The sequence below is a fragment of the Oncorhynchus gorbuscha genome, linkage group LG03 (assembly GCF_021184085.1).
Source record: "Oncorhynchus gorbuscha isolate QuinsamMale2020 ecotype Even-year linkage group LG03, OgorEven_v1.0, whole genome shotgun sequence".
Classification (NCBI taxonomy): Eukaryota; Metazoa; Chordata; class Actinopteri; order Salmoniformes; family Salmonidae; genus Oncorhynchus; species Oncorhynchus gorbuscha.
In genome coordinates, this window is record NC_060175.1 from 108,343,911 (window position 1) to 108,415,792 (window position 71,882).

Genomic DNA, 71,882 nt, shown 5'->3' on the forward strand with positions numbered 1-71,882 from the left:
TATCTTAACCGCCATCGATAAGAAACATTACTGTGCAGCCGTATTCATTGATCTGGCCAAGGCTTTCGATTCTGTCAACCACCACATCCTCATCGGCAGACTCGACAGCCTTGGTTTCTCAAATGATTGCCTCGCCTGGTTCACCAACTACTTCTCTGATAGAGTTCAGTGTGTCAAATCGGAGGGTCTGCTGTCCGGACCTCTGGCAGTCTCTATGGGGGTGCCACAGGGTTCAATTCTTGGACCGACTCTCTTCTCTGTATACATCAATGAGGTCGCTCTTGCTGCTGGTGAGTCCCTGATCCACCTCTACGCAGACGACACCATTCTGTATACTTCCGGCCCTTCTTTGACGCTGTGTTAACAACCCTCCAGGCAAGCTTCAATGCCATACAACTCTCCTTCCGTGGCCTCCAATTGCTCTTAAATACAAGTAAAACTAAATCCATGCTCTTCAACCGATCGCTACCTGCACCTACCCGCCTGTCCAACATCACTACTCTGGACGGCTCTGACTTAGAATACGTGGACAACTACAAATACTTAGGTGTCTGGTTAGACTGTAAACTCTCCTTCCAGACCCATATCAAACATCTCCAATCCAAAGTTAAATCTAGAATTGGCTTCCTATTTCGCAACAAAGCATCCTTCACTCATGCTGCCAAACATACCCTTGTAAAACTGACCATCCTACCAATCCTCGACTTTGGCGACGTCATTTACAAAATAGCCTCCAATACCCTACTCAACAAATTGGATGCAGTCTATCACAGTGCAATCCGTTTTGTCACCAAAGCCCCATATACTACCCACCATTGCGACCTGTACGCTCTCGTTGGCTGGCCCTCGCTTCATACTCGTCGCCAAACCCACTGGCTCCATGTCATCTACAAGACCCTGCTAGGTAAAGTCCCCCCTTATCTCAGCTCGCTGGTCACCATAGCATCTCCCACCTGTAGCACACGCTCCAGCAGGTATATCTCTCTGGTCACCCCCAAAACCAATTCTGTTTTCTTTGGCCAGCCTCTCCTTCCAGTTCTCTGCTGCCAGTGACTGGAACAAACTGCAAAAATCTCTGAAACTGGAAACACTTATCTCCCTCACTAGCTTTAAGCACCAACTGTCAGAGCATCTTTCAGATTACTGCACCTGTACATAGCCCACCTAAAATTTAGCCCAAACAACTACCTCTTTCCCAACTGTATTTAATTCCCAACTGTATTTAATTTATTATTTTGCTCCTTTGCACCCCATTATTTTTATGTCTACTTTGCACATTCTTCCATTGCAAAACTACCATTCCAGTGTTTTACTTGCTATATTGTATTTACTTTGCCACCATGGCCTTTTTTGCCTTTACCTCCCTTCTCACCTCATTTGCTCACATTGTTTATACTGTATTATTGACTGTATGTTTGTTTTACTCTATGTGTAACTCTGTGTCGTATCTGTCGAACTGCTTTGCTTTATCTTGGCCAGGTCGCAATTGTAAATGAGAACTTGTTCTCAACTTGCCTACCTGGTTAAATAAAGGTGAAATAAATAAAATAAATAAAAAACAGTCTGATGGCCTTGAGATAGAAGCTGTTATTCAGTCTCACAACCTCACCTTCTGGATGGTTGTGGGGTGAACAGGCATTGGCTCGGGTGGCTGTTGTCCTTGATGATCTTTATGGCCTTCCTGTGACATCGGGTGGTGTAGGTGTCCTGGAGGGCAGGTAGTTTGGCCCCGGTGATGCATTGTGCAGACCTCACTACCCTCTGGAGAACCTTGTGGTTGTGGGTCGGAGCAGTTGCCGTACCAGGCGGTGATACAGCCCAACAGGATGCTCTCGATTGTGCATCTGTAATAGTTTGTGAGTGCTTTTGGTGTTTCATGAAGTCCACGATCATCTCCTTTGTTTTGCTGACATTGAGTGTGAGGTTATTTTCCTGACACCACACTCCGAGGGCCCTCACCTCCTCCCTGTAGGCCGTCTTGTCGTTGTTGGTAATCAAGCCTACCACTGTAGTGTCGTCTGCAAACTTGATGATTGATTTGGAGGCGTGCATGGCCATGCAGTCGTCGGTGAACAGGGAGTACAGGAGAGGGCTCAGAACGCACCTTTGTGGGGCCCCAGTGTTGAGGATCAGCGGGGTGGAGATGTTGTTACCTTCCCTCACCACCTGGGGGCGGCCCATCAGGACGTCCAGTACCCAGTTGCACAGGGTGGGGATGAGACCCAGGGTCTCGAGCTTGATGACGAGTTTGGAGGGTACTGTGGTGTTGAATTCTGAGCTGTAGTCGATGAACAGCATTCTCACATAGGTATTCCTCTTGTCCAGATGGGTTAGGGAAGTGTGCAGTGTGGTTGCGATTGCATCGTCTGTGGACCTATTGGGGCGGTAAGCAAATTGAAGTGGGTCTCGGGTGTCAGGTAGGGTGGAGGTGATATGGTCCTTGACTAGTCTCTCAAAGCACTTCATGATGACGGAAGTGAGTGCCACGGGGCGGTAGTTGTTTAGCTCAGTTACCTTAGCTTTCTTGGGAACAGGAACAATGGTGGCCCTCTTGAAGCATGTGGGAACAGCAGCCTGGGATAAGGATTGATTGAATATGCCCGTGATATGCTGGTCTGCGCATGCTCTGAGCACGCGGCTGGGGATGCCGTCTGGGCTGGTTTTCTTTTTGTAATCTGTGATTGACTGTAGACCCTGCCACATACCTCTTGTGTCTGAGCCGTTGAATTGCGACTCTACTTTGTCTCTATACTGACGCTTAGATTGTTTGATTGCCTTGCGGAGGGAATAGCTACACTGTTTGTATTCGGTCATGTTTCCGGTCACCTTGCCCTGATTAAAAGCAGTGGTTCGTGCTTTCAGTATCGCGCAAATGCTGCCATCAATCCCCGGTTTCTGGTTTGGGAATGTTTTAATAGTTGCTGTGGGTACGACATCGCCGATGCACTTGCTAATAAACTCACTCACCGAATCAGCGTATTCGGCAATGTTGTTGTTTGACACAATGCGGAACATACCCCAGTCCACGTGATCGAAGCAATCTTGAAGCGTGGAATCAGATTGGTTGGACCAGCGTTGAACAGACCTGAGCGCGGGAGCTTCCTGTTTTAGTTTCTGTCTATAGGCAGGAAGCAACAAAATGGAGTCGTGGTAAGCTTTTCCAAAAGGAGGTTGGAGAGGGCCTTCTATGCGTCGCGGAAGTTAGAAAAACAGTGATCCAAGGTTTTATCAGCCCTGGTTGCAAAATCGATATGCTGATAGAATTTAGGGAGTCTTGTTTTCAGATTAGCCTTGTTAATAAGAGACACGATGCTAATATTTGTATAAACCTGTCACAGTAATGAACATTTCATGGACCCAAGATCCATACGCAAGGGTGTACCATGCAAACAGTATGACCCAATGGAATTCTAACGTCTTAATACATCCACAGTGTGATTTCATCTGATTAAATATATATATCAGCATTCCAACCGTGCTCAGCATTATCCAGTTCAAATATGAAGTCATTCCACTATGCAGGACTGTTTGCGTCAGTTTCAATGCCGGACTTTTATTTTGAAGGTGAACCGCAAATTCTACTGTTGTGTTCTGTAAACAAAAACTGTAATTTCTGTATGCAGGAAATCCTATTTTAATAATGGATATGGTAAGAATTGACTACCAAAGCGCGAGTCATAATTCCCATGACACCTTCTAGCAACATCTGAAAAGCGGTTCCCTTCATTCATTGATTCCATAGGATATTTTTAGATTCACTTAAAATAAGGTCTGTTTCGTGTAGGCTTACACCACCTTGTCAATTTTATAACTGTGTAGATATCCATAGGACAAGGTAACTCTGATCAATATTGGCTAAATATAAGCGAAGATTGTTTTTTTGTAGAGTGGATTTCTGAAAATATTGACAAACGTTACCTTATCCTAGTGAGATTTACACGGGCACGAAACACAGACCTTATTGGAAGTAGATCAAGACATTCTCTATGGAAGACATGAACGGTAAAATAATGAAGGAACCTCTTTCAAGTTCAGTGCAATGAACGCAAGAGGTGACACAATTTCATCTGCTTTCCTGGATTTCTTTTAGCTAAATATGCAGGTTTAAAAATATGTACTTGTCTATTGATTTTAAGAAAGGCATTGATGTTTATGGTTAAGTACACGTTGGAGCAACGACAGTCGTTGATTGATTGTTTTTTATAAGATAAGTTTAATGCTAGCTAGCAACTTACCTTGGCTTACTGCATTCACGTAACAGGCATGCTCCTCGTGGAGTGCAATCTTTCATACTGTCCCTAGGAGGGGTGCGTCACTTGAGTGGGTTGAGTCACTGATGTGATCTTCCTGTCTGGGTTGGCGCCCCCCCTTGGGTTGTGCCGTAGCGGAGATCTTTGTGGGCTATCCTCGGCCTTGTTTCAGGATGGTAAGTTGGTGGTTGAAGATATCCCTCTAGTGGTGTGGGGGCTGTGCTTTGGCAAAGTGGGTGGGGTTATATCCTTCCTGTTTGGCCCTGTCCGGGGGTGTCCTCGGATGGGGCAACAGTGTCTCCTGACCCCTCCTGTCTCAGCCTCCAGTATTTATGCTGCAGTAGTTTGTGTCGGGGGGCTAGGGTCAATTTGTTATACCTGGAGTACTTCTCCTGTCCTATTCGGTGTCCTGTGTGAATTTAAGTGTGCTCTCTCTAATTCTCTCTTTCTCTCTTTCTTTCTCTCTCTCGGAGGACCTGAGCCCTAGGACCATGCCTCAGGACTACCTGACATGACTCCTTGCTGTCACTAGTCCACCTTGCCGTGCTGCTGCTCCAGTTTCAACTGTTCTGCCTTATTATTATTTGACCATGCTGGTCATTTATGAACATTTGAACATCAGCCATGTTCTGTTATAATCTCCACCCGGCACAGCCAGTAGAGGACTGGCCACCCCACATAGCCTGGTTCCTCTCTAGGTTTCTTCCTAGGTTTTGGCCTAGCCACCGTGCTTCTACACCTGCATTGCTTGCTGTTTGGGGTTTTAGGTTGGGTTTCTGTACAGCACTTGGAGATATCAGCTGACGTACGAAGGGCTATATAAAAAAAATATGAAAATAAATAAAAATGTAATCAGGTGGTTAGAGCGTCGGACTAGTTAACTGTAATGTTGCAAGATTGGATCCCCCAAGATGACAACGTAAAAATCTGTCGTTCTGCCCCTAAACGAGGCACAACGTTCCTAGGCCGTCATTGAAAATAAGAATGTGTTCTTAACTGACTTGCCTAGTTAAAGTATATATATTTTTAAAAATCTGCAAAATCGTCGCCTCAAAATATCGATTTCCGATTGTTATGAAAACTTGAAATCGGCCGTTCAGATTAATCGGCCGACCTCTAGTAGATACTACTCCTAGACGTTTGATTGACACCCCCTCATTCTCATATGGGAGGAAGAAATACAGAACTATATTAAATTAATAAATATATGAATTAATTAAAGTTTTAATAAGTTTGTAATTGAACAATTATTACAGATAAAGAGAAAATGAATACATTTTAGTCAGTATTTTTGTATTTCCTTGCTAATTAATGTTTTATTTCATTGTAATTATGGCAGCTTTGGACCTCCATATTATGGTGCTGCAGCACCCCTGAAAGATGAGAATTAAGGTGAAACGTTTACTCTTTTCACAAAAATAGTGCACTGGGCCTTTATTAGTCCTGTATTAGCAGACTGATGTAACCGTCTGTCTGTGAAACAAATCGCAGCACCTCCTGCCCCAAAGATCTTCCCGCAACTATGCCTCCAGCAAAAAGACAGAATAAACTTCTTGAATACTAGAACATAAAGGTGGAAATACAATCTAGAAAATAGCTGTGGCCTACTCCTAGCATACCATAAAGGTAGAAATAGAATCTAGAATACACCTCTCTATGCTCAAAACCTTAGATTAGTGTCCAATGGTGTCCTGAGGAAGTACAGTTCCCGCTCAGCCCAGTCAAAACTGTTCGCTGCTCTGGCCCCCCAATGGTGGAACAAACTCCCTCACGACGCCAGGACAGCGGAGTCAATCACCACCTTCCGGAGACACCTGAAACCCCACCTCTTTAAGGAATACCTAGGATAGGATAAGTAATCCTTCTCACCCCCCCCCCCTTTAAGATTTAGATGCAGTATTGTAAAGTGGCTGTTCCACTGGATGTCATAAGGTGAATGCACCAATTTGTAAGTCGCTCTGGATAAGAGCGTCTGCTAAATGACTTAAATGTGTAAATGTAAATTTAGGGCCTGAATTACCCATAAACTATGCATTAATAGACACAGCAATGTCATAATTGGCAAATTACACTTTATTCAAACAAATGTATAAAACCTGTTCTGAGATAAATCTGGATTGCTCATAAATGGATTTGATTAATTGTCCAAATGAATCAAATTACATCACATTATATCACATTTAAAATGTACATCAAAACCCCTAAATTGGTCAATAAAACAAATGAAGGCATTTAAAAAAAATGTTTTAAATCTTCAACATTCAAACACGTCTTTATTGTTACTATTAACAATGAATAATGAATATAAATATAGTGCACTATTATCAGGTGCCTTTTAGACACAACCTTAGGTTCACAGAAATATGTCAAAATCATCCTCTTAAATAAATATCATGATTGTCATTATTTCACTGTGCGTTTAAACTTCTCTTCAACAAGACGTGAATCACAGGAAAAGATGTCAAACTGAAACAGGACAAGATGTCAAACTGAAACAGGACAAGATGTCAAACTGAAACAGGACAAGATGTCAAACTGAAACAGGACAAGATGTCAAACTGAAACAGGACAAGATGTCAAACTGAAACAGGACAAGATATCAAACTGAAACAGGACAAGATGTCAAACCGAAACAGGACAAGATGTCAAACCGAAACAGGACAAGATGTCAAACTGAAACAGGACAAGATATCAAACTGAAACAGGACAAAATGTCAAACCGAAACAGGACAAGATGTCAAACTGAAACAGGACAAGATGTCAAACTGAAACAGGACAAGATGTCAAACCGAAACAGGACAAGATGTCAAACTGAAACAGGACAAGATGTCAAACTGAAACAGGACAAGATGTCAAACTGAAACAGGACAAGATGTCAAACTGAAACAGGACAAGATATCAAACTGAAACAGGACAAAATGTCAAACCGAAACAGGACAAGATGTCAAACTGAAACAGGACAAGATGTCAAACTGAAACAGGACAAGATGTCAAACCGAAACAGGACAAGATGTCAAACTGAAACAGGACAAGATGTCAAACTGAAATATCAGTGAATATATTTTTTAGAACCACATTAACAACAAGGAGGACAAGAATTCACATTGTTGTTGTCATGAAAAACCATGACTAGTTAAATAAAGGTTAAGTACAACAACAAAAACCATCACCCTATTCCCTATATAGTGCACTACTTTCCCTATATAGTGCACTACTTTCCCTATATAGTGCACTACTTTCCCTATATAGTGCAAAACTGAACAGAGCCCTATTACCTACAGGCCCTAGGCAAAAGTAGTGCGCTATATAGGGAATAGTGTGCCATTTGGGAAGCATGAAACTGAGGTCAAGAGAAGAGTCCAGTCTGAAGACAGTGACAGGTCAATGCAGGTTACAACCTCTTAATGACAGGTCATAGCAGGTTACAACCTCTTAATGACAGGTCATAGCAGGAGACTTCACCAGGTGGGAGCCAGCCAATTTAGACACTCTAACGCCAATTCATACCCTAGAAAACAGGCCTGAGGGAGACAGAGAGGAGATCAGAGCAGAAAGAACCCTAGAAAGAAAATTATGGGTTATGGATGTTGATAGGTGGGTTGGTGTGGTACTGTGTGTTGATAGGTAGGTTGGTGTGGTACTGTGTGTTGATAGGTGGGTTGGTGCGGTACTGTGTGTTGATAGGTGGGTTGGTGTGGTACTGTGTGTTGATAGGTAGGTTGGTGTGGTACTGTGTGTTGATAGGTGGGTTGGTGTGGTACTGTGTGTTGATAGGTGGGTTGGTGCGGTACTGTGTGTTGATAGGTGGGTTGGTGCGGTACTGTGTGTTGATAGGTGGGTTGGTGCGGTACTGTGTGTTGATAGGTGGGTTGGTGCGGTACTGTGTGTTGATAGGTGGGTTGGTGCGGTACTGTGTGTTGATAGGTGGGTTGGTGCGGTACTGTGTGTTGATAGGTGGGTTGGTGCGGTACTGTGTGTTGATAGGTGGGTTGGTGCGGTACTGTGTGTTGATAGGTGGGTTGGTGCGGTACTGTGTGTTGATAGGTGGGTTGGTGCGGTACTGTGTGTTGATAGGTGGGTTGGTGCGGTACTGTGTGTTGATAGGTGGGTTGGTGCGGTACTGTGTGTTGATAGGTGGGTTGGTGCGGTACTGTGTGTTGATAGGTGGGTTGGTGCGGTACTGTGTGTTGATAGGTGGGTTGGTGCGGTACTGTGTGTTGATAGGTGGGTTGGTGCGGTACTGTGTGTTGATAGGTGGGTTGGTGCGGTACTGTGTGTTGATAGGTGGGTTGGTGCGGTACTGTGTGTTGATAGGTGGGTTGGTGCGGTACTGTGTGTTGATAGGTGGGTTGGTGGGGTACTGTGTGTTGATAGGTGGGTTGGTGTGGTACTGTGTGTTGATAGGTGGGTTGGTGCGGTACTGTGTGTTGATAGGTGGGTTGGTGCGGTACTGTGTGTTGATAGGTGGGTTGGTGTGGTACTGTGTGTTGATAGGTGGGTTGGTGCGGTACTGTGTGTTGATAGGTGGGTTGGTGCGGTACTGTGTGTTGATAGGTGGGTTGGTGTGGTACTGTGTGTTGATAGGTGGGTTGGTGAGGTACTGTGTGTTGATAGGTGGGTTGGTGTGGTACTGTGTGTTGATATGTGGGTTGGTGTGATGCTGGATGCTGATAGGTTGATTGGTGTGGCGGCAGGTAGCCTAGCGGTTAGACCATTGAGCAGGAAAAATAAGGTTTCTTATGTGAAATCCATAGATTAGGGCCTAATGAAATTATTTTAATTGACCGATTCCCTTATTGACTGTAACTCAGCAAAATCTTTGAAGTTGTTGCATGTTGCGTTTGTATTTTTGTTCAGTGTAGTTCGAATTCCCGAGTCTTCAAGGTGAAAAATAGGTCGATCTGCCCTTTAGCAAGGCACTTAACCCTAATTGCTCCAGGATCGCTGTCAATAATGGCTGTTCCCTGGCTGTGACCCCACTCTCTGACAGTGTCGCAGGGGAAGCTGGGATATGTAAAAAGCACATTTCCATTTCACGCGTGTACAGGTTATCCATTTGTAGGGCGGTTTCCTGGACACAGATTAAGGCTAATCCTAGACTAGATTTCTCAGACATGGTTTCAAATAGTTTCACACTTGCCCTAGTCTAGATTTAAAACATCAAGTTCTCTCACGTCACCCCGCTCCTCCGCTCTCTCCACTGGCTTCCAGTTGAAGCTCGCATCCGCTACAAGACCATGGTGCTTGCCTACGGAGCTGTGAGGGGAACGGCACCTCAGTACCTCCAGGCTCTGATCAGGCCCTACACCCAAATAAGGGCACTGCGTTCATCCACCTCTGGCCTGCTCGCCTCCCTACCACTGAGGAAGTACAGTTCCCGCTCAGCTCAGTCAAAACTGTTCGCTGCTCTGGCTCCCCAATGGTGGAACAAACTCCCTCACGACGCCAGGACAGCGGAGTCAATCACCACCTTCCGGAGACACCTGAAACCCCACCTCTTTAAGGAATACCTAGGATAGGATAAAGTAATCCTTCTCATCCCCCCTCCCCCCCTTAAAATATTTAGATGCACTATTGTAAAGTGGTTGTTCCACTGGATGTCATAAGGTGAATGCACCAATTTGTAAGTCGCTCTGGATAAGAGCGTCTGCTAAATGACTTAAATGTAAAATGTAAATCTGATTACCAGAAGGAAGATTAGAGTTAATCTAGATCTAGGTGAAGACTTGGCCAGAGGCTTAACTTCAGACTAATGGATGTTGGCCTCTCGATTGAACTTGGCAATGGAGGACAATTATTACCTGGACTATTTCAAAGAGCACCTCCAAGGCAAAAGGGCGGTAAAATATATAATATAATAATATATGCCATTTAGCAGACGCTTTTATCCAAAGCGACTTACAGTCATGTGTGCATACATTCTACGTATGGGTGGTCCCGGGAATCGAACCCACTGCCCTGGCGTTACAAGCGCCATGCTCTACCAACTGAGCTACAGAAGGACTAAAAGACAGGAGCAACTCACTGAATGATTTTGAAGAACTCAATTTCTGTGACGTTTTCCGTGTGTACAAAGAAAATGCATCTACTTGTTTGCTTGAGCCAAGGCTTTCATCTGACTATCTTCAGAGAAGGCCCATCCCAACAACTGCTGATCACCTTGAGGTTTTTGGCATCTGGAACCTTCCACCGGTGACTCAGTCAATACAAAAGTGGTCAGATGAAGCAGATGCTACACTACAGGACTGTTATGGTAGCACAGACTGGAACATGTTCCAGGATTCTTCAGATCACAATGAGGAGTATACCACATCAGCCACTGGCTTCATCAATAAGTGCATCGATGACATCGTCCACCGGGGTCCTCCACCAGTCCCCCAGCTCCTCTGGTCTTACTGGGGGTCCTCCACCAGTTCCCCAGCTAATCTGTCTCTGGTCTTACTGGGGGTCCTCCACCAGTCCCCCAGCTCATCTTTCTCTGGTCTAACTGGGGGTCCTCCACCAGTCCCCCAGCTCCTCTGGTCTTACTGGGGGAACTCCACCAGTTCCCCAGCTCCTCTGGTCTTACTGGGGAGTCCTCCACCAGTCCCCCAGCTCCTCTGGTCTTACTGGGGGTCCTCCACCAGTCCCAGAGCTCATCTGGTCTTAAAGGGTGTCCTCCACCAGTCCCCTAGCTCATCTTTCTCAGGTCTAACTGGGGTCTTCCACCAGTCCCCCAGCTCCTCTGGTCTAACTGGGGGTCTTCCACCAGTTCCCCAGCTCCAATTTGTAAGTCGCTCTGGATAAGAGCGTCTGCTAAATGACTTAAATGTAATGTAATGTCCCCCAGCTCCTCTGGTCTTACTGGGGGTCCTCCACCAGTCACCCAGCTCATCTCGTCCAACTGGGGGTCCTCCACCAGTCCCAGAGCTCATCTGGTCTTACTGGAGGTCGTCCACCAGTTCCCTAGCTCATCTTTCTCTGGTCTAACTGGGGTCTTCCACCAGTTCCCCATTTCCTCTGGTCTTACTGGGAGTCCTCCACCAGTCCCCCAGCTCATCTAGTCTTACTGGGGGTCCTCCACCAGTCCCCCAGCTCCTCTGGTCTTACTGGGGGTCCTCCACCAGTTCCCCAGCTCATCTGGTCTTACTGGGGGTCCTCCACCAGTCCCCCAGCTAATCTGTCTCTGGCCTGACTGGGGGTCCTCCACCAGTTCCCCAGCTCATCTGGTCTTACTGGGGGTCCTCCACCAGTTCCCCAGCTCATCTGTCTCTGGTCTTACTGGGGGTCCTCCACCAGTCCCCCAGCTAATCTGTCTCTGGCCTGACTGGGGGTCCTCCACCAGTTCCCCAGCTCATCTGGTCTTACTGGGGGTCCTCCACCAGTCCCCCAGCTCATCTGTCTCTGGTCTTACTGGGGGTCCTCCACCAGTCCCCCAGCTCATCTGCTCTGGCCTGACTGCGGGTCCTCCACCAGTTCCCCAGCTCCTCTGGCCTGACTGGGGGTCCTCCACCAGTCCCCCAGCACCTCTGGTCTTACTGGGGATCCTCCACCAGTCCCTCAGCTCATCTGTCTCTGGTCTTCCTGGGGGTCATCCACCAGTCATCCAGCTCCTCTGGTCTTCCTGGGGGTCCTCCACCAGTCTCCCAGCTCATCTGTCTCTGGTCTTACTGGGGGTCCTCCACCAGTCTCCCAGCTCATCTGTCTCTGGTCTTACTGGGGATCCTCCACCAGTCTCCCAGCTCCTCTGGTCTTACTGGGGATCCTCCACCAGTCCCCCAGCTCCTCTGGTCTTACTGGGGGTCCTCCACCAGTCTCCCAGCTCCTCTGGTCTTACTGGGGGTCCTCCACCAGTCTCCCAGCTCATCTGTCTCTGGTCTTACTGGGGGTCCTCCACCAGTCCCCCATCTGTCTCTGGTCTTCCTGGGGGTCCTCCACCAGTCTCCCAGCTCATCCGTCTCTGGTCTTACTGGGGGTCCTCCACCAGTCTCCCAGCTCATTTGTCTCTGGTCTTACTGGGGGTCCTCCACCAGTCCCAGAGCTCATCTGGTCTTAAAGGGTGTCCTCCACCAGTCCCCTAGCTCATCTTTCTCAGGTCTAACTGGGGTCTTCCACCAGTCCCCCAGCTCCTCTGGTCTAACTGGGGGTCTTCCACCAGTTCCCCAGCTCCAATTTGTAAGTCGCTCTGGATAAGAGCGTCTGCTAAATGACTTAAATGTAATGTAATGTCCCCCAGCTCCTCTGGTCTTACTGGGGGTCCTCCACCAGTCACCCAGCTCATCTCGTCCAACTGGGGGTCCTCCACCAGTCCCAGAGCTCATCTGGTCTTACTGGGGGTCGTCCACCAGTTCCCTAGCTCATCTTTCTCTGGTCTAACTGGGGTCTTCCACCAGTTCCCCATTACCTCTGGTCTTACTGGGAGTCCTCCACCAGTCCCCCAGCTCATCTAGTCTTACTGGGGGTCCTCCACCAGTCCCCCAGCTCCTCTGGTCTTACTGGGGGTCCTCCACCAGTTCCCCAGCTCATCTGGTCTTACTGGGGGTCCTCCACCAGTCCCCCAGCTAATCTGTCTCTGGCCTGACTGGGGGTCCTCCACCAGTTCCCCAGCTCATCTGGTCTTACTGGGGGTCCTCCACCAGTTCCCCAGCTCATCTGTCTCTGGTCTTACTGGGGGTCCTCCACCAGTCCCCCAGCTAATCTGTCTCTGGCCTGACTGGGGGTCCTCCACCAGTTCCCCAGCTCATCTGGTCTTACTGGGGGTCCTCCACCAGTCCCCCAGCTCATCTGTCTCTGGTCTTACTGGGGGTCCTCCACCAGTCCCCCAGCTCATCTGCTCTGGCCTGACTGCGGGTCCTCCACCAGTTCCCCAGCTCCTCTGGCCTGACTGGGGGTCCTCCACCAGTCCCCCAGCACCTCTGGTCTTACTGGGGATCCTCCACCAGTCCCTCAGCTCATCTGTCTCTGGTCTTCCTGGGGTCATCCACCAGTCATCCAGCTCCTCTGGTCTTCCTGGGGTCCTCCACCAGTCTCCCAGCTCATCTGTCTCTGGTCTTACTGGGGGTCCTCCACCAGTCTCCCAGCTCATCTGTCTCTGGTCTTACTGGGGATCCTCCACCAGTCTCCCAGCTCCTCTGGTCTTACTGGGGATCCTCCACCAGTCCCCCAGCTCCTCTGGTCTTACTGGGGGTCCTCCACCAGTCTCCCAGCTCCTCTGGTCTTACTGGGGGTCCTCCACCAGTCTCCCAGCTCATCTGTCTCTGGTCTTACTGGGGGTCCTCCACCAGTCCCCCATCTGTCTCTGGTCTTCCTGGGGGTCCTCCACCAGTCTCCCAGCTCATCCGTCTCTGGTCTTACTGGGGGTCCTCCACCAGTCTCCCAGCTCATTTGTCTCTGGTCTTACTGGGGGACCTCCACCAGTCCCCCAGCTCATCTAGTCTTACTGGGGGTCGTCCACCAGTCCGCCAGCTCATCTAGTCTTACTGGGGGTCCTCCACCAGTCCCCCAGCTCCTCTGGTCTTACTGGGGGTCCTCCACCAGTCCCCCAGCTCCTCTGGTCTTACTGGGGGTCGTCCACCAGTCCCCCAGCTCCTCTGGTCTTACTGGGGGTACTCCACCAGTCGCCCAGCTCATCTGGTCTTACTGGGGGTCCTCCACCAGTCACTCAGCTCATGTCGTCCAACTGGGGGTCCTCCACCAGTCCCCCAGCTCCTCTGCTCTGGCCTGACTGCGGGTCCTCCACCAGTTCCCCAGCTCCTCTGGTCTTACTGGGGGTCCTCCACCAGTTCCCCAGCTCCTCTGGTCTTACTGGGGGTCCTCCACCAGTTCCCCAGCTCCTCTGGTCGTACTGGGGGTCCTCCACCAGTCCCCCAGCTCCTCTGGTCTTACTGGGGGTCCTCCACCAGTCCCCCAGCTCCTCTGGTCTTACTGAGGGTCCTCCACCAGTCCCTCAGCTCATCTGTCTCTGGTCTTCCTGGGGGTCATCCACCAGTCATCCAGCTCCTCTGGTCTTCCTGGGGGTCCTCCACCAGTCTCCCAGCTCATCTGTCTCTGGTCTTACTGGGGGTCCTCCACCAGTCTCCCAGCTCATCTGTCTCTGGTCTTCCTGGGGGTCATCCACCAGTCCCCCAGCTCCTCTGGTCTTCCTGGGGATCCTCCACCAGTCCCTCAGCTCATCTGTCTCTGGTCTTACTGGGGGTCCTCCACCAGTCTCCCAGCTCATCTGTCTCTGGTCTTACTGGGGATCCTCCACCATTCTCCCAGCTCCTCTGGTCTTACTGGGGATCCTCCACCAGTCCCCCAGCTCCTCTGGTCTTACTGGGGGTCCTCCACCAATCGCCCAGCTCATCTGGTCTTACTGGGGGTCCTCCACCAGTCTCCCAGCTCATTTGTCTCTGGTCTTACTGGGGTCCTCCACCAGTCCCCCAGCTCATCTAGTCTTACTGGGGGTCGTCCACCAGTCCCCCAGCTCATCTAGTCTTACTGGGGGTCCTCCACCAGTCCCCCAGCTCCTCTGGTCTTACTGGGGGTCCTCCACCAGTCCCCCAGCTCCTCTGGTCTTACTGGGGGTCGTCCACCAGTCCCCTAGCTCATCTTTCTCTGGTCTAACTGGGTTCTTCCACCAGTTCCCCATTTCCTCTGGTCTTACTGGGAGTCCTCCACCAGTCCCTCAGCTCCTCTGGTCTAACTGGGGGTCCTCCACCAGTCCCCCAGCTCCTCTGGTCTTACTGGGGATACTCCACCAGTCGCCCAGCTCATCTGGTCTTACTGGGGGTCCTCCACCAGTCACTCAGCTCATGTCGTCCAACTGGGGGTCCTCCACCAGTCCCCCAGCTCCTCTGCTCTGGCCTGACTGCGGGTCCTCCACCAGTTCCCCAGCTCCTCTGGTCTTACTGGGGGTCCTCCACCAGTTCCCCAGCTCCTCTGGTCTTACTGGGGGTCCTCCACCAGTTCCCCAGCTCCTCTGGTCGTACTGGGGGTCCTCCACCAGTCCCCCAGCTCCTCTGGTCTTACTGGGGGTCCTCCACCAGTCCCCCAGCTCCTCTGGTCTTACTGGGGGTCCTCCACCAGTCCCCCAGCTAATCTGTCTCTGGCCTGACTGGGGGTCCTCCACCAGTTCCCCAGCTCATCTGGTCTTACTGGGGGTCCTCCACCAGTTCCCCAGCTCATCTGTCTCTGGTCTTACTGGGGTTCCTCCACCAGTCCCCCAGCTAATCTGTCTCTGGCCTGACTGGGGGTCCTCCACCAGTTCCCCAGCTCATCTGGTCTTACTGGGATTCCTCCACCAGTCCCCCAGCTCATCTGTCTCTGGTCTTACTGGGGGTCCTCCACCAGTCCCCCAGCTCATCTGCTCTGGCCTGACTGCGGGTCCTCCACCAGTTCCCCAGCTCCTCTGGCCTGACTGGGGGTCCTCCACCAGTCCCCCAGCTCCTCTGGTCTTACTGGGGGTCCTCCACCAGTCTCCCAGCTCCTCTGGTCTTACTGGGGATCCTCCACCAGTCTCCCAGCTCATCTGTCTCTGGTCTTACTGGGGGTCCTCCACCAGTCCCTCAGCTCATCTGTCTCTGGTCTTCCTGGGGGTCCTCCACCAGTCCCTTAGCTCATCTGTCTCTGGTCTTCCTGGGGGTCCTCCACCAGTCCCTCAGCTCATCTGTCTCTGATCTTCCTGGGGGTCCTCCACCAGTCTCCCAGCTCATCTGTCTCTGGTCTTACTGGGGATCCTCCACCAGTCTCCCAGCTCCTCTGGTCTTACTGGGGATCCTCCACCAGTCCCTCAGCTCATCTGTCTCTGGTCTTACTGGGGGTCCTCCACCAGTCTCCCAGCTCATCTTTCTCTGGTCTAACTGGGTTCTTCCACCAGTTCCCCATTTCCTCTGGTCTTACTGGGAGTCCTCCACCAGTCCCTCAGCTCCTCTGGTCTAACTGGGGGTCCTCCACCAGTCCCCCAGCTCCTCTGGTCTTACTGGGGATACTCCACCAGTCTCCCAGCTCCTCTGGTCTTACTGGGGATCCTCCACCAGTCCCTCAGCTCATCTGTCTCTGGTCTTACTGGGGGTCCTCCACCAGTCTCCCAGCTCATCTGTCTCTGGTCTTACTGGGGATCCTCCACCAGTCTCCCATCTCCTCTGGTCTTACTGGGGATCCTCCACCAGTCTCCCAGCTCATCTGTCTCTGGTCTTCCTGGGGGTCATCCACCAGTCCCCCAGCTCCTCTGGTCTTCCTGGGGATCCTCCACCAGTCCCTCAGCTCATCTGTCTCTGGTCTTACTGGGGTCCTCCACCAGTCTCCCAGCTCATCTGTCTCTGGTCTTACTGGGGATCCTCCACCAGTCCCCCAGCTAATCTCTGGTCTTACTGGGGATCCTCCACCAGTCCCCAGCTCCTCTGGTCTTACTGGGGGTCCTCCACCAGTTCGCCCAGCTCATCTGGTCTTACTGGGGTCCTCCACCAGTCTCCCAGCTCATTTGTCTCTGGTCTTACTGGGGTCCTCCACCAGTCCCCCAGCTCATCTAGTCTTACTGGGGGTCCTCCACCAGTCCCCCAGCTCATCTAGTCTTACTGGGGTCCTCCACCAGTCCCCCAGCTCCTCTGGTCTTACTGGGGTCCTCCACCAGTCCCCCAGCTCCTCTGGTCTTACTGGGGGTCGTCCACCAGTCCCCTAGCTCATCTTTCTCTGGTCTAACTGGGTTCTTCCACCAGTTCCCCATTTCCTCTGGTCTTACTGGGAGTCCTCCACCAGTCCCTCAGCTCCTCTGGTCTAACTGGGGGTCCTCCACCAGTCCCCAGCTCCTCTGGTCTTACTGGGGATCCTCCACCAGTCGCCCAGCTCATCTGGTCTTACTGGGGTCCTCCACCAGTCACTCAGCTCATCTGTCTGGTCTTCAACTGGGGTCCTCCACCAGTCCCCCAGCTCCTCTGCTCTGGTCTGACTGCGGGTCCTCCACCAGTTCCCCAGCTCCTCTGGTCTTACTGGGGGTCTCCACCAGTTCCCCAGCTCCTCTGGTCCTGGGGGTCCTCCACCAGTTCCCCAGCTCCTCTGGTCGTACTGGGGGTCCTCCACCAGTCCCCCAGCTCCTCTGGTCTTACTGGGGGTCCTCCACCAGTCCCCCAGCTCCTCTGGTCTTACTGGGGTCCTCCACCAGTCCCCCAGCTAATCTGTCTCTGGCCTTCCTGGGGGTCATCCACCAGTTCCCCAGCTCATCTGGTCTTCCTGGGGTCCTCCACCAGTTCCCCAGCTCATCTGTCTCTGGTCTTACTGGGGTTCCTCCACCAGTCCCCCAGCTAATCTGTCTCTGGTCTTACTGGGGGTCCTCCACCAGTTCCCAGCTCATCTGGTCTTACTGGGGATCCTCCACCAGTCCCCCAGCTCATCTGTCTCTGGTCTTACTGGGGTCCTCCACCAGTCCCCCAGCTCATCTGCGGGTCCTCCACCAGTTCCCCAGTCTGGCCTGACTGGGGTCCTCCACCAGTCCCCCAGCTCCTCTGGTCTTACTGGGGATCCTCCACCAGTCTCCCAGCTCATCTGTCTCTGGTCTTCCTGGGGGTCATCCACCAGTCCCCCAGCTCCTCTGGTCTTCCTGGGGATCCTCCACCAGTCCCTCAGCTCATCTGTCTCTGGTCTTACTGGGGGTCCTCCACCAGTCTCCCAGCTCATCTGTCTCTGGTCTTACTGGGGATCCTCCACCAGTCTCCCAGCTCCTCTGGTCTTACTGGGGATCCTCCACCAGTCCCCCAGCTCCTCTGGTCTTACTGGGGTCCTCCTGTCGCCCAGCTCATCTGGTCTTACTGGGGGTCCTCCACCAGTCTCCCAGCTCATTTGTCTCTGGTCTTACTGGGGTCCTCCACCAGTCCCCCAGCTCATCTAGTCTTACTGGGGGTCGTCCACCAGTCCCCCAGCTCATCTAGTCTTACTGGGGGTCCTCCACCAGTCTCCCAGCTCCTCTGGTCTTACTGGGGGTCCTCCACCAGTCCCCCAGCTCCTCTGGTCTTACTGGGGGTCGTCCACCAGTCCCCTAGCTCATCTTTCTCTGGTCTAACTGGGTTCTTCCACCAGTTCCCCATTTCCTCTGGTCTTACTGGGAGTCCTCCACCAGTCCCTCAGCTCCTCTGGTCTAACTGGGGGTCCTCCACCAGTCCCCCAGCTCCTCTGGTCTTACTGGGGATACTCCACCAGTCGCCCAGCTCATCTGGTCTTACTGGGGGTCCTCCACCAGTCACTCAGCTCATGTCGTCCAACTGGGGTCCTCCACCAGTCCCCCAGCTCCTCTGCTCTGGCCTGACTGCGGGTCCTCCACCAGTTCCCCAGCTCCTCTGGTCTTACTGGGGTCCTCCACCAGTTCCCCAGCTCCTCTGGTCTTACTGGGGTCCTCCACCAGTTCCCCAGCTCCTCTGGTCGTACTGGGGGTCCTCCACCAGTCCCCCAGCTCCTCTGGTCTTACTGGGGGTCCTCCACCAGTCCCCCAGCTCCTCTGGTCTTACTGGGGGTCCTCCACCAGTCCCCCAGCTAATCTGTCTCTGGCCTGACTGGGGGTCCTCCACCAGTTCCCCAGCTCATCTGGTCTTACTGGGGGTCCTCCACCAGTTCCCCAGCTCATCTGTCTCTGGTCTTACTGGGGTTCCTCCACCAGTCCCCCAGCTAATCTGTCTCTGGCCTGACTGGGGGTCCTCCACCAGTTCCCCAGCTCATCTGGTCTTACTGGGGTTCCTCCACCAGTCCCCCAGCTCATCTGTCTCTGGTCTTACTGGGGGTCCTCCACCAGTCCCCCAGCTCATCTGCTCTGGCCTGACTGCGGGTCCTCCACCAGTTCCCCAGCTCCTCTGGCCTGACTGGGGTCCTCCACCAGTCCCCCAGCTCCTCTGGTCTTACTGGGGGTCCTCCACCAGTCTCCCAGCTCCTCTGGTCTTACTGGGGATCCTCCACCAGTCTCCCAGCTCATCTGTCTCTGGTCTTACTGGGGGTCCTCCACCAGTCCCTCAGCTCATCTGTCTCTGGTCTTCCTGGGGGTCCTCCACCAGTCCCTCAGCTCATCTGTCTCTGGTCTTCCTGGGGGTCCTCCACCAGTCCCTCAGCTCATCTGTCTCTGATCTTCCTGGGGGTCCTCCACCAGTCTCCCAGCTCATCTGTCTCTGGTCTTACTGGGGATCCTCCACCAGTCTCCCAGCTCCTCTGGTCTTACTGGGGATCCTCCACCAGTCCCTCAGCTCATCTGTCTCTGGTCTTACTGGGGGTCCTCCACCAGTCTCCCAGCTCATCTGTCTCTGGTCTTACTGGGGATCCTCCACCAGTCTCCCAGCTCATCTGTCTCTGGTCTTCCTGGGGGTCATCCACCAGTCCCCCAGCTCCTCTGGTCTTCCTGGGGATCCTCCACCAGTCCCTCAGCTCATCTGTCTCTGGTCTTACTGGGGGTCCTCCACCAGTCTCCCAGCTCATCTGTCTCTGGTCTTACTGGGGATCCTCCACCAGTCTCCCAGCTCCTCTGGTCTTACTGGGGATCCTCCACCAGTCCCCCAGCTCCTCTGGTCTTACTGGGGGTCCTCCACCAATCGCCCAGCTCATCTGGTCTTACTGGGGGTCCTCCACCAGTCACCCAGCTCATCTCGTCCAACTGGTGGTCCTCCACCAGTCCCCCAGCTCCTCTGCTCTGGCCTGACTGCGGGTCCTCCACCAGTTCCCCAGCTCCTCTGGTCTTACTGGGGGTCCTCCACCAGTTCCCCAGCTCCTCTGATCTTACTGGGGGTCCTCCACCAGTTCCCCAGCTCCTCTGGTCTTTCTGGTGATCCTCCACCAGTCCCTCAGCTCATCTGTCTCTGATCTTCCTGGGGGTCCTCCACCAGTCCCCCAGCTCATCTGTCTCTGGTCTTACTGGGGGTCCTCCACCAGTCCCCCAGCTCATCTGCTCTGGCCTGACTGCGGGTCCTCCACCAGTTCCCCAGCTCCTCTGGCCTGACTGGGGGTCCTCCACCAGTCCCCCAGCTCCTCTGGTCTTACTGGGGATCCTCCACCAGTCTCCCAGCTCATCTGTCTCTGGTCTTCCTGGGGGTCATCCACCAGTCCCCCAGCTCCTCTGGTCTTCCTGGGGATCCTCCACCAGTCCCTCAGCTCATCTGTCTCTGGTCTTACTGGGGGTCCTCCACCAGTCTCCCAGCTCATCTGTCTCTGGTCTTACTGGGGATCCTCCACCAGTCTCCCAGCTCCTCTGGTCTTACTGGGGATCCTCCACCAGTCTCCCAGCTCATCTGTCTCTGGTCTTCCTGGGGGTCATCCACCAGTCCCCCAGCTCCTCTGGTCTTCCTGGGGATCCTCCACCAGTCCCTCAGCTCATCTGTCTCTGGTCTTACTGGGGGTCCTCCACCAGTCTCCCAGCTCATCTGTCTCTGGTCTTACTGGGGGTCCTCCACCAGTCTCCCAGCTCCTCTGGTCTTACTGGGGGTCCTCCACCAGTCCCCCAGCTAATCTGTCTCTGGCCTGACTGGGGGTCCTCCACCAGTTCCCCAGCTCATCTGGTCTTACTGGGGGTCCTCCACCAGTTCCCCAGCTCATCTGTCTCTGGTCTTACTGGGGGTCCTCCACCAGTCCCCCAGCTAATCTGTCTCTGGCCTGACTGGGGGTCCTCCACCAGTTCCCCAGCTCATCTGGTCTTACTGGGGGTCCTCCACCAGTTCCCCAGCTCATCTGTCTCTGGTCTTACTGGGGGTCCTCCACCAGTCCCCCAGCTAATCTGTCTCTGGCCTGACTGCGGATCCTCCACCAGTTCCCCAGCTCCTCTGGCCTGACTGGGGGTCCTCCACCAGTCCCCCAGATCCTCTGGTCTTACTGGGGGTCCTCCACCAGTCACCCAGCTCATCTGTCTCTGGTCTTACTGGGGGTCCTCCACCAGTCCCTCAGCTCATCTGTCTCTGGTCTTCCTGGGGGTCCTCCACCAGTCTCCCAGCTCCTCTGGTCTTCCTGGGGATCCTCCACCAGTCCCTCAGCTCATCTGTCTCTGATCTTCCTGGGGGTCCTCCACCAGTCTCCCAGCTCATCTGTCTCTGGTCTTACTGGGGGTCCTCCACCAGTCCCCCAGCTCATCTGTCTCTGGTCTTACTGGGGGTCCTCCACCAGTCCCCCAGCTCATCTGCTCTGGTCTGACTGCGGGTCCTCCACCAGTTCCCCAGCTCCTCTGGTCTTCCTGGGGATCCTCCACAAGTCCCTCAGCTCATCTGTCTCTGATCTTCCTGGGGGTCCTCCACCAGTCTCCCAGCTCATCTGTCTCTGGTCTTACTGGGGGTCCTCCACCAGTCTCCCAGCTCATCTGTCTCTGGTCTTACTGGGGATCCTCCACCAGTCTCCCAGCTCATCTGTCTCTGCTCTTACTGGGGGTCCTCCACCAGTCTCCCATCTCATCTGTCTCTGGTCTTATTGGGGTCCTCCACCAGTCCCCCAGTTCCTCTGGTCTTACTGGGGATCCTCCACCAGTCTCCCAGCTCCTCTGGTCTTACTGGGGGTCCTCCACCAGTCCCCCAGCTCCTCTGGTCTTACTGGGGGTCCTCCACCAGTTCCCCAGCTCATCTGTCTCTGGTCTTACTGGGGGTCCTCCACCAGTCCCCCAGCTCCTCTGGTCTTACTGGGGTCCTCCACCAGTCCCTCAGCTCATCTGTCTCTGGTCTTCCTAAGATTCTCCTACCAGTCTTGAAACACTCCCTACGATTAACAGCATTTGTCTTCTTTAAGTAGATTTTTATATATTTTTCAACAGAACCTTAGAAAGACAAGATCTCTTAGAAAGACAAGATGATATAGAACTTATATTAGTAATTATTTGTGATAGTTTGTTACATTTCTGTCACACAAGTACATTTAGTCCCCACTGTGTTGTTACACCAGAAAAGTAACATTTCAAAGTGACTCTGATTTGTAAAAGGGGGCCAGTAAATACAGTATATTACCTGAAGTTGCTGAAGCGTCCGTACGTTTAGTTTTTTGCTTGTGGAATTGTGGAATTCATTACAAATGGTAGTCCAGGCATTCTATTTCTTGTTTTCTGTTGATTAATCATACTGTTTGCTATCCATAATTGGGTGATTTGACACAATTCACCTCCGTCCATTGTTTGGATTAGGTGAGTTGCTCCAATTCCACACAATGCGTATGTATTAGTGTCCTATGCCTGGTTTCTGGAGCATCCTCAGGTCAGAACATTAACCAAATCAAGCTTCACAAAGATCAACTGGTTAGTCCTTACTTTCCTTAGTCTGGGACTCCCTAGTCTAGAAATAATTCATCTGAAGTTAAATGGCTCAGAAAGCCATTGTTTTATCTAGATTCATTTAAGTAGAATTAGCCTGGTCCTGATTTAAATTGAACTATGTCTGTGAAACCGCCCAGTAGTGAAACAGGACAAATATAAGCACCCCCTATTTGACCTTTTCAAATGGTGATTGGTGGGGTGGTGTGGTGCTAAATGATGATAGGTGGGTTGGTGTGGTACTACATGCTGATAGGTGGGTTGGTGTGGTACAAAATGCTGATAGGTGGGTTGGTGTGGTACTAGATGCTGATTGGTGGGGTGGTGTGGTACTAAATGCTGATTGGTGGGGTGGTGTGGTACTAAATGCTGATAGGTGGGGTTGTGTGGTACTAAATGCTGATAGGTGGGGTGGTGTGGTACTAAATGCTGATTGGTGGGGTGGTGTGGTACTAAATGCTGATAGGTGGAGTGGTGTGGTACTAAATGCTGATTGGTGGGGTGGTGTGGTACTAAATGCTGATAGGTGGGGTGGTGTGGTACTAAATGCTGATAGGTGGGGTTGTGTGGTACTAAATGCTGATAGGTGGGGTGGTGTGGTACTAAATGCTGATTGGTGGGGTGGTGTGGTACTAAATGCTGATAGGTGGGGTGGTGTGGTACTAAATGCTGATAGGTGGAGTGGTGTGGTACTAGATGCTGATTGGTGGGTTGGTGTGGCTATAGGTCTTGTAATAGGTTGTCTACCGCGTTGGCAGGGAAGGCTCTGAGGAACACGGCGTTGGATCCTTTATAGAGTGCTCTGGGCCCCTCGTCACGAAGCAGCTCCCGCAGTACATCTACCAGACCTGTTCCCCTGTAGCGCCCGTCTGGAGCTACACACACACAGTAAGAAAAAACATATTTTCATTTAAATCTAAATGTTTAGTTACGCTTCCCCCAGTTCATTTGAAATATTTATCTGTAGTTCCCCCAGGTCTTCACACAGGTATTAATTCAGTGATCCTTCTCTGTACCTTCCTCTGTTACTCTGGAGCAGGATGAGGACTGAGAATCTGTCTGTTATTGCCAGTTGTCACCACTAGATGGGAGCATTCAGCTGCTGTCTCCTATAGTCCTGGCTGCCAGGCTCCTGTAGTTTCATGTCATTTAGCAGACGCTCTCATGCAGAGATATTTACAGTCAGTCCATTGAACTGTGACAACCCTCCCACTCTGTCTGCAGACCCTCCCACTCTGTCTGCAGACCCTCCCACTCTGTCTGCCGACCCTCCCACTCTGTTTGCAGACCCTCCCACTCTGTCTGCAGACCCTCCCACTCTGTCTGCAGACCCTCCCACTCTGTCTGCAGACCCTCCCACTCTGTCTGCCAAATTATTTTCTTTCTCTTGTTCTCCTTAATAGGAGGTCGGTGGGCGGAGCCGGGAGGGTCGTCAGCAAAATGGGACACACCTGGGCTCGGGTGTGTCCTGGGATAAATACACCTCTTCCCCATTTTATTGGAGAGAGTCTCTCCATGCAGACACACGGATAGAGTTTGGTTGTGGCAGTTAGCAGGTTGCTTTGGCACCTTTCAACACCCCTCATTATCACATTTATGCACGCAAATACTCACCTACATTACTGACTACACACACACACCATTGTTCATTGTATTTAGTTTACTTCCATTAATAAATATATTGTTATTCCTTATCTCCACGTTGTCTCCCTTTTTTGTTTTACGAACTTCGAGTCGGTTCGTGACAAGTGTGGGCCTGTCTGGGATTTAAGGTTGGTTCCTAGACATTTTGGCATATAGCACTTTGTTGCATTATGAAGGACTAATACGAGTATGAGTTGTGTTTGGGTGAAAATGTGAAGTTAATGTTTGAGAACTCTGTAGGTGCTTTGTAATTTTCGTGACAGCTTTTGAGTTGTAATGTTTGGTAGGCCCAGTGTTGGTTGCCTTTGTTTGGGAAATTTGCCACTGCGGTGGATAGTTGGTTGTGTGCTGCGTTGGAGAGTATATTGGTTAGTTTCCAGGCCCCTGCCCAGGCTGGAGACTCATGATTTACTCACTGTTGGGACATCGGTCTGAGGTGAGTACCATTGGCTGTGTACCTCAGTGGGAGATTTGGATAGGGTAGTGACACTTGCTACCTGAAGCTATAGCCTTTATTTTTCCCCTGTTAGGCTTAGCGATGTGTTTCACTTTGGAATACGTTGGGCATGGTTATTTTGTTTGTTATTTTTGTGTGGTGTCTGTGGACAGAGCAGTTGTCTCGGGGGCACATCCATGGCTTGGGTGAATCTGCCAGCATGCTGCGTGTTTTAATTAATTAATAAACTTTTCCCTTGCCAGTAGATTAGTGTGTAATTACCCACCGCAAATCCGCACAAAGACTAGGGTTGAGTTACTGTAGGTCTTATGGGAAGCTCCATATATTTATCTCTTCTGTGGTGCCCAGCGTGATTGTCAGTTCTCTTGAGGTCCGGTCTGGTGTGTTCAGCAGAGGGGAAGAGCGAGATCTTTTTTCTGTATTTCTAGTGACTATGGCGTAGACACATTCATTCGCTTTCCATCAGAGGAACTGTTAGAATTATGTACTGAAGAACAGCTGAACAGTACCAGGTTGAAATTAGTGATAAACGTCTAAACAATTATATTAGGTTGATATTGAAGGCCAATCTCCCTGTTTCATTACACTGGCTGCTCCATCTGTTAGCCCTAGTGGTCTTCTTTTAAACAGCAGAAACAACTGCTTCTGTTACAGCTAGAGCACGATCGTGAGAAGCTAGAGCACGATCGTGAGAAGCTAGAGCACGATCGTGAGAAGCTAGAGCACGATCGTGAGAAGCTAGAGCACGATCGTGAGAAGCTAGAGCACAATCGTGAGAAGCTAGAGCACAATCGTGAGAAGCTAGAGCACGATCGTGAGAAGCTAGAGCACGATCGTGAGAAGCTAGAGCATGATCGTGAGAAGCTAGAGCCCCTAACAGGGGTGGAGTTAGGGGGTGTGTCTGGCCCCTAACAGAGATGGAGTTAGGGGGTGTGTCTGGCCCCTAACAGGGATGGAGGAAGGGGGTGTGTCTGGCCCCTAACAGGGATGGAGGTAGGGGGTGTGTCTGGCCCCTAACAGGGATGGAGGTAGGGGGTGTGTCTGGCCCCTAACAGGGATGGAGTTATGGGGTGTGTCTGGTCCCTAACAGGGATGGAGTTAGGGGGTGTGTCTGGCCCCTAACAGGGATGGAGGTAGGAGGTGTGTCTGGCCCCTAACAGGGATGGAGGTAGGGGGTGTGTCTGGCCCCTAACAGGGATGGAGTTAGGGGGTGTGTCTGGCCCCTAACAGGGATGGAGGTAGGAGGTGTGTCTGGCCCCTAACAGGGATGGAGGTAGGGGGTGTGTCTGGCCCCTAACAGGGATGGAGTTAGGGGGTGTGTCTGGCCCCTAACAGGGATGGAGGTAGGGGGTGTGTCTGGCCCCTAACAGGGATGGAGGTAGGGGGTGTGTCTGGCCCTTCTTACATCATATAGCCCTTCTTACATCAGCTGATATCTCAAAGTGCTGTACAGAAACCCAGCCTAAAACCCCAAACAGCAAGCAATGCAGGTGTAGAAGCACGTGTCGTGTGTTATATTTAATGTGTTTTATACCATGTGCTAATTACCATGTGTTATGTGTTTAATATACAGTATACATCATGTGTTTTATACCATGTGATAATTACCATGTGTTATGTGTTTAATATACAGTATATATCATGTGTTTTATACCATGTGATAATTACCATGTGTTATGTGTTTAATATACAGTATACATCATGTGTTTTATACCATGTGATAATTACCATGTGTTATGTGTTATGTGTTTAATATTAGTTTAATATATATCATGTGTTTTATACCATGTGATAATTACCATGTGTTATGTGTTTAATATACAGTATATATCATGTGTTTTATACCATGTGATAATTACCATGTGTTATGTGTTTAATATACAGTATATATCATGTGTTTTATACCATGTGATAATTACCATGTGTTATGTGTTTAATATACAGTATATATCATGTGTTTTATACCATGTGTTTTATGTTGTCAACTATGCATGCGTCCTTCTTGGCCAGGTCACATTTGGAAAATAGATTTATTTTAATAGATTTATTTCACCTTTTTTTTAACCAGGTAGTTTAGTTGAGAACAAGTTCTCATTTACAACTGTGACCTGGCCAAGATAAAGCAAAGCAGTTCGACACAAACAACACAGAGTTACACATGGAATAAACAAACAGTCAATAACACATAGAAAAAGTATATACACAGTGTGTGCAAATGAGGTAACTGCATCCCGTTTGTTGAGTAGAGTGTTGGAAGCTATTTTATAGATGACATCACCGAAGTCGAGGATCGGTAGGATGGTCAGTTTTACGAGGGTATGTTTGGCAGCATGAGTGAATGAGGCTTTGTTGGGAAATAGGAAGCCGATTCTAGATTTAATTTTGGATTGGAGATGCTTAATGTGAGTCTGGAAGGAGAGTTTACAGTCTAACCAGACACCTAGCTATTTGTAGTTGTCCACATATTCTAAGTCAGAGCCGTCCAGAGTAGTGATGCTGGACGGGCGGGTGTGGGCAGCGATCGGTTGAAAAGCATGCATTTAGGAGCAGTTGGAGGCCACGGAAGGAGAGTTGTATGGCATTGAAGCTCGTCTGGAGGTTAGTTAACACAGTGTCCAAGGAGGGGCCAGAAGTATACAGAATGGTATCGTCTGCGTTGAGGTGGATCAGAGAATCACCAGCAGCAATAGCGACCTCATTGATGTATACAGAGAAGAGAGTCGGCCTGAGAATTTAACCCTGTGGCACCCCCATAGAGACTGCCAGAGGTCCGGACAACAGGCCCTCTGATTTGACACACTGAACTCTGTCTGAGAAGTAGTTGGTGAACCAGGTGAGGCAGTCATTAGAAAAACCAAGGCTGTTGAGTTTGCCGTTAAGAAGGTGGTGATTGAAAGAGTCGAAAGCCTTGGCCAGGTCGATGAATACGGCTGCACAGTAATGTCTCTTATCGACGGCGGTTATGATATCGTTTAGTACCTTGAGCATGGCTGAGGTGCACCCGTGACCAGCTCTGAAACCAGATTGCATAGCGGAGAAGGTACGGTGGGATTCAAAATGGTCGGTAATTTGTTTGTTGACTTGGCTTTCGAAGAGTTTAGAAGGCAGGGTAGGATAAATATAGGTCTGTAGCAGTTTGGGTCTAGAGAGATGTGACCTCTCTGGTTAAATAAAGGGTAACAAATAAATAAACTCACCAAAAAAATAAATGTCCCTTTTTCAGGACCCTGTCTTTCAAAGATGGGGCGGCAGGGTAGCCTAGTGGTTAGAGCGTTGGACTAGTAACCTGAAGGTTGCAAGTTCAAACCCCCGAGCTGACAAGGTACAAATCTGTCGTTCTGCCCCTGAACAGGCAGTTAACCCACTGTTCCTAGGCCGTCATTGAAAATAAGAATTTGTTCTTAACTGACTTGCCTAGTTAAATAAATGTTTTAAAAAAGTAGGTAAAATTAAAAATGAAAAAAGATCATTTGTAAAAATTGAAACACTTTCCTATGCTTGTTCAATGAACCATAAACAATTAATGAACATGCACCTGTGGAACGGTCGTTAAGACACTAACAGCCTACAGATGGTAGGCAATTAAGGTCACAGTTATGAAAACTTAGGACACTAAAAAGGCCTTTCTACTGACTCTGAAAAATCCTGCTCATCTGCGTGAACGTGCTGCAAGGAGGCATGAGGACTGCAGATGTGGCCAGGGCAATAAATTGGAATGTCCGTACTGTGAGATAACTAAGACAGCGCTACTGGGAGACAGGATGGACATTTGTTCGTCCTCGCAGTGGCAGATCACGTGTAACAACACCTGCACAGGATCGGTACATCTGAACATCACTCCTGCGGGACAGGTATAGGATGGAAACAACAACTGCCCGAGTTTCACCAGAAACGCACAATCCCTCCATCAGTGCTCAGACTGTCTGCAATAGGCTGAGAGAGGCTGGACTGAGGGCTTGTAGGCCTATTGTAAGGCAGGTCCTCACCAGACATCACCAACAACAACGTCGCCTATGGGCACAAACCCACCATCACTGGACCAGACAGGACTGGCAGAAAGTGCTCTTCACTGACGAGTCACGGTTTCGTCTCTCACCAAGGGTGATGGTCGGATTTGCGTTTATCGTCGAAGGAATGAGCGTTACACCGAGGCCTGTACTCTGGAGGAGGACCGATTTGGAGGTGGAGGGTCTGTCATGGTCTGGGGCGGTGTGTCACAGCATCATCGAACTGAGCTTGTTGTCAATGCAGGCAATCTCAACGCTGTGCGTTACAGGGAAGACATCCTCCTCCCTCGTGGTACCCTTCCTGCAGGCTCATCCTGACATGACCCTCCAGCATGACAATGCCACCAGCCATACTGCTCGTTCTGTGCGTGATTTCATGCAAGACAGGAATGTCAGTGTTCTGCCATGGCCAGCGAAGAGCCTGGATCTCAATCCCATTGAGCACGTCTGGGACCTGTTGAATCGGAGGGTGAGGGCTAGGGACATTCCCCCAAGAGATGCCTGGGAACTTGCAGTTGCCTTGGTAGAAGAGTGGGGCAACATCTCACAGCAATAACTGGCAAATATGGTGCAGTTCATGAGGAGGAGATGCACTGCAGTACTTAATGCAGCTGGTGGCCACACCAGATACTGACCGTTACTTTTGATTTTGAGCCCCCCCCCTGTTCAGGGACACATTATTCCATTTCTGTAGAACTTGTTCAGTTTATGTCTCAGTTTGATTAATCTTGTTATGTTCATACAAATATTTACACATGTTAAGTTTGCTGAAAATAAACGCAGTTGACTGTGAGATGACATTTCTTTTTTTTGATAAGAGTACAGAGTAAACAAATCAAAAACCTTCAGCCAAAGGACATTGGGTCGACCTGGTTTGTGTGTGTGTGTGTCAGTGTACCTGTCTGGAAGTTGGTCTTGAGTACGTCGGGTGGAAGTCCCACAATCCAGTTACAGATGCCCGCTATGCCACCGCAAAGGAGGATCTTTGGAGTGCTGAGCTGGGACACACTGGAACACACACACACAGGGTTAAACATTTACACACACACACACACACACAGGGTTAAACATTCACACACACACACACACACACACACACACACACACACACACACACACACACACACACACACACACACACACACACACACACACACACACACACACACACACACACACACACACACACACACACACACACACACACACACACACACACACACACACACACACACACACACACACAGGGTTAAACATTTATATACACACACACGCAGGGTTAAACATTTATACACACACACATCACACTCACACCACAGACACACAATTCACACATTACACACACACACACACACACACACACACACACACACACACACACACACACACACACACACACACACACACACACACACACACACACACACACACACACACACACACACACACACACACACACACACACACACACACACACACACACACACACACACACAGGGTTAAACATTTATATATCAAGTGATTGATATCTGTTACCAATTATTGCAGTGTGTTCTATAAAGTTTTGGATGAAGAGGTGTTGGGGTTGTAATGGTAACATGAGACTGACCTTTCACCCTCAGCTGTCATTTTGTGTTTCAGGAAGTCATAAACCATGAAGTAGGCACCATTAGAAGGCACGTCTAGAGGAGGGGGGAGAGAGGGACAGGGAGACAGACAGGGAGAGAGGGAGAGAGGGAGAGAGAGAGGGAGAGAGAGAGAGAGAGAGAGAATGGGAGAGAGAATGACAGGGAGACAGACAGGGAGACAGGAAGAGAGAGGGACAGGGAGACAGACAGGGAGAGATAGAGAGAGGGACAGGGAGACAGACAGGGAGACAGGAAGAGAGAGAGAATGGGAGAGAGAGGGACAGGGAGAAAGACAGGGAGAGAGAGAGACAGGGAGAGAGGGAGAAGAGAGAGAGAGAGAGAGAGAGAGAGAGAGAGAGAGAGAGAGAGAGAGAGAGAGAGAATGGGAGAGAGAGAGAATGGGAGAGAGAGGGACAGGGAGAAAGACAGGGAGAGAGAGAGGGACAGGGAAAAGACAGGGAGAGAGAGAGGGACAGTGAGAAAGACAGGGAGAGAGAGAGTGACAGGGAGAAAGACATGGAGAGAAAGAGGGACAGGGAGAAAGACAGGGAGAGAGAGGGACAGGGAGAAAGACAAGGAGAGAGAGTGACAGGGAGAGAAAGAGGGACAGGGAGAAAGACAGGGAGAGAAAGAGGGAGAGAGAGAGGGACAGGGAGAAAGACAGGGACAGAGAGAGGGACAGGGAGAGAGAATGGGAGAGAGAATGGGACAGATAGAGAGAATGGGAGAGAGAGAGAAGAGAGGTATATTGTAAAAGGCATTTGAGAGCAACAGACTGGTGAACTAGTCTTATTTTATTGAACAGCAATCATATATTTCAATCCAGGGTAGAACAACGCTAGTAGTTAGTCATGTTGAACTTATACCTGATTTATATTACTATCATGGGAACCAAAGTGCAATATAGATTTAAAGACACACACACACACACACACACACACACACACACACACACACACACACACACACACACACACACACACACACACACACACACACACACACACACACACACACACACACACACACACACACACACACACACACACACACACACACACACAGGGTAAAGTCTGGTGTGTGTACCTCTGATGAGTGTGAGTGTTGTTCCTTTGTAGATGGAGCGGATGCCTTGTGTTTTATACAACTTGAGAGCACAGTCCAGAGGACCTGCATACCGTACTGCCTGCTGCCTCCCGCTGGCCTGCACCTACACACACACGCGCACGCACACGCACGCACACACACACACACACACACACACACACACACACACACACACACACACACACACACACACACACACACACACACACACACACACACACACACACACACACACACACATCTATCCAATCCTGTCAGATCCATTTGGGAGTAGTTAGGGAGTAGGAGCTAGAGGGAAGGGATTAGGAGCTAGGGGGAAGGGATTAGGGAGTAGGAGCTAGGAGAAAGGGCTTATGGAGGAGGAGCTAGGTATTAGGGAGGAGTATCTAGGGCTTAGGGAGTAGGAGCTAGGGGAAGGGGTTAGGGAGTGGGAAATAGGGTGAAGGGTTTACGGAGTAGGAGCTAGGGGGAAGGGGTTAGGTAGTAGGAGCTAGGGGAAGGGGTTAGGTAGTAGGAGCTAGGGGAAGGGGTTAGGTAGTAGGAGCTAGGGGGAAGGGGTTAGGTAGTAGGAGCTAGGGGAAGGGGTTAGGTGGTAGGAGCTAGGGGAAGGGGTTAGGTAGTAGGAGCTAGGGGGAAGGGGTTAGGTAGTAGGAGCTAGGGGAAGGGGTTAGGTAGTAGGAGCTAGGGGGAAGGGGTTAGGTAGTAGGAGCTAGGGGGAAGGGGTTAGGTAGTAGGAGCTAGGGGAAGGGGTTAGGTAGTAGGAGCTAGGGGAAGGGGTTAGGTAGTAGGAGCTAGGGGGAAGGGGTTAGGTAGTAGGAGCTAGGGGAAGGGGTTAGGTAGTAGGAGCTAGGGGGAAGGGGTTAGGTAGTAGGAGCTAGGGGAAGGGGTTAGGTAGTAGGAGCTAGGGGAAGGGGTTAGGTAGTAGGAGCTAGGGGGAAGGGGTTAGGTAGTAGGAGCTAGGGGGAAGGGGTTAGGTGGTAGGAGCTAGGGGGAAGGGGTTAGGTAGTAGGAGCTAGGGGGAAGGGGTTAGGTAGTAGGAGCTAGGGGGAAGGGGTTAGGTAGTAGGAGCTAGGGGAAGGGGTTAGGTAGTAGGAGCTAGGGGAAGGGGTTAGGTAGTAGGAGCTAGGGGAAGGGGTTAGGTAGTAGGAGCTAGGGGAAGGGGTTAGGTAGTAGGAGCTAGGGGGAAGGGGTTAGGTAGTAGGAGCTAGGGGGAATGGGTTAGGTAGTAGGAGCTAGGGGGAAGGGGTTAGGGAGTAGGGTATGTAGGAGTAGGAACTAGGAGGAAGGGGTTAGGTGGTAGGAGCTAGGGGGAAGGGGTTAGGTAGTAGGAGCTAGGGGGAAGGGGTTAGGTAGTAGGAGCTAGGGGGAAGGGGTTAGGTGGTAGGAGCTAGGGGGAAGGGGTTAGGTAGTAGGAGCTAGGGGGAAGGGGTTAGGTAGTAGGAGCTAGGGGAAGGGGTTAGGTAGTAGGAGCTAGGGGGAAGGGGTTAGGTAGTAGGAACTAGGAGGAAGGGGTTAGGTAGTAGGAGCTAGGGGGAAGGGGTTAGGTAGTAGGAGCTAGGGGGAAGGGGTTAGGGAGTAGGAACTAGGAGGAAGGGGTTAGGTAGTAGGAGCTAGGGGGAAGGGGTTAGGTAATAGGAGCTAAGGGGGGAAGTGGTTAGGTAGTAGGAACTATGGGGAAGGGGTTAGGTAGTAGGAGCTAGGAGGAAGGGGTTAGGTAGTAGGAGCTAGGGGGAAGGGGTTAGGGAGTAGGAACTAGGGGGAAGGGGTTAGGTAGTAGGAGCTAGGAGGAAGGGGTTAGGTAGTAGGAGCTAGGGGGAAGGGGTTAGGTAGTAGGAGCTAGGGGGGAAGGGGTTAGGTGGTAGGAGCTAGGGGGAAGGGGTTAGGTAGTAGGAGCTAGGGGGAAGGGGGGGGTTAGGTAGTAGGAGCTAGGGGGAAGGGGTTAGGTAGTAGGAGCTAGGGGGAAGGGGTTAGGTAGTAGGTGTTAGGGGGAGGGGTTAGGGAGTAGGTGTTAGGGGGGGAGGTAGGGGTTCGGGAGTAGGTGTTAGGGAGTAGGTGTTAGGGGGAGGGGTTCGGGAGTAGGTGTTAGGGAGTAGGTGTTAGGGGGAGGGGTTCGGGAGTAGGTGTTAGGGAGTAGGTGTTAGGGGGAGGGGGTTCGGGAGTAGGTGTTAGGGAGTAGGTGTTAGGGGGAGGGGGTTCGGGAGTAGGTGTTAGGGAGTAGGTGTTAGGGGAGGGGGTTCGGGAGTAGGTGTTAGGGAGTAGGTGTTAGGGGGAGGGGTTCGGGAGTAGGTGTTAGGGAGTAGGTGTTAGGGGGAGGGGGTTAGGGAGTAGGTGTTAGGGGGAGGGGGTTAGGGAGTAGGAGCTAGGGTTTAGGGATTAGGATTTTGGGGAAGGGGCTAAATTAGGGAGTACAATTTAGGTATTTTTGATTGGGTTTGAAGCTTTGGGATGTTATGGACAGGGGCAGGGAGTGAGTGTAGTCATTTTACCTGTAGTAAACACTTGACCCTTTCTCCAGGACACACTATCACTGTAGTGAAAACACCTGCTAGACAGCCTGAGAGAAACAGTTGGGTAGGCCTGACAGAGAGAGAGGGGGAGAGAGAGAGACAGAGGGAGGAGAGGCAGGAAGAGGGAAGAGAGGAGGCAGAAAGAGGGGAGAGAGAGAGAAGTCAATATGAGGAATGTGTGTGTGGTTGTCACTCAGGGGTGGGAAGGATGGAAGTGAATGATAGGAGAGAGAAGGGCTACAGATATATTTAGGCTTCACATTTCAACTATTACACCACACAGAAAGGAATACAGAAAGAAAGAACTCCTCCCACTACTCCTCCCACTACTCCTCCCACTACACCTCCCACTACTCCTCCCACTACTTCTCCCACTACTCCTCCTCCTCCCACTACTCCTCCCACTACACCTCCCACTACTCCTCCCACTACTCCTCCCACTACTCCTCCCACTACTCCTCCCACTACTCCTCCCACTACTCCTCCCCTCCGGCGTTTGACGTCACCTGCTTACTAACCACCGGTCCTGGTTACCATCATTACGCTCACCTGTTCCTCATGATGAGGCTCACCTGTTCCTCATGATGAGGCTCACCTGTTCCTCATGATGAGGCTCACCTGTTCCTCATGATGAGGCTCACCTGTTCCTCATGATGAGGCTCACCTGTTCCTCATGATGAGGCTCACCTGTTCCTCATGATGAGGCTCACCTGTTCCTCATGATGAGGCTCACCTGTTCCTCATGATGAGGCTCACCTGTTCCTCATGATGAGGCTCACCTGTTCCTCATGATGAGGCTCACCTGTGTAACGAGTGCTCTAAGAGTCAGGAAGCAAGTTCAGGGAGTGAGTGTTTTAATAAAAGAAACACAAACAATGCACCACATGAAAAGAGGCAATAACACCTGAGGAAGAACCAAGGGGAGTGACAGATAGAGGGAAGATAATCAAGGAGAAGATGGAGTCCAGGTGAGAGACAGATAGAGGGAAAATAATGATAATATAATATATAATAATAATATATGCCATTTAGCAGACGCTTTTATCCAAAGCGACTTACAGTCATGTGTGCATACATTCTACGTATGGGTGGACCCGGGGATCGAACCCACTACCCTGGCATTACAAGCGCCATGCTCTACCAACTGAGCTACAGAAGGACCACGAGGACCAAGGAGGAGATGGAGTCCAGGTGAGAGACAGATAGAGGGAAGATAATCAATGAGGTGATGGAGACCAGGTGAGTGACAGATAGAGGGAAGATAATCAAGGAGGTGATGGACTCCAGGTGAGTGACAGGTATAGGGAAGATAATCAAGGAGGTGATGGACTCTAGGTGAGTGACAGGTATAGGGAAGATAATCAAGGAGGTGATGGAGTCCAGGTGAGTGACAGGTATAGGGAAGATAATCAAGGAGGTGATGGAGTCCAGGTGAGTGACAGATAGAGGGAAGATAATCAAGGAGGTGATGGAGTCCAGGTGAGTGACAGATAGAGGGAAGATAATCAATGAGGTGATGGAGACCAGGTGAGTGACAGATAGAGGGAAGATAATCAAGGAGGTGATGGAGTCCAGGTGAGTGACAGGTATAGGGAAGATAATCAAGGAGGTGATGGAGTCCAGGTGAGTGACAGGTATAGGGAAGATAATCAAGGAGGTGATGGAGTCCAGGTGAGTGACAGATAGAGGGAAGATAATCAAGGAGGTGATGGAGTCCAGGTGAGTGACAGATAGAGGGAAGATAATCAATGAGGTGATGGAGACCAGGTGAGTGACAGATAGAGGGAAGATAATCAAGGAGGTGATGGAGTCCAGGTGAGTGACAGGTATAGGGAAGATAATCAAGGAGGTGATGGAGTCCAGGTGAGTGACATGAAGCCAGGTACACAAGACGATGGTGACAGGTGTGCAGGACAATCAGCAGCCTGATGACCTAGAGGCCGGAGAGGGAGTATAATCAGCAGCCTGATGACCTAGAGGCCGGAGAGGGAGTATAATCAGCAGCCTGATGACCTAGAGGCCGGAGAGGGAGTATAATCAGCAGCCTGATGACCTAGAGGCCGGAGAGGGAGTATAATCAGCAGCCTGATGACCTAGAGGCCGGAGAGGGAGTATAATCAGCAGCCTGATGACCTAGAGGCCGGAGAGGGAGTATAATCAGCAGCCTGATGACCTAGAGGCCGGAGAGGGAGTATAATCAGCAGCCTGATGACCTAGAGGCCGGAGAGGGAGTATAATCAGCAGCCTGATGACCTAGAGGCCGGAGAGGGAGTATAATCAGCAGCCTGATGACCTAGAGGCCGGAGAGGGAGTATAATCAGCAGCCTGATGACCTAGAGGCCGGAGAGGGAGTATAATCAGCAGCCTGATGACCTAGAGGCCGGAGAGGGAGTATAATCAGCAGCCTGATGACCTGGAGGCCGGAGAGGGAGTATAATCAGCAGCCTGGTGACCTAGAGGCCGGAGAGGGAGTATAATCAGCAGCCTGATGACCTGGAGGCCGGAGAGGGAGTATAATCAGCAGCCTGATGACCTAGAGGCCGGAGAGGGAGTATAATCAGCAGCCTGATGACCTAGAGGCCGGAGAGGGAGTATAATCAGCAGCCTGATGACCTAGAGGCCGGAGAGGGAGTATAATCAGCAGCCTGACCTGACCTAGAGGCCTAGAGGCCGGAGGGAGTATAATCAGCAGCCTGATGACCTAGAGGCCGGAGAGGGAGTATAATCAGCAGCCTGATGACCTAGAGGCCGGAGAGGGAGTATAATCAGCAGCCTGATGACCTAGAGGCCGGAGAGGGAGTATAATCAGCAGCCTGATGACCTAGAGGCCGGAGAGGGAGTATAATCAGCAGCCTGATGACCTGACCTAGAGGCCGGAGAGGGAGTATAATCAGCAGCCTGATGACCTAGAGGCCGGAGAGGGAGTATAATCAGCAGCCTGATGACCTAGAGGCCGGAGAGGGAGTATAATCAGCAGCCTGATGACCTAGAGGCCGGAGAGGGAGTATAATCAGCAGCCTGATGACCTAGAGGCCGGAGAGGGAGTATAATCAGCAGCCTGATGACCTAGAGGCCTGATGGAGAGGGAGTATAATCAGCAGCCTGATGACCTAGAGGCCGGAGAGGGAGTATAATCAGCAGCCTGATGACCTAGAGGCCGGAGAGGGAGTATAATCAGCAGCCTGATGACCTAGAGGCCGGAGAGGGAGTATAATCAGCAGCCTGATGACCTGGAGGCCGGAGAGGGAGAATGCGTGACTACCTGGACTCCATTTCCTCTCTCATTACCTCCTCTATATCTTTCCCTTAGGTCTATTCCCCAGGCAGCATTCATGTTGTTTCATGTCCGTACGCTGCACTTGTGTCTTGCATTGTTCTCTGTTACGTTTCTTATTACACTCTCTACCTGAACTTGCTTCCTGTTTCCCAGCGTCACTGTTATAAAGAAAGAAAGGAAGAAAGAAAGAAAGAAAGGAATACCTACATCAGTGTCTTAGTGGAGTCTGGTTGCAACAGCTGTTTTCCCAGTCCGAACCCAAAGAAACTAATGGCCATCATAGGAGCTACGCTGGCTAGGGGGGCCCCCATCCCCTTGTACAGCCCAAGAAGTCCCTAAACACACACACACACACACACACACACACACACACACACACACACACACACACACACACACACACACACACACACACACACACACACACACACACACACACACACACACACACACACACACAATGTTGGTGCGGTATGCAAATTGGAGTGGGTCTAAGATTTCCCTTGTGTCTTTGCGTGTCAAAAACAATACACGTCAAATACGCTTTTAATTTGACACATCAAATGACACAATTCTGTTATAGAATGTTGTGTGTGTGCTGAATTTTCAGGTGCAAGCCAAGCTCCTCCACTATGACCAGTAGCGCTGTCAAAGCTGTACAAAAATAAAAGTCTGCAAACAAGAACACACCGGCCAAAAATAAAAGTCTGCAAACACTGGCCACAAACGATGTGTTTACAATAGGCTTGTGTTCCACCGAATGGGAAAACGTCTGTGTGAGCATTTGAAATAAGATTAGGATCAAATGAGCAGGTTCAAAAAATGTTGCTAATATCTTTGATACAGATGTTATTTAGCAGCTTCTGTGGTAGTTAGCTAGCTTTAGCTTGGTACTTAGATAGCACCAATGCAACTAGCCTGAAATCAATGACCAGTAGAAACTGCAGTCATTTTCAAAACTCTTAGCAATGATTTAGGAATACTTCTGAGTAAGTATTAGCTAGGTAGCCACTTGTTGTTTAACTTCAGTTCATGAAAACAACTAGCTAGGTAATTACTTATCCCTATTGCCCAAAGCTAATGTTATAAGCAGCCGAGTAGCTTCCTCTGGCTCGTGAGGCTTGAACCGGTTTATGTTTTGTGAAGCTAGCCACAATAAGGATTAGCCACAATAGTGGAATTTGCAGTTGGCCTTCAAAAATAAAAATCCCTCGTTGAAAGTGATGCAGAACATTACAATTTATTTAGACTAGATCATGTTATTACAAGGTTAGAGTGTTGTAATGTGGAGCAATGAAATGGAGGATCGGTCTACTTGGTGAGAACAGAACACAAAGTTTATGTAAATATTAGCATTGTAGCTCAGGGACTTTGACTGAGGGGAAATCACCTGCCCAGTCAGCCTATTGTGCGTACTGACAATCATATTGCACTGTACAGCCTTACCTAAGGATTGGGGATCAATTAAATGGGGTATCAGTCTACTCAGCATCTAAGAGCTCCTCAGAGTTATCAGACTCCAAAACATCCACGTTGTTTTTCCTCTGGAATAGTGTTCAATACAATATAGTAGGTTGACTGGTACAATAAATGTGGCTCAATTCAGTGGTTTCAGATTCCCACAATCAAATCAAAGTATATTTGTCATGTGCGCTGAATACAACAGGTATTTATTCACCTTACAGTGAAATGCTGAATACAACAGGTATAGTAGACCTTACAGTGAAATGCTGAATACAACAGGTCTAGTAGACCTTACAGTGAAATGCTTACTTACAGGCTCTAACCAATAGTGTGAAAAAGGTGTTAGTTGAACAACAGGTAAGTAAAGAAATAAAACAACAGTAAAAAGACAGGCTATAACAGTAGAGAGGTTATATACAGTAGTGAGGCTACATACAGACACCGGTTAGTCAGGCATATAGTCAGGCTGATTGAGGTAGTATGTAGATATGGTTCAAGTGACTATGCATATATGATGAACAGAGAGTAGCAGTAGCGTAAGAGAGGGGTTGGCGGGTGGTGGGTGGTACACAATGCAGATAGCCAGGTTAGCCAAGCACTCAATTGGGTCAGCCCAATTGAGGTAATATGTACATGAATGTATAGTTAAAGTCACTATGCATATATGATAAACAAAGAGTAGCAGCAGCATAAAAAAAGAGGGGTTGGGGGGGCAAACAATGAAAATAGTCTGGTAGCCATTTGATTACCTGTTCAGGAGTCTTATGGCTTGGGGGTAAAAACTGTTGAGAAGCCTTTTTGTCCTAGACTTGGGATTCCGGTACCGCTTGCCATGCGGTAGTAGAGAGAACCATCTATGACTGGGGTGGCTGGGGTCTTAGACCATTTTTAGGGCCTTCCCCTGACACCGCCTGGTGTAGAGGTCCTGGATGGCAGGAAGCTTGGCTAGTCCTTATTGTGGCTAGTCCTTATTGTGGCTAGCTATACATATGGTCTGACCACCGTTAATCAAATACGAACAGAAAAATTAAGAACTTAAAAATGAGGGTTATTTTAGATGATGACACCAAGCTAAATAGTCCTGAAACTGTCGTTTTGTTTTTGGGAAGTAACATTGTTTGCATCCATCAGCTAGCTAACTTTTGTCTTTATGACATTGTAGCGTGAGACAAATTTACCAGCATCATAGCATAGGTATCGATGAATCGATGTGACATTTTAAATACGAGTGATAGTGTAATCAATGTGTAATGACTATGTAAAAGATTTGTGTTATGATTATTATTATGTATTTTTTATTTCACCTTTATTTAACCAGGTAGACTAGTTGAGAATAAGTTCTCATTTGACAACTGTGACCTGGCCAAGATAAAGCAAAGCAGTGTGACACAAACAACAACACAGTAATACAACAATACAATAGAAGAAGTCTATATACAGTGAGTGCAAATGAAGTAGGATTAGGGAGTTAAGGCAATAAATAGGCCATAGTGGCAAAATAATTACAATATAGCATTAACACTGGAGTGATAGATGTGCAGAAGATGAGTGTGCAAGTAGAAATACTGGGGTGTAAATGAGCAAAATAATGAAAATAAATACAGTATGGGGATTAGGTAGTTGGATGGGCTGTTTACAGATGGGCTACGTACAGGTGCAGTGATCTGTGAGCTGCTCTGACAGCTGGTGCTTACAGCTAGTGAGGGAGATATGAGTCTCCAGTTTCAGTGATTTTTGCAGTTTGTTACAGTCATTGGCAGCAGAGAACTGGAAGGAAAGGCGGCCAAAGGAGAAATTGGCTTTTGGGGTGACCAGTGAAATATACCTTCTTGAGCGTGTGCTACAGGTGGGTGCTGCTATGGTGACCAGTGAGCTGAGATAAGGCGGGGCTTTACCTAGCAAAGACTTGGATGACATGGATGACCTGGAGCCAGTGGGTTTGGCGACGAATATATGATACGAGGGCCAGCCAACGAGAGCGTACAGATCACAGTTTTGTGTGGTATATGTGGCTTTGGTGACAAAACGGATGGAACTGTGATAGACTGCACCCAATTCGCTGAGTAGAGTGTTGGAGGCTATTTTGTCAATTACATCGTCGAAGTCAAGGATTGGCAGGATAGTCAATTTTACGAGGGTATGTTTGGCAGCATGAGTGAAGGATGCTTTGCTGCGAAATAGGAAGCCGATTCTATATTTAGTTTTGGATTGAAGGTGCTTAATGTGAGTCTGGAAGGAGAGTTTACAGTCTTGCCAGACACCTAGGTATTGGTAGTTGTCCACGTATTCTCAGTCAGAACCGTCCAGAGTAGTGATGCTGGAAGGGCGGGCAGGTGCGGGCAGCGATCGGTTGAAGAGCATGCATTTAGTTTTACTTGCATTTAAGAGCAGTTGGAGGCCACGGAAGGAGAGTATTATCAGGTCCCGATTTGTCAACAAGCGTCAAATAGTGTTATTTGACATGTATCTTTTTTGACACAAAGACCCAAACTGCGTTCCATAGTTTATGCACCTTTGGCAGTGATTACAGCCTCATGTCTTCTTGGGTATGACACTACAAGCTTGGCACACCTATATTTGGGGAGTTCCTCCCATTCCTCTCTGCAGATCCTCTTAAGTACTGTCAGGTTCGATTGGCAGCGTCGCGGCACAGCTATTTTCAGGTCTCTCCAGAGATGTTAGATCGGGTTCAAGTCCGGGCTCTGGCTGGGCCACTCAAGGACATTCAGAGACTTGTCCCGAAGCCACTCTTGCATTGTCTTGGCTGTGTGCTTAGGGCCGATGTCCTGTTGGAAAGTGAACCTTCGCCCCAGTCTGAGGTCCTTAGCGCTCTGGAGCAGGTTTTCATCGAGGATCTCTCTGTACTTTGCTCCATGCATCTTTGCCTCAATCCTGACTAGTCTACCAGTCTCTGCCACTGAAAAACATCCACACAGCATGATGCTGCCACCACCATGCTTCACCTTAGGGATGGTGCCAGGTTTCCTGCAGCTTGGCATTCAGGCCAAAGAGTTCAATCTTGGTTTCATCTGAACAGAGAATCTTGTTTCTCATGGTCTGATAATCTTTAGGTGCCTTTTTGGCAAACTCCAAGCGAGCTGTTATGTGCCTTTTACGGAGGAGTGTTTTTTGTCTGGCCACTCTACCATAAAGGACTGCTTGGTGGAATGCTGCAAAGAGGGTTGTCCTTCTGGAAGGTTCTCCCATCTCCACAGAGGAACTCTAGAGATCTGTCAGAGTGACTATCGGGTTCTTGGTCACCTACCTGACCAAGGCCTTTCTCCCCAGATTGCTCAGTTTTGCCAGGAAGCCAGCTCGTAGGAAGAGTCTTGGTGGTTCCATACTTCTTCCATTTAAGAATGATGAAGGCCACAGTGTTCTTGGGGACCTTCAATGTTGCAGACATTTTTTGGTACCCTTTCCCAGAAATGTGTCTCGACACAATCCTATCTTGGAGCTCTTCGGGCAAATTCCTTCGACTTCATCGCTTGGTTTTTGCTTTGACATGCACTGTCAACTGTGGAACCTTATATAGACAGGACAGACAGGTGTGTACCTTTCCAAATCATGTTCAACCAATTGAATTTACCACAAGTGGACCCCAATTAAGTTGTCGAAACATCTCAAAGATGATCAATTGAAAAAGGATGCACCTGAGCTCAATTTCGAGTCTCACATAAAAGGGTCTCAATATTTTTGTAAAAACGGGATCCGTTTTTAAAATTTTAATACATTTGTAAAAATTAAAAGAGAACTGTTTTCACTTCATCATTATACGGTATCATGGGTAGATTGCTGAGAATTTGTATTTATTGAATCCTTTTGTAGAATAAGGCTGTAACGGAACAACATGTTGAGAAGGCAAGGGCTCTGAATCCTTTCTGAATGTATGTGTGTTCACCTCTTTGGAGACAGTCTTTCGGAAGCAGTCATAAGCACCTTTGTAGAGGACATCCTGGCTGGGCACTCTGGGCTGGGTCTGTAGCCGCACCTGAACAGTGGTGTACACAATACTACAGTATTATACGGTGTAGGTTAGTACACAATACTACAGTATTATACGGTGTAGGTTAGTACACAATACTACAGTATTATACGGTGTAGGTTAACACACAATACTACAGTATTATACGGTGTAGAATAACACACAATACTACAGTATTATACGGTGTAGAATAACACACAATACTACAGTATTATACGGTGTAGAATATCACACAATACTACAGTATTATACGGTGTAGAATAACACACAATACTACAATATTATACGGTGTAGAATAACACACAATACTACAGTATTATACGGTGTAGAATAACACACAATACTACAGTTGTATACAGTGGTAGGATAACAAACAATACTATGGTATTATACAGCGGTAGGATAAGACACAAAACTACAGTGTAAATACATTTGAAATCAATCACTTTTTGACAGCATCCCTTTTGATTTAAACATAACTCACCATACATGTTTGCCCATGGAAGAAGTGTTCAGAAAGTGACTATTTAGACCTGAATGAGAAATATGTGCTCAAAGATGACCGGCACAGGTTTCATACATTTACATATAACGATAAAGTGTACTTTAAAAAAATCTTCCTCTGATTTGTCATCCAAAGGATCCCAGCTATTTTTTTAAACCTTTATTTAACTAGGCAAGTCAGTTAAGAACAAATTCTTAATTTCAATGACAACCTAGGAACAGTGGGTTAACTGCCTTGTTCAGGGGCAGAACAACAGATTTTTACTTTGTCAGCTCAGGGATTCAATCTTGCAACCTTCCGGTTACTAGTCCAACACTCTGACCAATAGGCTACCTGTCGCCCCAAGAATGATCAAGTCCTCCTGTAGTGTCGTTTTGTTAGATAAAATCCTTCTTTATATCCCAAAAAGTCTGTTTAGATGGCGCCATCGATTTGAGTAATCCACTCGTTCAACTTGCAGAGAAAGGAATCTGAGAATTAAGGGTTAAGGGTAGGGGTCCTATATATCCTATAGTGTAGGGGTTCTATATATCCTATAGGGTAGGGGTTCTATATATCCTATAGGGTAGTGGTTCTATATGTCCTATAAGGTAGGGGTTCTATATGTCCTATTGGGTAGGGGTTCTATATATCCTATAGGGTAGGGGTTCTATATGTCCTATAGGGTAGGGGTTCTATATATCCTAAAGGGTAGGGGTTCTATATGTCCTATAGGGTAGGGGTTCTATATATCCTATAAGGTCGGGGTTCTATATGTCCTATAGGGTAGGGGTTCTATATGTCCTATAGAGTAGGGGTTCTATATATCCTATAGGGTAGGGGTTCTATATGTCCTATAGGGTAGGGGTTCTATATGTCCTATAGGGTAGGGGTTCTATATGTCCTATAGGGTAGGGGTTCTATATGTCCTATAGGGTAGGGGTTCTATATGTCCTATAGGGTAGGGGTTCTATATGTCCTATAGGGTAGGGGTTCTTTGTGTCCTATAGGGTAGGGGTTCTTTATGTCCTATGGGGTAGGGGTTCTATATGTCCTATAGGGTAGGGGTTCTATATGTCCTATAGGGTAGGGGTTCTATAAGTCCTATAGGGTAGGGGTCCTATATGTCCTATAGGGTAGGGGTTCTATATGTCCTATAGGGTAGGGGTTCTATATGTCCTATAGGGTAGGGGTTCTATATGTCCTATAGGGTAGGGGTTCTATATGTCCTATAGGGTAGCGGTTCTATATATCCTATAGGGTAGGGGTTCTATATGTCCTATAGGGTAGGGGTTCTATATGTCCTAGAGGGTAGGGGTCCTATATGTCCTATAGGGTAGGGGTTCTATATGTCCTATAGGGTAGGGGTTCTATATGTCCTATAGGTTAGGGGTTCTATAAGTCCTATAGGGTAGGGGTCCTATATGTCCTATAGGGTAGGGGTTCTATATGTCCTATAGGGTAGTGGTTCTATATATCCTATAAGGTAGGGGTTCTATATATCCTATAAGGTCGGGGTTCTATATGTCCTATAGGGTAGGGGTTCTATATGTCCTATAGGGTAGGGGTTCTATATGTCCTATAGGGTAGGGGTTCTTTGTGTCCTATAGGGTAGGGGTTCTTTATGTCCTATAGGGTAGGGGTTCTATATGTCCTATAGGGTAGGGGTTCTATATGTCCTATAGGGTAGGGGTTCTATAAGTCCTATAGGGTAGGGGTTCTATTTATCCTATAGGGTAGGGGTTCTATATGTCCTATAGGGTAGGGGTTCTATATGTCCTACAGGGTAGCGGTTCTATATATCCTATAGGGTAGGGGTTCTATATATCCTATAGGGTAGGGGTTCTATATGTCCTATAGGGTAGGGGTTCTATATGTCCTATAGGGTAGGGGTTCAATATGTCCTATAGGGTAGGGGTTCTATATGTCCTATAGGGTAGGGGTTCTATATATCCTATAGGGTAGGGGTTAAATATATCCTATAGGGTAGGGGTTCTATATGTCCTATAGGGTAGGGGTTCTATATGTCCTATAGGGTAGGGGTCCTATAGAGTGTAGAGAATCATTGTAACATCTAAACCGCTGTGAAATGTCTTCTCAATAACCCACAATATAGTATTTTCAGCTGTTTGAAACAAAACTGAGATTAAATACAGCAAACAACTAGACTTAAGAACGGGACGCATAGAAATAGAGCACATAGAACATATCTACTGCATCTTAGACTTTTAACCAGAGTGACAGATCTATAACACATAGAGTAGATCTACTGCATCTTACAATTTCAATGATAATGAAAGGGCTATAACACATATAACAGATCTACTGCATCTTAGACTTTCAATCAATCAGAGTGACAGATCTTTCAGTTACATGTATTTCTATGTGAAGTTGGCCGGGTCAACAAACAGTTACATATTGCAACTTTAAATGATAGATTTGAATGTGAAACTATGTACTGGTGTGTGGCCAACAAGTTTTATAGAGAGAACACACAACATTTTTCGTGTCATTTGAGAGTTTAACATTTAAGTCCTGCGGACCCAAGTGCGTGGCAGAATCAACAGTACAAAACCAAAGATATTGACAGTGGTGGAAAAAGTACCCAATTGTCATACTTGAATGAAAATAAAGGTAATGTATTAGAAAATGACTCAAGTAATCGTGAAAGTCACCCAGTAAATGACTACTTGAGTAAAAGCACTTGGTTTTAAATATACTGAAGTATCAAGAGTAAAAGTATGAATCATTTAAAATTCTTTATATTAAGCAAACCAGACGACACAATTTTGTTTTTTTACGGATAGCCAGGGGCTCCAACAGTCAGACATAATTTACAAACGATACATTTGTGTTTAGTGAGTCCACCAGATCAGAGGCAGTAGGAAGGACCAAGGAGGTTCTCTGTTTAGAGTCCACCAGATCAGAGGCAGTAGGGATGACCAGGGATGTTCTCTGTTTAGTGAGTCCACCAGATCAGAGGCAGTAGGGACGACCAGGGATGTTCTCTGTTTAGAGTCCACCAGATCAGAGGCAGTAGGAATGACCAGGGAGGTTCTCTGTTTAGTGAGTCCTCCAGATCAGAGGCAGTAGGAATGACCAGGGAGGTTCTCTGTTTAGTGAGTCCACCAGATCAGAGGCAGTAGGAATGACCAAGGAGGTTCTTTTGATAAGACAAATAAAAATCAAATCACATACACATGGTTAGCAGAAGTTAATGCGAATGAGTGTGTGAATTTGACCATTTTCTATCCTGCTAAGCATTCAAAATGTAACGAGTACTTTTGGGGGTCGGGGAAAATGTAAGGAGTAAAAAGTACATTATTTTCTTTAGGAATGTAGTGAAGTAAAAGTTGTCAAAAATATAAATAGTAAAGTAAAGTACAGATACCTCAAAAAACTACTCAAGTAGTACTTCAAAGTATTTCTACACCGTTGGATAGTGATCCGTTTTAAGCAATCGATTTTATGTCGTCGTGACGACTATAAACTCTATACTAACATCACCAATCTGAGGTCAAAGTGATGACTCATTTCACTACATTTTATAGGGTGAAAATGCAAGTTCATGGAAGGTAGTAACACAACCTTTCCACATGAGGGAAATTAGCATAATATAAAATAATTAAACAACTGCAACAATGACTTCCATTTCCCACTCATCATGTCCCACTCATCATGTCCCACTCATCATTTCCCACTCACTCATAAAAATGCTCTCAAACACAACTGAACTGAGCGCACTAGACGAGAGCCACAGTGCCTGCACAGCATAATGTTTGATGTCCCTATATATAGGTTAGAAACGCTAGACGTAACGGGACATAAATAAAGTCACCTTGATTGTGTCGAGCGGGTGTCCCACGAACAGAAGGCAAGCTCCTCCCGCTCCTCCCGCCACAAAGTTCTTTAACAGAGAGATATGTTTCTCCTGGTTTCCCTGGAGGAGCTCCAGCTCCAACTCTCCCAACTCTCCCATTCTCTTCTCACATAATAACCTATTAGACACACACGCTCTTCTTCCCCCTCATTGCGCACGTGACTTCCCTTCTGATCCCCAACGGTTGAAACTGTGCACTTAAACACACACTCAACATCACGTGTCTCCTCCTCTCTGCCCCCGACCGTCTCTTTCTGTGCTGGACTTCCATTGAACCTCTCTCAATTCAAAAAGGTGTTTTATTGGCATGGGAAGCATAGGTTTACATGCCATAGGCAAGTGACAAAAACAATAAACAAAAGTGAGATGAAACCAATGTAACAACATCAACTAAATTTGCTCTCTTGTTCATGAAGACTTGACCCTTAACAGCCGTCCTCTCCGCTCCACTGGGCTGTAGGTCAAATGGAAAATGTATTTTTAGGTGTGCATGCAAAGCAGTGCACAACTCGATTTCTTGCTGCAGTATATTAGCGACACCTAGTGGTGCAATACCAGCGGGGCACTAGGAATCACCTGAGGAATGGAGGACCAAGAATAAAGCCAGAATAAAGTGAGTTCTGAATCAAGTTGATACATTACAACTGACGACGAGGATATGGAAATAAAATAAACCTTATCCACTCAAGAAGCTGGGTGAGTGCAGGAAAAGTGAATTTGTAAAGGGACTTTTCACGAAGACCTAGCCTAGCCGTTCAGTTAACACAGCTAACCAGTAAACAAGTGTGCTACCTAGCAAAAGAAGCTAAGAACAATGACAATGAGTTTACCTTCTTACCTTCCCGCCTTTTGATGTGCATTCCGACCCAGCCGTTTGATGTGCATTCTAACCCAGCCGTTTGATGTGCATTCTAACCCAGCCGTTTGATGTGCATTCTAACCCAGCCGTTTGATGTGCATTCCGACCCAGCCGTTTGATGTGCATTCTAACCCAGCCGTTTGATGTGCATTCTAACCCAGCCGTTTGATGTGCATTCTAACCCAGCCGTTTGATGTGCATTCTAACCCAGCCGTTTGATGTGCATTCTAACCCAGCCGTTTGATGTGCATTCTAACCCAGCCGTTTGATGTGCATTCCGACCCAGCCGTTTGATGTGCATTCTAACCCAGCCGTTTGATGTGCATTCTAACCCAGCCGTTTGATGTGCATTCTAACCCAGCCGTTTGATGTGCATTCTGACCCAGCCGTTTGATGTGCATTCTAACCCAGCCGTTTGATGTGCATTCCGACCCAGCCGTTTGATATGCATTCTAACCCAGCCGTTTGATGTGCATTCTAACCCAGCCGTTTGATGTGCATTCTAACCCAGCCGTTTGATGTGCATTCTAACCCAGCCGTTTGATGTGCATTCCAACCCAGCCGTTTGATGTGCATTCTAACCCAGCCGTTTGATATGCATTCCGACCCAGCCGTTTGATGTGCATTCTAACCCAGCCGTTTGATGTGCATTCTAACCCAGCCGTTTGATGTGCATTCTAACCCAGCCGTTTGATGTGCATTCTAACCCAGCCGTTTGATGTGCATTCCAACCCAGCCGTTTGATGTGCATTCCAACCCAGCCGTTTGATGTGCATTCTAACCCAGCCGTTTGATATGCATTCCGACCCAGCCGTTTGATGTGCATTCTAACCCAGCCGTTTGATGTGCATTCTAACCCAGCCGTTTGATGTGCATTCTAACCCAGCCGTTTGATGTGTGTTCCGACCCAGCCGTTTGATATGCATTCTAACCCAGCCGTTTGATGTGCATTCTAACCCAGCCGTTTGATATGCATTCCGACCCAGCCGTTTGATGTGTGTTCCGACCCAGCCGTTTGATATGCATTCCGACCCAGCCGTTTGATGTGCATTCTAACCCAGCCGTTTGATGTGCGTTCCGACCCAGCCGTTTGATGTGTATTCCGACCCAGCCGTTTGATGTGCATTCTAACCCAGCCGTTTGATATGCATTCCGACCCAGCCGTTTGATGTGCATTCTAACCCAGCCGTTTGATGTGTGTTCCGACCCAGCCGTTTGATATGCATTCTAACCCAGCAGGTTTGATGTGCATTCTAACCCAGCAGGTTTGATGTGCATTCTAACCCAGCCGTTTGATGTGCATTCTAACCCAGCCATTTGATGTGCATTCCGACCCAGCCGTTTGATGTGCATTCTAACCCAGCCGTTTGACGTGCATTCTAACCCAGCCGTTTGACGTGCATTCTAACCCAGCAGGTTTGATGTGCATTCTAACCCAGCCGTTTGACGTGCATTCTAACCCAGCCGTTTGATGTGCATTCTAACCCAGCCGTTTGACGTGCATTCTAACCCAGCAGGTTTGATGTGCATTCTAACCCAGCCGTTTGATGTGCATTCTGACCAGCCAGTGTTGCAATGAGCAAAATGGATGAATAATTTCAAACTGTTCATCACTGCTTCAGGAGTAAAAGATGCAGCACAAAAACAAGCTATTTTATTGCACTTGGGAGGTATTAAATGTTAAATGCTTCAGATGTGGTCAGGAGGGCCACACTTCCCAGCAGTACTGATGACGCTGAAATACATTTATTAGTCGATGACCAGCCAGTTAACATGTTCACACTTCCCAGCAGTACTGATGACGCTGAAATACAGTTATTAGTCAATGACCAGTCAGTTAGTGGGGATATCACCAGGGTGACATCTCAGTCTTCTCAAAACTGGACCTAAAGTGGGGATATCATCAGATCGAACTGAAACTCGAGTCTCGTTCCCTGACCACATGTGACTCACACAGGTTTGTTCCGCAACAAGAGACTAATTTTTCAGTGTCTCCTCTGCTCCTGAGACATATCAGGACATCATCCCTCAAGTCCTACAAGGCATCGATGGGGTCCAAAACATGTCAGATGATATCATTGTGTTTGGGAAAAACACACAAGAACAGAACAACGACTACACCAAGTCCTGAGACGACTGCAGGAGAGGGGGCTCAATCTCAACAGTGACAAATGTGGATTCCGACTGACGAAGATGGAGTTCGTGGTCCGTGTTCTCTCGAAGAATGGCATCGGAGCAGCACAGTCAAAGGTGGAAGCGGAGCAGAACACAGGCAGACCGACAAATGCTGCTGAAGTAAGGAGCTTCTTAGGACTAATAAACTACTGTAGCTGATGTATCCCTAATCTGGCAACCACATCCGGACCGCAGAGAAGACTCACAAAAACATAATAGAAAAGGAGAGATGAACAAGAATCATCATTCAGCGCGTTGAAGAACGCACTGGCCAGGTCACATAACATGGCCGACCTCAATGAAGATGCAGAGACACGTGATTTTGGATGCTAGTCCAGTGAGGCTAGAGGCTATCTTGAGTCAGAAGCAAACAGATGGTTCACACAGGCCAGTGTACTATGCCGTAGTCTGGGCGTGCAATAAGTTTCACGTTTTCTCTATGGCAAAGCCTATGCAATGGTAATTGATCACAAGCCTTTAGAGAATATTTATTCTTCAAAATCCCAACAAACAGCGAGGATAGACTATGTACAGCTGCAGCGATCGGTTAGCTGCTCGGATAGCAGATGTTTAAAGTTGGTGAGGGAGATAAAAGTCTCCAACTTCAGCAATTTTTGCAATTTGTTCCAGTCACAGGCAGCAGAGAACTGGAAGGAAAGGCGGCCAAATGAGATGTTGGATTTAGGGATGATCAGTGAGAGATACACCTGCTGGAGCTGCTTCCTACGGGTGGGTGTTGCCATCGTGAGCAGTGAACTGAGATAAGGGGGAGCTTTACCTAGCATGGACTTGTAGATGACCTGGAGCCAGTGAGTCTGGCGACGAATATGTAGCGAGGACCAGCAGACTAGAGAGCCTACAGGTCGCAGTGGTGGGTGGTATAAGGTGCTTTAGTAACAAAACGGATGGCACTGTGATAAACTGCATCCAGTTTGCTGAGTAGAGTATTGGAAGCTATTTTGTAGATGACATCGCCGAAGTCGAGGATCGGTAGGATAGTCAGTTTACCTAGGGTAAGTTTGGCGGCGTGAGTGAAGGAGGCTTTGTTGCGGAATATAAAGCCGACTCTAGATTTGATTTTAGATTGGAGATGTTTGATATGAGCCTGGAAGGAGAGTTTACAGTCTAGCCAGACACCTAGGTACTTATAGATGTCCACATATTCTAGGTCGGAACCATCCAGGGTGGTGATGCTAGTCGGGCGTGTGGGTGCAGGCAGCAAATGGTTGAAAAGCATGCATTTGGCTTTACTAGCGTTTAAGACCAGTTGGAGGCCACGGAAGGAGTGTTTTATGGCATTGAAGCTCATTTGGAGGTTAGATAGCACAGTGACAAGGAAGGGCCAGAAGTATACAGAATGGTGTTGTCTGCATAGAGGTGGATCAGGGAATCGCCTGCAGCAAGAGCAACATCATTGATATATACAGAGAAAAAAATTGGCCCGAGAATTGAACCTTGTGGCACTCCCATAGAGACTGACAGAGGACCGGAACACATGCCCTCCGATTTGACACACTGAACTCTGTCTACAAAGTAGTTGGTGAACCAGGCAAGGCAGTCATTAGAAAAACAGAGGCTACTGAGTCTGCCGATAAGAATATGGTGATTGACAGAGTCGAAAGCCTTGGCCAGGTTGATGAAGACTGCTGCACAGTACTGTCTTTTATCGAAAATCGATAATTTTGTTCTTTATAGCCATCTTAAATATAAAACCTTATTTGTTCATCAAAAATGTTGAATAACTCACCACAGGTTAATACCACTCCACTATGTCTCCCTGTCATGGCTTTTGTGCCATCAGTACAGATACCATCACATCTTGACCACCAAAGTTCATGAGATGTCACAAAGCTGTCTAGTACTTTAACCTCTCTTGGGTAGGGGGCAGTATTTTGACGTCCGGATGAAAAGCGTGCCCAAAGTAAATTGCCTGTTACTCAGCCTCAGAAGCTAGGATATGCATATAGAGTTTATAGAAAACACTCTAAAACTAAGTCTAAAACTGTTAAAATTATGTCTGTGGGTATAATAGAACATAATTCAGCCTTACATTATTTTCCATGGCTATCACTTTTTTTTAAAGTCCTCCCAGGTTGCAGATCCTAGGGTTTCCACTAGGTGTCAAGTCTTTAGAAAGAGTTTCAGATGGTTTTTGAAAAATGAGCCAGAAATGGTAGTTTTTCTAGGTGGCTCCCATTTTGGCTATAGTGTTTCCAAGCGCGTGAATGAGAGCACGTTCTTTTGTATTTTTCTCTGGTAAAGACAATAACGATTCTCCGTCTTAAATTAGGGTACCTAAGGTATGATTATAACTGTTGTTTAACTTGTTTGGAAAAGTTTATTAGAAATGTTTGGGATTCATTTTGTATGCATTTTGATGGAGGGAAAATGGGTGGATTATTGACTGAAGTGCGCCAACTAAACTGAGTTTTTATGGATATAAAGTAGGACATTATCGAACAAAAGGACCATTTGTGATGTAACTGGGACCTATTGGAGTGCCAACAGAAGAAGATCATCAAAGGTAAGGCATTTCTTATATCGCTATTTCTGACTTTCGTGTCGCACCTGCCTGGTTGAAATATGTTTTTCATGTGTTTGTATGTGTGGTGCTGTCCTCAGATAATCACATAGTTTGCTTTCGCCGTAAAGCCTTTTTGAAATCTGACACTGTGTCTGGATTAACAAGAAGTTAAGCTTTATTTTGATGTATTACACTTGTGTTTTTATGAAAGTTAAATATTTATAATTCTGTAGTTTGAATTTCGCGCACTGCAATTCCACCGGATGTTGGCCAGGTGGGACGCTATGGTGTTGTAGTGGAGCAGGTTGAGAGCTTCAAGTTCCTTGGTTTCCACATCACCAACAAACTAACATGGTCCAAGCACATCAAGGCAGTTGTGAAGAGGACACAACAAAACCTATTACCCCTCAAGAGACTCAAAATATTCGGCATGGGTCCTCAGATCCTCAAAGGGTTCTACAGCTGCACAATCGAGAGCATACTGACTGGTTGCATCACTGCCTGGTATGGCAACTGCTCAGCCTCCGACTGCAATGCACAACAGAGGTTAGTGTGTTAGGCCCAGTAAATTACTGGGTCCACGCTTCCTGCCATCCAGGACCTCTATACCAGGCGGTGTCAGAGGAAAGCCCTACAAGTTGTCAAAGACTCCATCCACCCCAGTCATAGACTGTTCTCTCTGCTACCACACGGCAAGCGGTACCGGAGCGCAACGTCTAGGTCCAAGAGGCTTCTAAACAGCATCTACCCCCAAGCCAAAAGACTACTGAACAATCAAATATATATATGCAAAAGTCACTTTAATAAGTCTACCCACATGTACAGTGCCTTGCGAAAGTATTCGGCCCCCTTGAACTTTGCAACCTTTTGCCACATTTCAGGCCTCAAACATAAAGATATAAAACTGTATTTTTTTGTGAAGAAGCAACAACAAGTGGGACACAATCATGAAGTGGAACAACATTTATTGGATATTTCAAACTTTTTTAACAAATCAAAAACTGAAAAATTGGGCGTGCAAAATTATTCAGCCCCCTTAAGTTAATACTTTGTAGCGCCACCTTTTGCTGCGATTACAGCTGTAAGTCGCTTGGGGTATGTCTCTATCAGTTTTGCACATCGAGAGACTGACATTTTTGCCCATTCCTCCTTGCAAAACAGCTCGAGCTCAGTGAGGTTGGATGGATAGCATTTGTGAACAGCAGTTTTCAGTTCTTTCCACAAATTCTCGATTGGATTCAGGTCTGGACTTTGACTTGGCCATTCGAACACCTGGATATGTTTATTTTTTAACCATTCCATTGTAGATTTTGCTTTATGTTTTGGATCATTGTCTTGTTGGAAGACAAATCTCCGTCCCAGTCTCAGGTCTTTTGCAGACTCCATCAGGTTTTCTTCCAGAATGGTCCTGTATTTGGCTCCATCCATCTTCCCATCAATTTTAACCATCTACCCTGTCCCTGCTGAAGAAAAGCAGGCCCAAACCATGATGCTGCCACCACCATGTTTGACAGTGGGGATGGTGTGTTCAGGGTGTTGCTTTTACGCCAAACATGACGTTTTGCATTGTTGCCAAAAAGTTCCATTTTGGTTTCATCTGACCAGGGCACCTTCTTCCACATGTTTGGTGTGTCTCCCAGGTGGCTTGTGGCAAACTTTAAACAACACTTTTTATGGATATCTTTAAGAAATGGCTTTCTTCTTGCCACTCTTCCATAAAGGCCAGATTTGTGCAATATATGACTGATTGTTGTCCTATGGACAGAGTCTCCCACCTCAGCTGTAGATCTCTGCAGTTCATCCAGAGTGATCATGGGCCTCTTGGCTGCATCTCTGATCAGTCTTCTGGACGGCCAGTTCTTGGTAGATTTGCAGTGGTCTGATACTCCTTCCATTTCAATATTATCGCTTGCACAGTGCTCCTTGGGATGTTTAAAGCTTGGGAAATCTTTTTGTATCCAAATCCGGCTTTAAACTTCTTCACAACAGTATCTTGGACCTGCCTGGTGTGTTCCTTGTTCTTCATGATGCTCTCTGCGCTTTTAACAGACCTCTGAGACTATCACAGTGCAGGTGCATTTATACGGAGACTTGATTACACACAGGTGGATTGTATTTATCATCATTAGTCATTTAGGTCAACATTGGATCATTCAGAGATCCTCACTGAACTTCTGGAGAGAGTTTGCTGCACTGAAAGTAAAGGGGCTGAATAATTTTGCACGCCCAATTTTTCAGTTTTTGATTTGTTAAAAAAGTTTGAAATATCCAATAAATGTCGTTCCACTTCATGATTATGTCCCACTTGTTGTTGATTTTTCACAAAAATATAGTTTTATATCTTTATGTTTGAAGCCTGAAATGTGGCAAAAGGTCGCAAAGTTCAAGAGGGCCGAATACTTTCGCAAGGCACTGTACATATTACCTCGACTAACCGGTACCCCCTGTATATAGCCTCCCTATTGTTATTTTACTGCTGCTCTTTAATTATTTGTTACTTTTATTTCTTATTTTTGGGGGTATTTTTCTTAAAAGTGCATTGTTGGTTAATTAAGGGCTTGTAATTTAGCATTCCACTGTTGAATTCTGCGCATGTGAAATATACGATTTGATTTGATTGTTGTATTGTCTGGATGTGATGGTCAGTTGCATTGTTGTCTTGTCTGGACCCAAACACCTCCGTACGCACACCCACACCCCCGTACGCACACCCACACCCCCGTACGCACACCCACACCCCCGTACACACACCCACACCCCCGTACGCACACCCACACCCCCATACGCACACCCACACCCCCGTACGCACACCCACACCCCCGTACGCACACCCACACCCCCGTACGCACACCCACACCCCCGTACGCACACCCACACCCCCGTACGCACACCCACACCCACAATAAGTCACAGTGTAGTGGCATCTTGGTTATGCATAGTCCCAGTTTATTATTAGCTGTGGGGTTCATTAATAAGATACACAACAAGCAGGTACAATATCAGTTGTTTAACCCTCCCCTCTGTGTTCATCCCTCCCTTCCTCCCCCAGTACCTATGTAAGACTTCACTATTAATGTTGATATTATTATTAATATTAGTCATATACTTATTGGTTATTGTAAAATATTCATATTTAAAGATTTCCCTTTTGTAGTTTTTGTTGTTTTTCGCTGTGTTTATAGTTGTAAAAGAAGGCTGCGACAGACAGACAGACAGACAGACAGACAGACAGGTTCATTTCCAATTGATTTCTAAGAGGATTTTTCAACTCATTACTTCAAAACTGAATTGACCCAGACAGCCTGACAGATATGACACATTAACTTCTTATTCGGAACTAGGAAACTCCAAAATCTAATTAGCATGCTAATTGTTGTACTTGCCATATTCAACAAATTAGCAAGTTGGAAATGTCTTTCCTAGTATCGACTAGCATAGAGCAGAGGCTGGACAAGACCAGAGAGGAGTCTGTAGAGCGTATTGGGTTCATTCCAGTTTGTCTATATTGCAGTCTCTCTGCTCACAATGCCATTAAAAGTGTTCAACCACATTAATATGACATATCAATCTTCTGAGATGCCCAGGGACACTGCTATACCTGGAACAACACCCCAAACTGGCCTCTGTGCTCTGGGCCAAACAGGCTTCTCTCCTGTTCCTCTTTGCCCTGCACACTTTTCAAAAGACGTGATGCGTTGAGCTTCTACTCCTGGCGATGATGTAATGATGATGTCATGTTCTTTTAACGTTGACTGAACTTTGGTTTGCCCTTTTTGTTTTACAGATACTAATACATTTTTACAGATGACATTTCTTATCAATGTTAACTTATAAATTGTTACAGATGACATTTCTTATCAATGTTAACTTATAAATTGTTACAGATGACATTTCTTATCAATGTTAACTAATAAATTGTTACAGATGACATTTCTTATCAATGTTAACTAATAAATTGTTCCAGATGACATTTCTTATCAATAATCTATAGCTGCTGTTTATCTAACATACAGAAACATAAATTGAAAGATTTTCTAGGATCTAAACACAAGCATCTGGACTACAAGCCAATACAGAAAGAGTGAAAGCATCCAGGTTGGTTATTATCATAGATATGAGGACACACAGGAACAGCAGTCTAACTGAAGAGAGCAGTGGGCGCTACAAAACCAAGTTACATTAAACTAATCACTTTGAAAAAGGATCAATTGAAATGATCAAATAATGATCAGATAGATAACAATCTTCAGCTTCTATTTACATTCAGAGAATCATAATTCTGATTCTCTCCATCTCTCTACCTCCCTCTACCTCCCTCTTCTCTCCATTTCTCTACCTCCCTCTTCTCTCCATCTCTCTCTCCCGCCCTCTCCCTCCTCTGTTCTTCCTTCCTACATGGCCCCCTCCTCCTTCAGCCCAGTAGTAGAAGTTTGCTACAGAGCTTGACTAGTCCATGGATTCCATAGAGGCGGGAGAAGAGAACGAGAAAGAGAAAGAGAAAGAAAGAGAAAGAGAAGAGAAAGAAAAAAAGAAAGAGAAAGAGAAAAAAGAGAAAGAGAAAGAGAAAGAGAAAGAGAAAGAGAAGAGAAAGAGAAAGAGAAGAGAAAGAGAGAGAAAGAGAGAGAAAGAGAGGAGGAGAAGAGAGTGTGTGTGTGTTTTTTTACTATCATTGGGGGTACCATAAGTAAAACAAGGAACATTCAGACAAGTGGGAACATTTTGCCGGTCCCCACAAGGAAAAAGGCTATTTTAAGTTTTATGGTTACAATTACAAGTTAGAATTAGGGTTTAAAGGTTAGGATTAGTATGAGGGTTAGGGTAAGGATTCTCTTCTCTCCATCTCCTCTCCTACCCCTTCTCTCTCAGGGGAGGAGAGACGGAGAGATTGAGAGAAGAGGAGGGATGAGGAGAGGTGATGGAGAGATGGAGAGAAGGACGGATGGTTGGACTAAGAGTGTCAGGGTTTGGTCAGGGTTTGGTCTCGGGCTCTTATAGGTGTGTGTTTTTTATTCAACTTGTATGTGTTCAGGGAAGCCCAATTTAAATCAGCGTCTCAGTGGTGCCCTGAAAACAAACTATTCAATATGATCATTTAATAAAACAGCAAAAAGCAGCAGTTATAGAAACACTACATTACTACAACACAAATACATTATTACAGTCAACCAGAACACTCATCAGTGAGTTCCATCAGCATTCTAAAGAACACTCACACACATCAGTGCGTTCCATCAGCATTCTAAAGAACACTCACACACATCAGTGAGTTCCATCAGCATTCTAAAGAACACTCACACACATCAGTGAGTTCCATCAGCATTCTAAAGAACACTCACACACATCAGTGCGTTCCATCAGCATTCTAAAGAACACTCACACACATCAGTGAGTTCCATCAGCATTCTAAAGAACACTCACACACATCAGTGAGTTCCATCAGCATTCTAAAGAACACTCACACACATCAGTGAGTTCCATCAGCATTCTAAAGAACACTCACACACATCAGTGAGTTCCATCAGCATTCTAAAGAACACTCACACACATCAGTGAGTTCCATCAGCATTCTAAAGAACACTCACACACATCAGTGAGTTCCATCAGCATTCTAAAGAACACTCACACACATCAGTTAGATCCATCAGCATTCTAAAGAACGCTCACACACATCAGTGAGTTCCTCCTCCATCAGCATTCTAAAGAACACTCACATCAGTGAGTTCCATCAGCATTCTAAAGAACACTCACACACATCAGTGAGTTCCATCAGCATTCTAAAGAACACTCACACACATCAGTGAGTTCCATCAGCATTCTAAAGAACACTCACACACATCAGTGAGTTCCATCAGCATTCTAAAGAACACTCACACACATCAGTGAGTTCCAACAGCATTCTAAAGAACACTCACACACATCAGTGAGTTCCATCAGCATTCTAAAGAACACTCACACACATCAGTGAGTTTCATCAGCATTCTAAAGAACACTCACACACATCAGTGAGTTCCATCAGCATTCTAAAGAACACTCATACACATCAGTGAGTTTCATCAGGATTCTAAAGAACACTCACACACATCAGTGAGTTCCATCAGCATTCTAAAGAACACTCACACACATCAGTGAGTTTCATCAGCATTCTAAAGAACACTCACACACATCAGTGAGTTCCATCAGCATTCTAAAGAACACTCACACACATCAGTGAGTTCCAACAGCATTCTAAAGAACACTTACACACATCAGTGAGTTCCATCAGCATTCTAAAGAACACTCACACACATCAGTGAGTTCCATCAGCATTCTAAAGAACACTCACACACATCAGTGAGTTCCATCAGCATTCTAAAGAACACTCACACACATCAGTGAGTTTCATCAGGATTCTAAAGAACACTCACACACATCAGTGAGTTCCATCAGCATTCTAAAGAACACTCACACACATCAGTGAGTTTCATTAGCATTCTAAAGAACACTCACACACATCAGTGAGTTTCATCAGCATTCTAAAGAACACTCACACACATCAGTGAGTTTCATCAGCATTCTAAAGAACACTCACACACATCAGTGAGTTTCATCAGGATTCTAAACTGCCCTATTGGCACCGGGGATTCAAGATGGGGGGGGGGGCGTTGAAACTAAAAGCTGATTGGTTGGTAGAGACACGAGGGACCTTAACATTTACATTTACATTTAAGTCATTTAGCAAACGCTCTTATCCAGAGCGACTTACAAATTGTTAAGAGTTGGTCCATTGCATTGCATTTTAAATTTTAAGAGAAGTGTTGGATGCTTTATCAACAAAGAGGGAGTAATGAAGTGTTCTATGAGATTTTATTGAGGTTCAGGAGACCTTCTGATAAAGGACGCAGTGGTGTGGATTAAACCTGTTACCTGTGATAAACGAAGTGCGCTATGGTACACTGCATCAAAGGGTTTTGGAGTAGTGACTGCTGCATTCTGAGTGTGTGTATTACTGTGTGTTACCAGATGTGTGTACTGCCCTGTGTGTATTACCGTGTCTGTAAACGTGGAGTAGAGAAGGCAAGCTGATCTGTAAAGGACTTCTCTTGTACCCCCATGGAATGTACTGGACTTATGTATGTCTAGCAGGCAGGCAGGCAGTGGTGTCAGGAATGATGTGTCTTCATGCAGGCAGTCTGATGGCAGTGGTGTCAGGAATGATGTGTCTTCATGCAGGCAGTCTGATGGCAGTGGTGTCAGGAATGATGTGTCTTCATGCAGGCGGTCTGATGGTGTGTGTGTGTCTGTTCTATTTAACTGGTCCTGTCCAGTATTCCGGCGAAGGAGGGGCCTATCGGAGGAGGCGGTGGTTCTAGATTGACAGGGGAGGCAGGGCCAGAGCTCTCATTTCCTGTAGGGCGGGCCCTCGGCCACTGTATTGACCAATGAAAGAGCCGTCCTCGTTGAACTGGATGTCGACACTGTCTCCGTATTCGGCAAGGGAGTCGTCACTCCCCAGTTTACTCTCCACACACAGAGATGGCTGACTGACTGACCGCTTCTCATCACCATCACTATGGAGACAGAGGAAACAGTAACAGAGAAATAGCTACATATGAACACCATGTTAAAACAAAATAGAACGAAGAGAGAGAAAGAAAAAGTTCTCACCTTTCCAGAGATCTGCAGAAACGGAGCAGCATGGGGTAGAGAGGGAGGTTAGAGGTCAGGGGTTAGAGGTCAGAGGTTAGAGGTCAGAGGTTAGAGGTCAGGGTTATTGGAGAATAAAAATACTTGTTTTGTGTGTGTATTGTGTAAATATGTGTGTGTGCTGTGTAAAGATGTGTGTGTATTGTGCAAAAATGTGTGTGTTCTGTGTAAAGATGTGTATGTGTTGCGTAAAGATGTGTATGTGTTGCGTAAAGATGTGTATGTGTTGCGTAAAGATGTGTATGTGTTGCGTAAAGATGTGTATGTGTTGCGTAAAGATGTGTATGTGTTGCGTAAAGATGTGTATGTGTTGCGTAAAGATGTGTATGTTGCGTAAAGATGTGTATGTGTTGCGTAAAGATGTGTATGTGTTGCGTAAAGATGTGTATGTGCTGTGCAAAGATGTGTATGTGCTGTGTAAAGATGTGTGTGCTGTGTTAAGATGTGTATGTGCTGTGTAAAGATGTGTGTGTTGTGTAAAGATGTGTGTGTTCTGTGTAAAGATGTGTGTGCTGTGTTAAGATGTGTGTGCTGTGTTAAGATGTGTGTTGTGTAAAGATGTGTGTGTGCTGTGTAAAGATGTGTGTGTATTGTGCAAAAATGTGTGTGTTCTGTGTAAAGATGTGTATGTGTTGCGTAAAGATGTGTATGTGTTGCGTAAAGATGTGTATGTGTTGCGTAAAGATGTGTATGTGTTGCGTAAAGATGTGTATGTGTTGCGTAAAGATGTGTATGTGTTGCGTAAAGATGTGTATGTGCTGTGCAAAGATGTGTATGTGCTGTGTAAAGATGTGTGTGCTGTGTAAAGATGTGTGTGCTGTGTTAAGATGTGTATGTGCTGTGTAAAGATGTGTGTGTTGTGTAAAGATGTGTGTGTTCTGTGTAAAGATGTGTGTGTTCTGTGTAAAGATGTGTGTGCTGTGTTAAGATGTGTGTGCTGTGTTAAGATGTGTGTTGTGTAAAGATGTGTGTGTGCTGTGTAAAGATGTGTGTGTGCTGTGTAAAGATGTGTGTGCTGTGTAAAGATGTGTGTGCGCTGTGTATAGATGTGTGTGCTGTGTAAAGATGTGTGTGCGCTGTGTATAGATGTGTGTGTGCTGTGTAAAGATGTGTGTGTGCTGTGTAAAGATGTGTGTGTTGTGTAAAGATGTGTGTTGCGTAAAGATGCGTATGTGTTGCGTAAAGATGCGCATGTGCTGTGTAAAGATGCGTGTGTTGTGTAAAGATGTGTGTGTTCTGTGTAAAGATGTGTGTGTTCTGTGTAAAGATGTGTGTGTTCTGTGTAAAGATGTGTGTGCTGTGTTAAGATGTGTGTGCTGTGTTAAGATGTGTGTTGTGTAAAGATGTGTGTGTGCTGTGTAAAGATGTGTGTGTTCTGTGTAAAGATGTGTGTGTTGTGTAAAGATGTGTGTGTTGTGTAAAGATGTGTATGTGTTGCGTAAAGATGTGTATGTGCTGCGTAAAGATGTGTGTGTTCTGTGTAAAGATGTGTGTGCGCTGTGTAAAGAAGTGTGTGTTCTGTGTAAAGATGTGTGTGTGCTGTGTAAAGATGTGTGTGTGCTGTGTAAAGATGTGTGTGCTGTGTTAAGATGGGTGTGCTGTGTAATGATGTGTGTGTGCTGTGTAAAGATGTGTGTGTGCTGTGTAAAGATGTGTGTGTGCTGTGTAAAGATGTGTGTGCGCTGTGTAAAGATGTGTGTGCGCTGTGTAAAGATGTGTGTGCGCTGTGTAAAGATGTGTGTGCGCTGTGTAAAGATGTGTGTGTGTTGTGTAAAGATGTGTGTGCTGTGTAAAGATGTATGTGCGCTGTGTAAAGATGTGTGTGTGCTGTGTAAAGATGTGTGTGTGCTGTGTAAAGATGTGTGTTCTGTGTAAAGATGTGTGTTCTGTGTAAAGATGTGTGTGTGCTGTGTAAAGATGTGTGTGTGCTGTGTAATGATGTGTGTGTGCTGTGTAAAGATGTGTGTTCTGTGTAAAGATGTGTGTGTGCTGTGTAAAGATGTGTGTTCTGTGTAAAGATGTGTGTGTGCTGTGTAAAGATGTGTGCGCTGTGTAAAGATGTGTGTGCGCTGTGTAAAGATGTGTGTGCGCTGTGTAAAGATGTGTGTGCGCTGTGTAAAGATGTGTGTGCGCTGTGTAAAGATGTGTGTGCGCTGTGTAAAGATGTGTGTGCGCTGTGTAAAGATGTGTGTGTGTTGTGTAAAGATGTGTGTGCTGTGTAAAGATGTGTGTGCGCTGTGTAAAGATGTGTGTGTGCTGTGTAAAGATGTGTGTGTGCTGTGTAAAGATGTGTGCGCTGTGTAAAGATGTGTGCGCTGTGTAAAGATGTGTGTGCGCTGTGTAATGATGTGTGTGCGCTGTGTAATGATGTGTGTGTGCTGTGTAAAGATGTGTGTGCGCTGTGTAAAGATGTGTGTGCGCTGTGTAAAGATGTGTGTTCTGTGTAAAGATGTGTGTGCTGTGTAAAGATGTGTGTGTGCTGTGTAAAGATGTGTGTGCGCTGTGTAAAGATGTGTGTGCGCTGTGTAAAGATGTGTGTGCGCTGTGTAAAGATGTGTGTGCGCTGTGTAAAGATCTGTGTGTGCTGTGTAAAGATGTATGTGCGCCGTGTAAAGATGTGTGTGCGCTGTGTAAAGATGTGTGTGCGCTGTGTAAAGATGTGTGTGCACTGTGTAAAGATGTGTGTGCGCTGTGTAAAGATGTGTGTGTGTTGTGTAAAGATGTGTGTGCTGTGTAAAGATGTGTGTGCGCTGTGTAAAGATGTGTGTGCGCTGTGTAAAGATGTGTGTGCGCTGTGTAAAGATGTGTGTGCGCTGTGTAAAGATGTGTGTTCTGTGTAAAGATGTATGTTCTGTTTAAAGATGTGTGTGCGCTGTGTAAAGATGTGTGTGCGCTGTGTAAAGATGTGTGTGTGCTGTGTAAAGATGTGTGTGCTGTGTAAAGATGTGTGTGCGCGGTGTAAAGATGTGTGTGCGCTGTGTAAAGATGTGTGTGCGCTGTGTAAAGATGTGTGTGCGCTGTGTAAAGATGTGTGTGTGCTGTGTAAAGATGTGTGTGTGCTGAGTAAAGATGTGTGTGTGCTGAGTAAAGATGTGTGTGCGCTGTGTAAAGATGTGTGTGCGCTGTGTAAAGATGTGTGTGCGCTGTGTAAAGATGTGTGTGCGCTGTGTAAAGATGTGTGCTGTGTAAAGATGTGTGCTGTGTAAAGATGTGTGTTGTGTAAAGATGTGTGCGTGCTGTGTAAAGATGCGTGCTGTGTAAAGATGTGTGTTGTGTAAAGATGTGTGTTGTGTAAAGATGTGTGTTGTGTAAAGATGTGTGTTGTGTAAAGATGTGTGTTGTGTAAAGATGTGTGCGTGCTGTGTAAAGATGTGTGCGTGCTGTGTAAAGATGTGTGCGTGCTGTGTAAAGATGTGTGTTGTGTAAAGATGTGTGTGTGCTGTGTAAAGATGTGTGTGTGCTGTGTAATGATGTGTGTGTGCTGTGTAAAGATGTGTGTTGTGTAAAGATGTGTGTGTGCTGTGTAAAGATGTGTGTGTGCTGTGTAAAGCTGTGTGTTGTGTAAAGATGTGTGCGCTGTGTAAAGATGTGTGTGTGCTGTGTAAAGATGTGTGTGTGCTGTGTAAAGATGTGTGTGTGCTGTGTAAAGATGTGTGTGCTGTGTAAAGATGTGTGTGCGCTGTGTAAAGATGTGTGTGTGCTGTGTAAAGATGTGTGTGTGTTGTGTAAAGATGTGTGTGCTGTGTAAAGATGTGTGTGCGCTGTGTAAAGATGTGTGTGTGCTGTGTAAAGATGTGTGTGTGTGCTGTGTAAAGAGGTGTGTTCTGTGTAAAGATGTGTGTTCTGTGTAAAGATGTGTGTGCGCTGTGTAAAGATGTGTGTGTGCTGTGTAAAGATGTGTGTGTGCTGTGTAAAGATGTGTGTGCTGTGTAAAGATGTGTGTGCGCTGTGTAAAGATGTGTGTGTGCTGTGTAAAGATGTGTGTGTGCTGTGTAAAGATGTGTGTGTGCTGTGTAAAGATGTGTGTGTGCTGTGTAAAGATGTGTGTGTGCTGAGTAAAGATGTGTGTGTGCTGAGTAAAGATGTGTGTGTGCTGTGTAAAGATGTGTGTGCGCTGTGTAAAGATGTGTGTGCGCTGTGTAAAGATGTGTGTGTCCTGTGTAAAGATGTGTGTGTGCTGTGTAAAGATGTGTGTAAAGATGAAATGTTCCTGCAAAGTTCCCATGAAACCTGTCTAGAACTTTCAAATAGGATATTCTGAGAACATGGCAACCACATTCTGGGTTCTGTCTAAGGGAATTTTCCTAAGTAATGACAAAACATGCTAAACAGGTTCTCAGGAGGCTTTTGCTAACATACATAGAATGTTCCCCTTAACTTACAACTGGACCCTCAAAACATCTGGAGAACATCACAGGGAACTTCACAAAAAAGTTATCTCTCCCTAGAATTCTTAGCTGTGCTGTGTAAAGATGTGTGTGTGTGTGTGTGGGGGTTAGATATGACAAACCTGTACTCTCCAAACGTCTCGTCTTTGATTGGTCGAGCCTCGGAGTCCATCTGACTCTCTTCCTTGTCTTTCACTGGAGGAGAGATACAGGTGAGTGCTCAGCTCGAACAAACGCAGCCTGCAAGTCAAGTTAGTGTGAAAACGTACAGTAGACGGATGGACAGACAGACACATCCCAGAGGGGACACTTACCTGCGTACTTGCCCCCTTTACTCCTCTTGATGAAACAGAGAACCAGAAGCAGCAACAACAGCAACACTACAGCACTGATCAGCCCTATGAACCAGCCTTGAGTAGCAAAATCACCTTCCACACCACGTAGCTCTGGGGAGACAGACACAGAGAGAGTGAGAGAGACAGACACGGAGACAAGTGAGTGCAAGAAAGAGAGAGAAAGAGAGAGAGACAGAGACCAGACCTCTTTATTAATTAACTCTACCCTGCTACCACGAATAGACTTCCACCCTGCTACCATACAGTGGGTAAACGCCAGTAGTTCTTGTGACTGTGTCTCAAAACCAAATGTTTACCTGGCCCACCGCTCCAACATGGAATTTAACAGCCTTCACGACCAGGTCCACCTACACGAGGCAGCAGTGCCCACCATCGCCCTCAACCACTGCCCCAAAACCTCACACAGGAGCAACAGATCAACAGACACCCCAGCCAGACCATCTCCCAGACCTTTGGGACCCCCCCCCCCGGACCTACACATAGAGAACCCACGCAGAGAAGACCTACATCCAGACTACAGAACCACCAGCCATATCCACACCCCCACCCCAACTTTAATGAAGACAGCTTCTCCATCCTGGAGGGGAAATCAAATCATTTCCAGGCCCAGGGACATGTCTGTGGCGACCTAATTGCCTGAACTGGGCAAGAATCTGACGCCCTCAGCCCACAGGGGGACAAACACCTGCCTGCAGGTGACAGCATTCCCTCCCCCATATTCCCCCATAGGCACAACTATGACAACATAACCAACAAAAACGGATCACACTCCTGCAGCTCTGTCGCACACTGGGTATTGTCATGACGTGGCCCTTTCTGGGTACAGATCGTGACTTCCCACTTTTTCCTACACACAGGTTCTGCTATCTCAGGTTGTAAATTCCTGGCGGAGACACTCTCCCCTTGACCATGCAGAAAGAGAGGCACAGAGAGAACAAAGGATTTCACATGGCAAACTCCTAAATCCCCAAAATGGGAATATGAAACATGTCCACTTGTGAGAAGGTGGGAATGGTCCGTGGATACTGAAGGGATGGGTATGATGAGTGTGTTTCATTTGGTGACCTCAGAGAGGTCTGTGTACATTTCAATTATGGGGTTTGCATCTAATTCTTGTATAAAATAAATGAGTAAAGATGAAGCTATTTGTGAAATGATGTAATGTGATGTTAAACCTTTAATGTGAGAGAATTGTATTCCCTTTAAAGTTGAACTAAGTCATTGGCACTTCCCCGTGAGTACAGACATGATCAGGCCTTTTCTATTGTTAAGAATAAAACCCCCTTGAAGAAATCCTCTTTAGACCACGAGTACCTCGGTGTTAGCTGAGGTGGCACAGGTTTGAGCCTAAGCAAACCCATGGCGTGAGAGAATAGTTATTGAATTCCTACCCATACCACATGGAGCATTGGCTACACGGCTGGAAATGGTTAACTCTGAGACTATCGATCCCTACAGCATAAGAGCAAATCTTTGATACTAATTTCTAGTCTGCAGCTAGAAATGATGTAAACCTGGGATGCGATTACCGACAACCACCGAAACATCTATTCTATGAGATCATTTCTGAATGGTACTCTGAAGTACCCATTCTAACCATGAAATGCTTTAATGCAATTATTCCCAAATGAGTGAGCGTTCATGTGCAAAGGATTAGCATTTCAATTCATATATTTATAGTAGTACTGTGTGTAGTGATCCCTCTGGTCTTTCCCGCCTATTCTCAGTCCACACCCACTTCCCTTTGTCCACAAAGCCGTCATATTGGCTTAGCCCACTAGGGAACCTTCCCTATCATTAGTTAGTAACAGATCTACTGTTTGTTTGTATATGCATTTCTGTGTTTATTTAGTTAGTTAGCAAATCAATTATTAAGCCAATTGGTGTATGGATGATTTACAGTAAAGCCTGGGTTCGTGCAGATAACTAACAATTTACATTTAGAATGAGACTGATGTGTACGTACGATTTCCAAGGCCAAACGGTACGATTTCCTAGGCCAAACGGTACGATTTCGGTCGGTCAATATTAATTTCTAGAACAAGGGCATAAAGCCAGTAAGGTTAGAAATTAGAGGATAGTTTTGTGACCGAGCCAAAGTTATCTGTCCGCCTACCGTGCTAAGCCAGTGTGGGTAGGCCACAGGCATGTCTGTTTTTATGGGCCGTGCGCTCCGGTAATATAATGCTGGCAAATAGTATGCCAAATGGGTTAATGTGAGATGTCACTAGTAAACCCCCTTTCCATGGTGAAGGGGACCCTATTTTGTGCTTGAAAGTGAGATTTCTGTACAAATAGGATTAGCTTAGCACCAGATGCTTCAGCTAACAAAGGGAAAACACCATTTTCTTTTTCCTGTGTCACGTTGAAATTCCTCCTCCATGCGCAATGGAAGTCCAGCCCTTTGTACTTCCGTGGATTTCAGCTTTCTGCCATCAGTGACACCCTGGTGGTGAAGAATCACCAGTACATTTTCTTCAAAAATAATTGGGTGACAAACGTGGACCACGTTTAATACGTGAGTACTTAGGATATTCAGCCATCAATGTATAGAATTTCGATGTCTCATTCAATTTAAGTTATATCATCTAAATGGCATACAGTATATGATTAAATATACATAAATGTGTGTGTACGTCAGTATTTGTTTGTGTGAGCGAGTGTGTGTGATTGTGTGTGTGTGATTGTGTGTGTGTGATTGTGTGTATGTGATTGTGTGTGTGTGATTGTGTATGTGTGATTGTGTGATTGTGTGTGTGTGTGTGTGTGAGTGTGTGATTGTGTGTGTGTGATTGTGTGTGTGTGAGTGTGTGATTGTGTGTGTGTGAGCGAGCGAGTGTGTATGTCTACCTGGACCAGTTGTCTGTATCTCGTCCTCCCAGTGTGTGTAGTTGCCATGGGTGATGAGGAGGCGGTACTGTGTTCCAGGCTGAAGACCCGTAAGCGAATAGAATGCCTGCAACGTGTTAACCTGTTCTGACTCCTCCCACTTACCCCCAACTACACACAAACACACACAAAAACACACACAAACAAAAGTGAGAGACAAATATTGGATGAAAAAAGAGCAGAAACCGAAATCAAAAGACAAAAAAAAAATATCCTCCCTGCCTCTGCAGAAACTCTCCTCCCCTCCATCTGTAAATACTCTCCTCCCTTCCATCTGTATATACTCTCCACCCCTCCATCTGTATATACTCCCCACCCCTCCATCTGTATATACTCTCCACCCCTCCATCTGTATATACTATCCACCCCTCCATTTGTAAATACTCTCCTCCCCTCCATCTGTATATACTATCACCCCTCCATTTGTAAATACTCTCCTCCCCTCCATCTGTATATACTATCCTCCCTCCATCTGTAAATACTCTCCTCCCTTTCCATCTGTATATACTATCCTCCCCTCCATCTGTAAATACTCTCCTCACCTCCATCTGTATATACTCTCCTCCCCTCTATCTGTAAATACTCTCCTCCCTTCCATCTGTAAATACTCTCCTCCCCTCCATCTGTAAATACTCTCCTCCCCCCCATCTGTAAATACTCTCCTCCCCTCCATCTGTAAATACTCTCCTCCCCTCCATCTGTAAATACTCTCCTCCCTTCCATCTGTAAATACTCTCCTCCCCTCCATTTGTAATTACTCTCCTCCCCTCCATCTGTATATACTCTCCTCTTCTCCATCTGTATATACTCTCCTCCCCTCCATCTGTATATACTCTCCTCCCCTCCATCTGTATATACTCTCCTCCCTTCCATCTGTAAATACTCTCCTCCCCTCCATCTGTATATACTCTCCTCTCCTCCATCTGTATATACTCTCCTCCCCTCCATCTGTATATACTCTCCTCCTCTCCATCTGTATATACTCTCCACACTACCATCTGTATATAGTCTCCTCCCCTCCATCTGTATATACTCTCCTCCCCTCCATCTGTATATACTATCCTCCTCTCCATCTGTATATACTCTCCACACCTCCATCTGTATATACTATTCTCCCTTAAATCTGTATATACTCTCCTCCCCTCCATCTGTAAATACTCTCCACACCTCCATCTGTATATACTCTCCTCCCCTCCATCTGTATATACTCTCCTCCCCTCCATCTGTAAATACTCTCCTCCCTTCCATCTGTATATACTCTCCACCCCTCCATCTGTATATACTCCCCACCCCTCCATCTGTATATACTCTCCACCCTTCCATCTGTATATACTATCCACCCCTCCATCTCTATATACTCTCCACCCCTCCATCTGTATATACTATCCTCCCCTCCATCTGTAAATACTCTCCTCCCCTCCATCTGTATATACTATCCTCCCCTCCATCTGTAAATACTCTCCTCCCCTTCCATCTGTATATACTATCCTCCCCTCCATCTGTAAATACTCTCCTCACCTCCATCTGTATATACTCTCCTCCCTCTATCTGTAAATACTCTCCTCCCTTCCATCTGTAAATACTCTCCTCCCCTCCATCTGTAAATACTCTCCTCCCCTCCATCTGTAAATACTCTCCTCCCCTCCATCTGTAAATACTCTCCTCCCCTCCATCTGTAAATACTCTCCTCCCCTCCATCTGTAAATACTCTCCTCCCTTCCATCTGTAAATACTCTCCTCCCCTCCATCTGTATATACTCTCCTCCCTCCATCTGTATATACTCTCCTCCCCTCCATCTGTATATACTCTCCTCCCCTCCATCTGTATATACTCTCCTCCCTTCCATCTGTAAATACTCTCCTCCCCTCCATCTGTATATACTCTCCTCTCCTCCATCTGTATATACTCTCCTCCCCTCCATCTGTATATACTCTCCTCCTCTCCATCTGTATATACTCTCCACACTTCCATCTGTATATACTCTCCTCCCCTCCATCTGTATATACTCTCCTCCCCTCCATCTGTATATACTCTCCTCCCCCATCTGTATATACTATCCTCCTCTCCATCTGTATATACTCTCCACACCTCCATCTGTATATACTATTCCCCTTAAATCTGTATATACTCTCCTCCCCTCCATCTGTAAATACTCTCCACACCTCCATCTGTATATACTCTCCTCCCCTCCATCTGTATATACTATCCTCCCCTCCATCTGTATATACTCTCCTCCCCTCCATCTGTATATACTCTCCTCCCCTCCATCTGTATATACTCTCCTCCCCTCCATCTGTATATACTCTCCTCCCCCTTCCATCTGTATATACTCTCCTCCCCTCCATCTGTATATACTATTCTCCCTTCCATCTGTATATACTATTCTCCCCTCCATCTGTATATACTATTCTCCCTTCCATCTGTATATACTCTCCTCCCTTCCATCTGTAAATACTCTCCTCCCCTCCATCTGTATATACTCTCCTCCCTCCATCTGTATATACTCTCCTCCCCTCCATCTGTATATACTATTCTCCCTTCCATCTGTATATACTCTCCTCCCCTCCATCTGTATATACTCTCCTCCCCTCCATCTGTATATACTCTCCTCCCCTCCATCTGTATATACTCTCCTCCCTTCCATCTGTATATACTCTCCTCCCCTCCATCTGTATATACTCTCCTCCCCTCCATCTGTATATACTCTCCTCCCTGCCTCCGCAAATACTCTCCTCCCCTCCATCTGTATATACTCTCCTCCCCTCCATCTGTATATACTATTCTCCCTTCCATCTGTATATACTCTCCCCCCCTCCATCTGTATATACTCTCCTCCCCTCCATCTGTATATAGTCTCCTCCCCTCCATCTGTATATACTCTCCTCCCTGCCTCCGCAAATACTCTCCTCCTCTCCATCTGTATATACTCTCCTCCCTCCATCTGCAAATACTCTCTCCCCTCCATCTGTATATACTCCCCTCCCTGCCTCCGCAAATACTCTCCATCTGTATATACTATCCTCCCCTCCATCTGTATATACTCTTCTCTCCTCCATCTGTATATACTATCCTCCCCTCCATCTGTATATACTATCCTCCCCTCCATCTGTATATACTCTCCTCCCTCCCCTCCCTGCCTCCACATATACTCTCCTCCCTCCTTCCATATACTCTCCTCCCCTCCATCTGTATATACTATCCTCCCCTCCATCTGTATATACTCTCCTCCCTCCCCTCCCTGCCTCCACATATACTCTCCTCCCCTCCTTCCATATACTCTCCTCCCCTCCATCTGTAGATACTCTCCTCCCCTCCATCTGTATATACTATCCTCCCCTCCATCTGTATATACTCTCCTCCCCTCCATCTGTAAATACTCTCCTCCCCTCCATCTGTATATACTCTCCTCCCTGCCTCCGCAAATACTCTCCTCCTCTCCATCTGTATATACTCTCCTCCCTCCATCTGCAAATACTCTCCTCCCCTCCATCTGTATATACTCCCCTCCCTGCCTCCGCAAATACTCTCCATCTGTATATACTATCCTCCCCTCCATCTGTATATACTCTTCTCTCCTCCATCTGTATATACTATCCTCCCCTCCATCTGTATATACTATCCTCCCCTCCATCTGTATATACTCTCCTCCCTCCCCTCCCTGCCTCCACATATACTCTCCTCCCCTCCTTCCATATACTCTCCTCCCTTCCATCTGTATATACTATCCTCCCCTCCATCTGTATATACTCTGCTCCCTCCCCTCCCTGCCTCCACATATACTCTCCTCCCCTCCTTCCATATACTCTCCTCCCCTCCATCTGTAAATACTCTCCTCCCCTCCATCTGTATATACTATCCTCCCTCCATCTGTATATACTCTCCTCCCCTCCATCTGTAAATACTCTCCTCCCCTCCATCTGTAAATACTCTCCTCCCCTCCATCTGTATATACTCTCCTCCCCTCCATCTGTAAATACTCTCCTCCCCTCCATCTGTATGTACTCTCCTCCCCTCCATCTGTATATACTATCGTCCCCTCCATCTGTATATACTCTCCTCCCCTCCATCTGTAAATACTCTCCTCCCCTCCATCTGTATATACTATCCTCCCCTCCATC

General features: G+C 47.2%; 2 protein-coding genes across 2 annotated transcripts in view; both read right to left on the reverse strand.

Annotated features, from left to right (window-relative positions):
* Positions 1–6,308: 6,308 nt before the first annotated feature.
* On the reverse strand, positions 6,309–47,081 carry LOC124032441 (mitochondrial carnitine/acylcarnitine carrier protein-like). Its single transcript, XM_046344845.1, has 9 exons — positions 46,848–47,081; positions 42,442–42,531; positions 37,284–37,411; positions 33,779–33,869; positions 31,272–31,395; positions 30,167–30,239; positions 29,456–29,565; positions 23,197–23,324; positions 6,309–7,771 (listed from the first exon to the last, which is right to left on the reverse strand). Exons 1-9 carry the CDS (start codon positions 46,986–46,988, stop codon positions 7,709–7,711), a joined length of 948 nt encoding a protein of 315 aa, XP_046200801.1. The 5' UTR covers positions 46,989–47,081; the 3' UTR covers positions 6,309–7,708.
* Positions 47,082–57,420: 10,339 nt separating this feature from the next.
* Positions 57,421–71,882, reverse strand: part of LOC124018249 (neural cell adhesion molecule L1.1-like) — a 153,104-nt gene continuing 138,642 nt past the window's right edge. Inside the window, 6 exon segments of the mRNA XM_046333517.1 lie at positions 57,421–59,847; positions 59,850–59,994; positions 60,092–60,103; positions 64,641–64,713; positions 64,833–64,964; positions 67,725–67,874. Coding sequence (XP_046189473.1) covers positions 59,734–59,847; positions 59,850–59,994; positions 60,092–60,103; positions 64,641–64,713; positions 64,833–64,964; positions 67,725–67,874 — 626 coding nt within the window. The 3' untranslated portion in view covers positions 57,421–59,733.

Excerpts from the sequence above, each read along its gene's own strand:
- LOC124032441 (XM_046344845.1), bottom strand. The coding sequence starts at position 46,988 with ATGGGAGAGTTGGGAGAGTTGGAGCTGGAGCTCCTCCAGGGAAACCAG. Across the intron at positions 42,532-46,847 it reads ACCCGCTCGACACAATCAAG|GTGCGGCTACAGACCCAGCC; the intron begins GTGACTTTATTT and ends ACCACTGTTCAG. Across the intron at positions 37,412-42,441 it reads GAAAGACTGTCTCCAAAGAG|GGACTTCTTGGGCTGTACAA; the intron begins GTGAACACACAT and ends GTGTGTGTTTAG.